Genomic DNA, 72,089 nt, shown 5'->3' with positions numbered 1-72,089 from the left:
AAGAGCCAAGTTATGATAGATTACATGTATTTGGGTGTGAGGCATTCTCACATGTACCAAAAGTGCTTAGACAAAAGTTGGACCCCAAATCACACAAGTGCATCTTCATTGAATATGGTGTAGACACAGAGATGGGATATCATCTCTGCATCTGGAATCTAAGAAGGTCATATGCAGCTCACAGGTGATATTCAATGAGTCTAAAATTCATAAAAATCAAGTGAAAGACATTGAATATCATAGAGGATGTTTCCTCGCCAGTTACACAGAATGTTGGACGTGCTAATGATGTACCTTCCACTAGTACATACACATGTTGCTCAAGAGAGAGCAGAATCTAGCAATCAAACACTTCGGAGATCTACTCGTACATCTCATGCACCTGAGCATTTTGAGCCAGGATTGAACTATTTACTAGTCACTGATTGCAGTGAACCACTTTCTACAAAGAGGCCATTCAAATGGATGATAGCGTGAAGTGGGAGGAGGCTATGCAATCTGAGTATAACTCAATTTTAGCCAATGAAACTTGGGAATTGACAGAGTTACCTACAAGTAAACAGGCATTTCCATGCAAATGGGTATACAAGAAGAAGTATACCACAGATGATTCGAGCCTAAGTATAAGGCCAGATTGGTTGCTAAAGGGTTCAAGCAAACGAAAGGCATGGATTTTCATGAAATATTTTCTCTAGTGGTCAAGATGACTGCATTGCATCTTGTGCTCAGTCTTGTAGCCATCAAGGTTGGAATTGGTCCAAATGGATGTGAAGACAATGTTTCTGTTGAGTTTATATGTGAAGCTACTCAATATATGGCTTCTCTATATATGGCACCCAGGTCCCCTCTATATATACATCATCTCATGTGTGTATTCTACACACTTTGGGGTTCTACTTCTGTGCTCTCTCCTTCTCTCTCAACATGGTATCAGAGCAGTACGTTTTTGTTTTAGATTTTTCTCCTGATCAAAATCGATTTTGAAGAAACTACCCTTTAAAGAGACTGGAATCGATGTGGTCTACAACTTTGCAGAAGAAAGTGTTTTCAAATTCTGCACGATTTTGAGTTATCGTTCGCGGACTGCGTACATACCTGAAAAGCATCTTCCGCTTTTTGTTTTTGATTTTTCTGCTAATTGAAAATGATTTTGCAAGAAACTATCATGAGAGACCGAATCGATGTGGTCTACAACTTTGCAGAAGGAAGTGTTTTCAAATTCTTCACCGATTTTGAGTTATTCTTCGGACTGCGTACATACCTGAAAAGCATCTTTAGCTTTTTGTTTTTGATTTTTCGGCTAATTGAAAACGATTTTGCAGAAACTACTCGCAGGGAGACCGGAATCGATGTGGTCTACAACTTTGCAGAAGGAAGTGTTATCAAATTCTGCACTGATTTTGAGTTATCGTTCGCGGACTGCGTACATACCTGAAAAGCAACTTCCGCTTTTTGTTTTTTATTTTTCTGCTTATTGAAAACGATTTTGCAGAAACTACCCAGCAAAGCGATCGGAATCGATGTGGTCTACAACTTTGCAGAAGAAAGTGTTTTCAAATTCTGCACGATTTTGAGTTATCGTTCGCGGACTGCGTACATACCTAAAAAGCAATTTCCGTTTTTTGTTTTTATTTTTCTGCTTATTGAAAACGATTTTACAGAAACTACCCGCGTGAGAGACCGGAATCGATGTGTTCTACAACTTTGCATAAGAAACTACCCGCGATGGGGATTGGAATCGATGTGGTCTATAACTTTGCAGAAGAAAGTTTCTCTAAATCTGCACCGATTTTGGGTTATCATTTCGGACTGCGAATATGTTTGAAAATCAAAATTTTACTTTTTGCTTTTGATTTTTCTTATAATTGAAAACTCTCAATTATATTTTTCTTCATCAATCATATATTTGTTACTGACGTAACTTTGCTGCAGAAGCCAGTTACACATCGTTCGATTCAGTCGAGCCGTTGATGATCGTCCAAATTCTATCGAGCTACTGTTGGTACATGATCTTTTGTTATATGATATACTCGTTCATTGATTCTTGTATAATTATTCTTTTAGAGATATAGTTTACGTCGTTTTATTGATAATTTCTCATTGATACCATAGTGATTTTGATGGTACCATGATGATGTTTTGTTAATACTTTGGTCATGGTGATTTTCGTTGATACCATGATGATATGTCATTGATACCATGGTTATTCTCGGTGGTGCCATGATGATATTTCGTTGATACCATGGTTATTCTCGGTGATTCCATGATGATATTTCGTTGATTCCATGGTGATTTTTGTTGATACCATGATGATGTTTTGTTGATACCATGGTTATTCTCGGTGATACCATGATGTTGTTTCGTTGATACCATGGTTATTCTCAGTGATGCCATGATGATGTTTCGTTGATACTATGGTTATTCTCGGTGATGCCATGATGTTGTTTCGTTGATACAATGATTATTCTCGGTGATATCATGATGCTTTTCGTTGATACCATGATCATTTATTCATTTTTATTGATATAATGATGATATTTTGTTAATACTTTGATGGTATTCATTGATCACTACATTGATAAATGTTGTTTTATGTAGTATATACACATATCATTTGTATCACGTAATCACACATTTTGTACTTTTACGTTTATACTTTATGTACCATATGTTATCGTGGGTATATATGTCGTCAAAAGAGTGGCGTCGCGAACCATCTCTTATGGCATTGTGAACGTAATTATTTCCTTAACGATGCTAATAATTTTCATGACATGTTTTTTTTTGGAGTCTATGATCTATGTAGGATTGATCAAAAAATCGATTTTATGAAGACAAACTTGGTGACAATAAAAGATTTATGAAGATATGTTTTGTGATTCCATATTGATGACAACATGAAGACATATTTGGTGATGCGATATTGATGACAAGCTACACAGCAGATTCATGGAGACACTTTTGATTACAAGCTAATCGATAGCTTTTACACCTCTTTATTGAACCTTTGTATTCATTATTGTATTTGATTGATAGAGTAATGTAACTCCTCATAAAACATTCATTGTAAAGGAGTGATGTAGCTCCTCGTAAACATTTGTATATTCAATGATTTTTATAATATAACGGTGGGTGTATATAGAGCTGGGGTTTTTCCCTTGATCCCCAAGGGTTTTTTCATCCACAGTTAGGGACCCTTATTTGAGCGGGGGTGTTGAGCTTATATGTGAAGCTACTCAATATATGGCTTCTCTATATTGGCACCCAGGTCCCTCTATATATACATCATCTCATGTGTGTATTCCACACACTTTGGGGTTCTACTTCTGTGCTCTCTCCTTCTCTCTCAACAGTTTCTTCATGGGGATCTTGAAGAGGATGTTTACATGAAACAGCAAGAGGGTTTTTTTATAAATCTTGAGAAGCCAACACTGACAAACTGGTGTGTAGACTCAGGAAAGCTTTGTATGGATTAAAGCAAGCTCAAGTCAATGGTACATCAATTTTGATAAGTACATTTAGTGCAAGGTTACATACGAAGCCAAGAGGATCACTGCTTGTACACAAGAGGTTGAACGATGGTTCCCTCATTATTCTGATTTTGTACATTGTGGATGATATGCTCATAGCCATAAAGTCCAAAGATGAGATTGTACTTTCAAGGATGCCTTAAGCAAGCAATTTTCTATGAAAGATTTGAGCGATGCACATCACTTTCTTGGTATGCATATTAAGAGAGATCGCAAATATAGTATACTTGAACTTTCACAGGAAGAGTGTGTCCACAAGGTCTTGCAACATTTTAATATGCAAGGGGGAAAGCATTGAGTACCCCAATGGTAGCACACAAAAAACTTAGAAAGCATGATTGTCCCAAATCAGATGCTGAAAAGGTAGAGATGGCAAAGGTGCCGTATTCTTTGGCTTTTGGCAGTCTCATGTTTTCCATGCATCTTGAGATATGTCAAGGGATCAACTGGAAAGTGCTTACACTTTGGGAACATTGATGCATCCATAGTTGGATACACTGATTCCGATTATGCGGGTTGTGTGGACACTAGACGATCCACATCTAGATACATTTTCTTGTTTGCTGGAGCTGTAGTTTCTTGGAGATCATGTATCTAGAATTGCACTTCGTCTTTCACCACTAAGGCAGAGTAAGTTACAATTTCTAGTTCCAGTAAGGAAGCTGTGTGGTTATCTCATCTAGTGGGATATTTTGGTATACATCGGACTCCAGTGCTACATTGCGAAAATCAAAGTACAATTGCGTTAGCAAATAACACCGTGTTTCACTCCAAGTCAAAACACACAGAGGTCATGTATCCTATGGTACCGGATATGTTGGCTAGCAAACACATTAACTTAGTCAAAGTTCACACATATGAAAACCCAACGGATGCTCTAACAGTCATGCTTCATAGTTTTGTACATTTGTACATAGTAGTCCCTACATTTTTTAGCCACTTGGGCCACGTTAGCCTTCAAGTGGGAGATTGTTGGGTTTTCAAGACCATAGCTGGGCACTCGCCCTCTTATGTATTCTTTTGTTCATAAAGATAATAAGGAGGAGAGAGTGTATTCTCTCTCAAGCTCCACCAAAGGACGTGTGTTTGCTCCTGCATCCCCTTCCCCCTTCTCCTTCCCTCTCTTGCACTCTCCATCCGTGTCCATCAACTAGTATCAATCTACATATGAGTATGCTATTGATCAGCATATACAAATTACTATGCACTAGAGATGCAATACATAGATTGCATAAGTTATGTCATAAGAATTTGATCAATCACCTCAGACTCATTTAGGAGGTACACAGGGTGTTTTATTTAGATTTTCCTTCCCACTCTCTTTTGACAAACATCCTTCTTGTTGGATGAAACACAAATCTCCTCTCTCCAAATGTAGACCAATTCATTAATTTCATGTTTGATAGGGCTATGGCAATGCTGCTTGTGACATGCAGCAAATGAAAACAATCACCCATCGACACCAAGATTCTCCCTTCGTGATTTTGGCTTGAACAAGGTGTGACAACCGATTTTTAGGACCTTGAAGAATTTTGCAATAGGCATGTTTTCCTTTGAATTCAACATCATCTGCAATGCTACATTCTTCAAAAACAAATCCTTGTTAGACACTGGCTGCTTGACGATAGCCAATGTGTTGTGGACATTTGAGACAATCTGTACATCAGCCTCTTCCACTAAAGACTGATCATGGATTGCCCAAACAAGTGGATGTTGAGCAACAAGATTCCAAATTTTGTTGGAATTAGGGGTTGCACACACAAAGCTTGGAGAAGACGAAGGAAGCTCGAGGCACACAACAGAGAGTATATTACTTAGTGTACAATAGAAAGATAAGTTGGCCCTAGAGTGATGGCTGTATGTACAATGCACGGGGGAAAAACCTCCTAGTCAGGGAAAAAATGCATCGGCGGTCCTAAGTGTGTTCACACACATCACTACCACATGTATATGGTAACAAATCCCCCCTGGAGTGATGCGGTGAACAAGAGGTAGCAAATAGAGTAAAAGGAAGTGCAATGCAAGCTTTGCGGAAATCTTTGAACTTCTCATAAGACAATGCCTTTGTGAAAAGATCTACAAGGTTGTCCTGTGTTGGCACATAAGCCAAGCTAATCTCTCTTGCTGAGAGCCTCTCCCTGACATAGTGGTAATGCACCTCAATGTGATTTGTGGGAGCATGAAAAACTAGGTTCCTTGCAACTACCAGTGCACTTTGATTGTCAGTGTAGATAGTGTTGGCAGTGTCCTGTCCAACACCCAAATCAGCCATAAGGTGTCTAAGCGATACACATTCAACCGTAGCTATGAAGATTGCCCTGTACTCAGCTCACAATTGGAACTGGCCACATTGCTTCTTCTCAACCATGATATGCATGAGCTACCAAGCATGAAACAAGAACCACTTGTGGACACTCATGTGTCAAAACAACTAGCCCAATCTGAGTCCAAAAAAACATGTAGTATGGCGGCAATGATCCCCCCTTGGGATAAAACATCCAAGATGTAAAGTGCCACTCAAGTATTGGAAAATCCTCTTGAGAGCGTGCCAATGCTCAGACCCTAGACTATGCATAAATCTACTAACCATGAGACTGCAAACTGAATATTCAGCCTCGTGTTTCATACATAAATGAGGCATCCAATAGCAGTTTGGTAAAGAGTGACATCTGTAGGATCACTAGCATCATGAAGACACAATTTCAAACCTATTTCCATGGGAGTGGCAATAGGTTTGCAATCCTCAAGTCCAAACCTACATAGCAATGTCTCTATGTAGCTTTTCTGACAAAAGGCAATACCACCATCACACTGCTTAAACTGTATACCCAAGTAATGATGCAACATCCCCAAATCTTTCATCTTCAAAGTAGCATTCAAATCAGCCTTAAATTCAGAAATACGTCTCTCATTTAGTCCAGTGAATGATCAACAAATCATCCACGTAGAGAACCACAATGAGAAGTACATCACCCTCACGCTTTACATACAATGTGCTGTCTGTTGGACTATTACGAAAACCTTGTTTGACCAAATGAGTGTCAGCCTTCTCATACCAAGCACGAGGAGATTGCTTCAACCCATACAAAGCTTTGTTACATTTGCAGACCTTATCCTCTTGTCCTTTCATGACAAAACTGCAAGGCTACATTACATAACTTCCTCAAATATTTCAACATTCAAGAAAGAAGTAACAATGTCTGATTGTGTACATCCCAACCAAAATGAGCTGCCAATGCACATAGAATACGCACAGTAGTCAAACAACAAGTGGGAGCAAAAGTCTCTTCATAATCTATGCCTTTTTGTTGTGCATAACCCTTTGCACAAGTCGAGCCTTATAGCGATCAATCTCACCATCTGGCTCACATTTCAACTTGTAAACCCACTTCGTACCAATGGCCTTTTTGCTAGGAGGAAAATCACATAAATTCCATGTGTCATTTTCTATAAGTGCATCATATTCTGATTGAATGGTAGCCATCCAATATTCTAAATTTTGTGCTTCATCAAAAGACAAAGTTCCTCAACATCATGTAAGCTAGACACACCCAAAGCATAACAATCTCATGCATAAGATACATGGTGAGAGCTTGAACAAGTGCGGCTGGACAAAGGTGCATCCAATTATTGTCATGCAATGTATGCACCAGCCATTTTGGCATACCTCTAGCCTGCTCATTTTTAGCCCTTTCCTCATCAAGTACATCATGTATATCTGCATCAGTAATAGGATGATCTATAACATTTTCAAAAACACCCATAGGCTCTACATTTGCCTCATTGGAATTTACATTCGAACTTCCACCAATGAAAAGAGGAAACAAAGTGTCATAAATGTCATGTGAGCTTACATTACTGTCTCTAGTACATGATAGCAAGGGCTCAATAGAATATTCCACAAACACAACATCCCATGAAACTAGAATACACTTTTTTTGTGGATGATACAATTTGCAAACCTTTCTTTCAACACTATAACCAGCAAAAATACATTTGACCACCTTATCATCCAAATTCGTGTGCTGCGTTTGTGGAACCAAATCATATGCCAAAAATCCAAAAACACGCATGTGCTCAATAGAAGGCTTTCTATCATGGCATTCTTCATATGGACTCATAGACTGCAAAGCTTTCATAGGACACCTATTAAGTACATAAGTGGCACACATGATGGCCTCAAGCCAAAACGAATGTGGAAAAGCTTGACTTTTGACCATACATCATGCCATTTTTGTAAGTGACCTATTTTTCCTCCAGCAACACCATTTTGATGAGGCGTATAAGGCACCGTACGTTGGTGCTTTATCCCACGACTAGCCAAAAATGCATTAAATTCATGAGACATATACTCCCCCTTGATCGGAATGGAGGGTGCCCATAGCACATTTCAATACATTTTCAGCCATAGCCAAAAATTGTTTGAAACACATAAACACTTTGGACTTTGCCTTGAGCAGATACACCCATGCATGCCTGGAGTAATCATCAATAAAAGTCACAAATTAAAGGTAACTGCCCAAGGACGGAGTTTGAATGGGCCCACAAACAGTACTATGCACAAGCTACAACCTGCATGTGGCCCTAACTGAACCATCCTTTGGAAACTTAGAACGCTACATCTTACCCAAAAACAGCCTTCATAAACATGTTTGACAAGTGCTTCAAGAGGCAGCAAAGAAGAAACCATATCACATTTGCAAATGCAGCAAACTGGCAAAATTCAGATGTCCAAAACGTGCATGCCAAAGTTTTGCATCTGAAATAGCCTTTGAATCCACAACTGCATTTGCAAAATTTTGCCCACACTTGTCATACAAAGTGAGCTTATACAGCCCATGGCATAAGATGCCATATGCAAAAATTTCATCACCAAATTTGAGATTATGTACTGTACATTTGTCAATCACAAATTTGACTACAAGACCAAGTCTAGCAAGTGCATATACAGACAAAATATTCTTCTTAATCCTAGGTACATAAAGTGCATCAACAAGTGTGAAAGAACTGCCATTTGTAATAGTAAGCACAATCTTTCCAACTCTCTGAACGGAATAAGAGGCATTGTTGGCACAAGTAATTGAATTCCCACAACGGCCAAACTCAAGATACCACACATGTGAATCTACAGCAACTGACATGCATGCATCATGGACAACAGGATTATAAGTGCACTCTACACCAAAAGCCCATTCTGCATCAAGATTAGCATGATTAGCATCACAGTATCCTTTCACAAAAGACTCAACAATAGTTGCATTTGTAGTGGAACCAACATTAGTAGTGGAACCAGTCTCTTTGGCCTTTAACATAGGACACTGCTTGATCAAGTGATCATTAGCTTTACAATAATGGCAACACATCTTCTTTTTTCCTTTATCACCCAAATTTCTAGACAAATTGGTGCCAGCAAAAGCATTAGGAACAAGTGATTTTCCACTCGCAGAAGAACCATGAGAAGTGTTTGCATTACTGTTACCCACTTTTCTTTGAGCAGCAATAAAGGCATGTTCAACTGCACATTGTCTAGTCTTGTTTTTTTTAGAAAGCGACTCTTGCAACAGCAATGTGCATAATGCATCAAACTTGACAACTTCAGGATTTCCTTGGGTCATGAGTCTCCAAGTACTAGCAAAAGTCTGGTAAGACTCTGGCAAGGCATCAAGAACAATCTACACAAGGGAACTGTCTGAAATGACTTCACTTGTAGAAATAAGTTGCTCATTAATATCCTTGACACCAGCAATGAAAGTGTCCGTATCATCTTCCTCATGCATAATCTTTGACTCTTACTCTTTATGCAGCAATGCAATTTTTGCCTCATTGCGACTTGCATAAAGACCAGCCAGAATATCCCAAAGCCTGTTTTGCAGATTTTGTTGAACGAATGTGAGGACTAGTGGTGCTCTTCATAAACAACGCAATCAATGCATCAGCCTACGCATCTTTTACATCCCAACAAGGTTGTTCTACTGTAGGCCAAGCAACTCTAATAGCAGCAATCCTTGCAGCAAGACCTGAAACATTCTCAACATTGCGTACATCCTTAGAACCAGGACATACATCAATGCACTGCAGAATATTCCAAACATTCTTTGATACAAGAACATGTTGCATCATGTAAGCCCACATAGGGTAATTGTCCCCATCCAATTTGTCCTCAGTAGCAAACATCTTGAACACATCTGTGTTGTTGTCAGCCACGGCAAATGCCTACACCTGATGTGAAAAATGTTCAAAAAGATGAGAAATGTAGCAATAACAACACGTGCTATATATCCCAAACCGAAGAAGACTGTAAGGAACCTGTTATACAGAAAACAGCATTGAAAAACAATTTGCACAAAATGACAAAATAGCATGCATAGTACTGCCTGTAGTGGAAACAGAGGCTGAAATGAGCCTGAATAAAAAATTTGAGTAGACTAAGCTCTTCAATCTTTTCCATAATATTTTTTGACCTGCCAATGCTCGCCAAAGCTCACAAAAATCGGAGAAAGTGAGCAGGCGTGTGTTGGAGCTACTGGCGACTAAGCCCAAGAGGACGCAACGTACTTTGATAGCAATTGTTGGAATTAGGGTTGCAAGAAAACACACACAGCTTGGAGAAAATGAAGGAAGCTCAAGGCACACAACAAAGAGTATATTACTTAGTGTGTAGTAGAAAGATAAGTTAGCCCTAGAGTGATGGGCGTATATTCAATGCACAGGGGAAAAAACCTCCTAGTGAGGAAAAAAAATGCCCCGGCGGTCCTAAGCATGTTCACACACATCACTACCACATGTATATGGTAACAGATTTTCCACTTTGCTTCTGTACTAAAACCTTTAGTCCTACTCTTGAAAGCTCTCACAATCTCAGAGGAGAACTTTTTCTCTCCTCATCGTCGAGACATCATGATGTACTCGTTCAACTTTCACATGTTTGTGATCTCACTCTTTACTCTTTCTTTCTCTTTCATATTTCTTAATAATAAAAAGAGATAGATCCTAGGAGTTGTAATGCATTGCCTATAATGGCTCCCTTTTTCTTTCTTGTGAGGACTATAAACGTGCATAATATATTACTTACTTGAAATCACTTAAATGAATAGGTATCAACACTCGATGCTTTAATTCCAAACATGCGAGTTCCAAACATGCAATGATGTGACCAACTAAGCCCGTGACTTCATTTGGAGTGAGTGGGATACCCATAAGGTTGGCTTACCATTATATTACAGCGTGCCTCCATTCCAATATTGGAGCTAGTGACAATTGCTGGTTCTCCATATCTGTAGGTCTATGCCAGAGTGAGAGGGAGAGAGCTTGGCTTTGAAAACTCAACACCAAGTTAGGATTCCCGGTGCAAGGAATTAATGAGAGAGAGAGAGAGAGAGAGATGGAGAGGGATTTTGTGCTACACACACACACACAGAGGCACATAGACTCCAATATCCCACGTCGTCTTCAATAACTAAAAACCAGGCCACACTCCAAATGGGAGGGAATGAACAATATTTTTTGTGAACTTTTAAATTCAAACTCCACTTGCTCTTTGGTTTTCAATATATGCTAACAAGCACAAGTAACTAGCATTGTCCGAGACAACATTTTTGGTAACACATTAACATGCTTATACCTTGATGTATTTTGATGATGATGTTCATTGTCATTTATAGAAGTCCATGAAACTTTGCAGAGGTGCCTAATGCACCCTCCTCCCCATCCTTGTATAGTTTCATGGACATCGTTTACCGTCTTGATGGTGTGGGACTTTGCAAAGACCAATTTTTTTTGTCGTTGAGCCTAGCGAGCCCTATGGAAAAAAATTGGCGATTGTAATGTGCCAAATCAATGAGACGATAACGGATGGCCATGAAACTTTTCAAGGGTAGGTAATTCACCCTACTCCCTACCCTTGCAATTTTTATGGCCATCGCTCACCATCTCGATAATGCCAATTTTTTATCATTGGGTCCGTATAACAAGCCCTATAACACAAAAATTGGCGATTGTGCAATGCCACACTGACAAGACAATAACGGATGGTCATGGAGATTTCTAGGGGTGGATAATGCATCCTACTCTTTTCCCTTGCAAATTTTCATGGCCATCGCTCACCATTTCGAAGGTCAGTGCTGGCACAAAGAGCCCTATGGCAAAAAATTGGCAATTGTACAATGCTATACTGACGAAATGGTAACGAATGGCCATAAAACTTTTCAAGGGTAGATAACATATCCTACTCCCTACCCTTGCAAATTTTCTTGGCCATCGCTCATTGTCTTGATGGTCAGGAACAATGCAAACAAACTAATTTTTGGCTATTGGGTCCCTAGCAAGCCCTATGGCAAAATATTGGCGATTGTGCAATGCCACACCAATGAGACGGTAACGGATGGCCATGAAACTTTGCAGTGGTATCTAATCCATTCTACTCCCTACCTTGCAAATTTTCATGGCCATTGCTTGCCATCTCCATGGTCTAAGACTTCACAAATACCAATTCTTTGCCATTGGGCCCCTAACGAGTCATATGGCAAAAAATTGGCAATTGTGTAAAGCCACACTGATGAGACGATAACATATGGCCATGAAACTTTATATGAGTGGGTTACATACCCTATTTCCTACCCCTACAAAGTTAGAGGGCCCCATCACTAACGCTCTCGATGGTGCAGGACTTCGCAAATGCCAATTTTTTTCCATTGGGTCCCTAGCGAGTCCTATCGCAAAATATTTGCAATTATACAGTGCCACACGGACAAAAATGTAATGTATGGCTATGAAAATTTGCAAGGGTAGGTAAGACACCCTGCTCTCTACTCGTCCAAAGTTCCATGGCCATCGCTCATTGTCTCGATAGTTTGCAAACTCCAATCTTTTAACATTGGGCCTTTATCAAGCCCTATAGCAAAAAATTGGCAATTGTGCAATTCCACACCCAATGAGATGATTATAGATGGCCATGAAACTTTGGAGGGGTAGAAAGTGCACCCTCCTCTCCACCCTTGCAAAGTTTCACGGTCATCGCTCATTGTCTTGATGATTAGGGACGACGTGAATGTAAATTTTTTTCCATTGGGTCCTCAGTGAGCCCTATGGAAACCCCTATAAAGTTTCATGGCCATCACTCATCGTCTCAATAATCAGGACAAGCACAAATGCCAAATTTTTTCCATTGGGTCTCTAACAAGCCCTATGGAAAAAAATTGGCGATTGTGCAATGCCACACCAATGAAACAATAACAAATGGACATGAAACTTTGCAAGGGCAGGTAATGCACCCTACTCCCTACCCTTGCAAAGTTTCATGGCCATCGCTCATCGTCTCAATGGATAGGGGCAATGTGAATCCCAATTTTTGACCATAGGCATGTCAACAAGCCCCATGTCAAAAAATTGGTGATTGTGCAGTGCCACACTGTGGAGACAGTAACATATGGCCATGAAACTTTTCTAGGCAGGTATTGCACCCTACTCCCCATCTTTGCAAAGTTTCATGGCCATCGCTCAAGTTCTCAACAGTATGAAACTTTGCAAATGTAGGTAATGCACCCTACTCCCTACCCTTGAAAAGTTTCATGGCCATCGCTCATCGTCTCAATGGACAGGGGCGATGTAAATCCCAATTTTAGGCCATTGGGTTGTCAGCAAGTCCCATGTCAAAAAATTGGCGATTGTGCAATGCCACACTGAGGAGACGGTAATGTATGGCCATAAAACTTTGCTAGGCAAGTAATGCACCCTACTCCCCATCTTTGAAAAGTTTCATGGCCATCGCTCACCGTCTCAACGGTATGAAAATTTGCAAATGCCATTCTTTTGCCATTGGGCCCCTAGCGAGCTCTATGGCAATTATGCAACACCATACTAATGAGATGATGATGGATGGCCATGGAACTTTGTGGCTAATGCATCCTACTCCCCACCCTTGTAAATTTTCATGGCCATCACTCAGTGTCTCGATGGTGTGGGACTTTGCAAATGCCATTTTTTTTCCATTGGGTCCATAGCGAGCCTTGTGGCAAAAAATTGGCAATTGTAATGTGCCACACCGATGAGACGATAACGGATGGCCATTAAACTTTTCAAGGGTGGTTGCTAATGTACCCAAATCTCTTTGTCTAAAAATTTTTATGGCCTTTTCTCACCGTCTCGATGGTGTGGGACTTCGTAAATGCCAATTTTTTTGCCATTGGACCCCAAGCAAGCCCTATGGCAGAAAATTGGTGATTGTGCAGTGCCACACGGACGACCATCAAACTTTGCAACTGCAGGTAATGAATTCTAATCCGTGCCCCTGCAAAATTGCATGGCCATTTCTCACCATCTTGATGGTCAAGGCGGGTGAAAACGATAATTTTTTACCATTGGATCCGTAGCCAACCCTATTGCAAAAAATTGGCAATTGTGCAGCACCACACAGACAAGACGGTAATGGATGGCCAAGAACTTTTCATGGGCAAGAAATGCATCCTAATCTCCTACCTCAAAAAATTTTCATGGTTATTGCTCACCGTCTCAATGATCAAGGACGGCGCAAACACATTTTTTTTTTCCATTCGGTCCTTAACGCGCCCTATGGTATAAAATTGGTTATTGTGCAGTACAATACCAGCAATAACGGATAGCCATGAGACTTTGTAGGATAGGGAGTGGGTGCATTAGCTACCCCTACAAAGTTTCATGAACATCACTCATCGTCTCGATGTTGTGAGACTTCGCAAACATAGATTTTTTGCCATTGGGCCCCTAGCCAGCCCTATGGAAAAAAATTGGTGATTGTGCAATGTCACACCAAGGAGACTATAAGGGATGGCCATGAAACTTTATAGGGGTGGGCAATACACCCTACATCCCTGCAAAGTTTCATGGCTATTAGGAACCGTCTTGATGGTGTAGGACTTTGCAATTGTGTAGTGACACTATGAGACGATAACGTAACGTAGTATGGCCATGAAACTTTGCAGAGGTGGATAATGCATCCTATTTTCTATCTTTGCAAAGTTTCATGGCCATCACTCATAGTCTCAATGGTGTGGGACTTTGCAAATGCCATTTTTTTGCCATTGGGTCCCTAGCAAGCCCTATGGAAAAAAAATGGCGATTGTGTAGCACCACATCGACGAGACAATAATGGATGGAAATTAAAATTTGGAGGGGCAAGAAATGCATTCTACTCTCCACCCCTATAAAGTTTCATGGCCATTGCTCATCATTTTGATGGTCTGGGCTTACACAAACACCAATCTTTTGCCATTGGGTCGCTAGAGAGCCCTATGGCAAGAAATGGTGATTGTGCAGAACCACACCAACGAGACGGTAACTTATGGCCATGAAACTTTACAGAGATGGGTAATGCGTCAACATTGAACCCTACTAAAAGAAACTAGAGGCTTACTGCATTGTTCTTTGCAATGGAATCACCCCTAATGTGCTTTGCTATGCTACCTACCTTATAGCTGTAAAGACCCATTACTAGTGCAACCTCTGCAACTCTCTCTAAAAGCCCATAGAGTTAGCTAGGCAAGAGGGGGGGGGGGGGGGGGGGGGGGGGGGGGGGGGGGGATTGTTGCTCATGAATGTGTTGGCCACTACCTTTAACACTGTTGGCACCCTAGCCATTGTTTTTCCAATTAATGTGCTTCTAAGCATGACCTTTTTTTTAAATCAACCCTTGCCTATTAATGTTAGCATAAATTGTTTATCTGTGCCAATGGATTGCATGATCCCACATGACTTCAAACTGCAAGGACGGTTGACCACATTTAGAGAGAAACCTTGGCTTTCCAAAAACCACAACAACCCAAAGTTTCCTTGCCCTAAACATTCTAGACATCTCTTGGATGTGAATTTCAAAAGACTACATCCTCGACATGAAGCTTGGCAATAAATCTATGTCTTTCATAAACCATAATGATAGTCCTCCCCTTGAGAATGAACATCATTCTAGTGGGACACAACGTGGGGTGTCTTATAGCACAAAAGTTATTGTAGCTTTGTTTTCATCATTTGAATATTCAATTGCAATTTTGACTTTTCCTTTGTTGCATTTATGTCCTCCTTTATCTTTGCTTGTAGAAATGTCTCCTTCATTTGTCTTTCTACAAGTAGTACTTTGACCCATGGTTGTTCTTCCATAATGTATACACAAATTGATCTTGTAGACGTCCTTGGACAAATGGTTGCTTCCATTGCAATGCTTGCATCTTTCCCTATCCTATGTGATGATTACATATGCTCCTCTTGTCTCCTTCTGTGTCCCTTAACTTATTCTTGTGCTCCTGCAGTGAGTTGATGATGTCCTCAATCTTGGAAATAGGATCCTTTTCCTTGAGTACCAGGACAATTTGCCCATAGTCTACATTAGGAGGCACAAATTTGAGTAGAATCACCCCTTGGTATTCATTATCCACTAGTGACTGGACATATGCTAACTGGGTGCAAATGCTCTTCAATTTTTTGACAAGAGAAGATGGGTCATAGCCCATTCAAAAGAATCATCCAAAGAAGGACCTCACAAGGACCTTGTACAGTGGAAAAAACAGTCGGTTTTGCTAAATTTTTAAAGATCACATGCTCCCCGAATTAGAAAAGGTGATACAAACAAAAGTTGTAGCTCGTGAGCTGAACTTTCACCTCAAATTTTTTCATATTTTTTTTTGAGCTACGAGCTATGAGCTAGGATTTTATTTGTGGACCCCAGTTTGCCCATGCTATGCAACCACACTCCCTCTTCCACTTTATCATTTTCATCTTTCACACACACCTCTCCACTCATCATCCCCACCTCTCTCACCACTCCTCTCTACACCCTACTCACCTTCTTCTAAACCTTGAAGAATAAGAGAAACCATGGTGAACTCATGTTTCCTACACACACTTCCATTCCAAAATTGACCACCTAGTCTCATTTTTCCTCATCCATATTACCCATATCTACCAAAAAACCATAAAATTCAGTCTCTTCTCTTGAAAGACAGCATCATGGTGATTGATTACTCATATTCAATTACCTTGGCTCCCAAAGGAAGGTCAAGAGTGAAAAAAACGTACCGTCAAAGCTAGTGGACCCTCAACAAGCGTCAAAATTGACCCTACTCAAGACACTTGGAGCATCAACATTGTAAGAAATCCATGTTTTCTTACCTATTAAGAGTTTTTTCTTCCTTATTTGTATCCTAATTGGATACTCTCATTGTAAATATCCAATTCCATTTGTAAATCAATAAAATAACTAACTCTACTAATTTACTAACACTAACCTACTATGAAAAAGTCCTATCATCTCCACTTCTCTCCTCTCTCTCTTCTTCATCTATCCACACCAACTTCTTGATAATTCTAAGCAAAAGAAATTAGATAAGTGCTGAAAATCTAACCCAACCATGGTTAGAGAAGTAACCCTAGCCTCCAAAATTTCTATAAAAGGAGGGTGTAGCTAGCACAAAGAGGGATCCATAAGCAAGAGCACTATGCTATAGCTTGAGAAGCCAAGCTCAACCTCTCTAGAAGGAGCTCTTGAGTGGAGGCTCATTGTCGTATGCTTGTGCATGTGTTGTAATAGGGGTGATTAGCACGGAACTCTATGCCATTGTAATAGAGAGAGCGATCATTCAATTGAGAGTGGAAAATCTATCATTCCTCCTACTAGTGTAAGCCCAACATTTACTGAATCAAGGAGGGTGGATTTGGACTAAGCTTGGATACTTTGTCTCTCTTCCAACGTGAAGTAATGGACAACAATGATGTGTAAGTGTCTTGGTGATATTTTTAGTTCTTGATAGCTTGTGTCTGGGTGTTGTCATCAATTTAGCCATAAATCCCACATATTGTAAGAGGGCGATAGGGTGGAGAGGACTCCCCTGGCCTTAAGACAGTGATTGGGGTGGCTTTTCTTGTGATGTGTCGTGGTGAAATTTACTCAAGCTATGTTGAACAAATACTAATCTCACTTTGATCGATCATGACAGATTTGTAAGAAGGTATTAATGCAACAAGCACCCCCTCCCTCTTCTGTCTCTTTCTTACATATATAATTGTGTTTGCTTGATCATTGCCGATACATTTCAAAGCATCCCGAGCACTATCTCTCTCTCTCTCTCTCTCTCTCTCTCTCTCTCTCTCTCTCTCTCTCTCTCTCTCTCTCTCTCTCTCTCTCTCTCTCTTTACGCGTCCTAGTTCGCATCCAAAACTAGGTGGTGCCCCAAATTTGTGTAGGGTTAGGTTGCGGGTTTGTGTGTGTGTTGTTGTTTTTTCCAACCCCAACCCAATTGAGCAGCACGGGAGCCTACAAGGGTTCTTAGAGGCCACTCTTCTTGTTGCCCGCCCCAGACCGCCTAAAATTGGTGCCCCCATTGAGGACGGCTTGTGTATGTTTTGTGAAGGCTCAACCTTTAGCATAATCAAGTAGCTTGCATGAATCACGAGAATTTGTATGAGGCACCGCAGGGTCCAGAATTTCTCCCCTCGCCGCGATCCCGTTGAAGTCGTTTGTGCAAATTCTAGAATATGGAGAAAATCATCTATTCAAAAATGCGTTGTGTTAACATATGCTCTTAGCAGATCCTTTAGCAAAAGATTACTCTTTGTAATCTGCCTATCCCCTTGGATAACTGACAGTACTGAGGTGTGTTTTCCTCACGGTTTACAGACAGTCTTCCCAGATGACTGGTAAATGGGGAATCACAGTAGTGTATAACCATTGTGGTTAACTTGAAAAAATCTACAAACGCCCAAACCGAGCCATGACCTCTTTTGGTGATTAGTAGACCCAAAAGTAATCTCATAGAGATAGTGCACATAGAGCGCGAAATGCTTCATAAGCAACAACCTGAGGAATATGCATGCCGTTCCAAATCAGCCTTTGCTAAACACTAGGGCCCATAACACCTAGTGTGCATGCATTTAGCAAAACCTAACCCTAACCTAAATATCCATAATGGTCCTTGCCAATATTGATGGCAAATGTGATGCGCCTAGCACACATTAAAAGGAATGTAAATAGTTCTAAAAAGAAACTAAATACTTTTAGTTGCAATCTTTTGCAAGCCTTGATGAAACGTGTGAATCACAATAGAAGGTGAAACATTGATCACTTCTAGGTACAAACAATGAAACTTTTCATTTACAACTTATAGCCTTGCTATATGTATAAACAACCATCTGTAATGTTGTTTAGCAGTACTTGTACCTTAACAAGTCATTCTGAGTATCCGACAATTTCTGGCCACGAAATTGCTCCTGATACGTCGTGCTAACAAATGGTCTAGAAAACCAATGTGACCAGCACCTAGGGACTTTCTCGTGACACATAATTGAAATAATGGCACCAATGTCAGTCCAGAGACTCATATTCTCCACATGTGGAATATGTCTCCTGTAAGGATGTGTAAAAAGGAACATCCTTCAAGTACAAGATGTACTTCTGTGTAAAGGTAACTGCAAACACTCTATGACAGGAGTGAGAGGGACCCTCGTTCATTGCTCCACACTGGCTAAACCGAAATCCTTGAGTTCCTAGACCATGTTGTATCCCATGTGACAACATGTGCCAAATTGAACCCTACAAGTAGGTTCCTAACGGTATAAGGCAGAAAGATATATTGGACACTGGGTCCAAATACTTTGTGCCGACATGCCCTTAGCATGGCTCTATAACATTCAAGCGTACTTATTCATCTTGACAAACCAAGCAAAGCATACTAAAAATGGAATAACACCAAATCAATAGATGCGTACCTGGTAATCTTGTGCTAAAGGATCTACTAAGAGCATACGTTTGCACAACGCATTTCTGAATAGATGATTTTCTCCCTATTCTAGAATTTGCTTAAGTACGATTTTCGACTTTGAACACCTCTTGTGGTGGGGTTGGAGATTATGTCAATACTTTCATATGTCAAGGACTTACCAGGTGTGCTGACAAAGTATGTTGGCAAGTAATTAGGGATGAACATGTAGTTCTTTGTGTTCCAAACTATTCAGAATTCTAACACGAGGACATTCCTATCTACGAAATTTTTAAGATACTCAGACGAGTAGGAAATTTGGCTCACAACTGCATGGAATGTTACGCCAAGGTTTCCTTGCATTATTCCAGTACCTTCAGAAGATTTGAAAATTGGTTATGCCTTGGGACAACTCTTAATCGTGGTTACTCCTTTATAGTACTCAAGTGAGTTATAAATGGAGTTACCATTTAAACTCAAGTGACTCTTAGTTGTGGTTACTCCTTTACAGTACTCAAGTGAGTTATAAATGGAGTTACCATTTAAACCCAAGTGACTCTTAGTTGTGGTTACTCCTTTACAGCACTCAAGTGAGTTATAAATGGAGTTACCATTTAGACCCAAGTGGTTGCAAACGGACAACAATGTTGAAAATCAAGATATTGCTCTTGGTTTCATTGAACCTCCTCACTGCACCAATTATCGGTCATCCAGACAACTTGCTCACCTATGGGACGTCAATAAAGAGACCATCAGTATTCTTAAGAAGATAATACTACTTGTGTTTTCGAGGACGAAAACTCTTCCTTAAGGGGGGAGTAATGTCAGGACAAGGGTCCTACGGGGCAAGGCCCAACCTAGGGGTCATGGACCTAGGCCAAGGGCCGGCTGGACCACAGCAGACTGGGGATCCACTTAGGGCAAGTGCTAGGAGCTAGCCTACATAAGGGGGCGTTAGGCAGGAGGATCCCAGGTTCAGTTACCCTATGTCCTATATTAATGTCAGGACAAGGGTCCTACGGGGCAAGGCCCAACCTAGGGGGTCAGGGACCTAGGCCAAGGGCGGCTGGACTAGTGCGGATTGGGATCCGCTTAGGGCAAGTGCTAGGAGATAGCCTATATAAGGGGCGGTAGGGAGGAGGATCCCAGGTCAGTTACCCTAGGTCTTATATTGGTATCAGAGCTCAAGGGGAGGGAGGAGCTATGCAGGAGGAGGAAGCCTTGCAGAGGAGGAGGAAGCCTTGTCCTTATAGGAGGAAGCCTTAAATTTAATGCATGTTCCCTCTCTCTCTCTCTCTCTCTCTCTCTCTCTCTCTCTCTCTTCTCTCTCTCTCGCTCTCTCTCTCTCTCTCTCTCTCTCTCTCTCTCTCTCTCTCTCTCTCTCTCTCTCTCTCTCTCTCTCTCTCTCTCTCTCTCGCAGCCCTGGCGAAGGTCAGGTCTCATGAAAATCCATGCAAGGGAGGGTAAAGTCGTGCATCAAGTTGCGGAAATGGCGTTAAGGCCTGACAGCAAGCATGGCTATGGAATGTAGTCCCTCCAGAGCCTAGGAGGCCGCGTGTGAAGCCGACCTTGCACCAAACTTGGGAAGCTTCGACTACCTAGAATTGTTTGCTGTTTGGCGGACAGGAGCGCGTCGGGCTGGGGAGCAAAGCTCGCTTCATGATCGCGCTGTGTCGAGCAACGCAGGCCGGGGGCATGGTGCTATCTCTACGCGCAGTCGATCCGCCATATCCAGGAAGTTCATGTTTTGTTTTTTTTATTTTTTATTTTTCAAAAACCAGGGCCTTTGGGGCGCCCTAGTTTTGGCACCCACTTTTACTAAGGGCGGCAGCCCATGCTATGCATGCACCTCTTGTTGCATGGCAGAAACGGCCACCGTCATAAGCTCTGCAAGCCATCCCAGGTGCAAACTTTTTCCATGTTGGGCTCGAACACACACTTGGGAGCACAATTGCCGCTCATCCATGGGTTTCCATGGCAGATAAAAGACGCGGGAATTGAGTTCATGGCTTCAAGGAAGGTGCAGACTTTTTCCATGGTGGGCTCGAAACACACGCTGCGGGAGCACAATTGCCGCTCATCCATGGGTTTCCATGGCGGATAAAATGTTACCATATACATGTGGTAGTGATGTGTGTGAACACATTAGGACCGCCGGGGCATTTTCTCCCTCTTTAGGAGGTTTTTTATCCCGTGCATTGTATATACGCCCATCACTCTAGGGCTATCTATCTTTCTATTGCACACTAAGTAACACACTCTCTATTGTGTGCCTTGAGCTTCCTTCGTCTTCTCCAAGCTGTGTGTGTTTCTCTGCAACCCTAATTCCAACAATTGGTATCAGAGCAGGTCATGTCCTCCCGGGCTTAGTCGCCAGCTGCTCCAGCACACGCCTACTCACCTTCTCCGATTTCAGTGAGCTTTGGCGAGCGTTCGCAGGTCGACAAAAATTTTGGGGCAACTCGAAGAGCTTGGTCTGCTCAGAATTTTGATTTGGGCTCATTTTGGCCTTCGTTTCCACTACAGGAAGTACTCCATAGGCTATTTCATCATTTTGTGCAGAATTTTTGTCAGTGCCGTTTTCTGCATGCAGTTTTCACATCAGGTGCAGCATTTACCATGGCTGACAACAACAACACAGATGTGTTCAAGATGTTTGCTGTTGAGGACAGGTTGGATGGGGACAACTACCCTATGTGGGCTTATATGATGCAACATGTTCTTGTGTCAAAGGGTGTCTAGAACATTGTGCAGGGCATTCATGTACGTCCTGGTTTTGAGGATGTAGGCGATGTTGAGGATGTTGCAGGTCTTGCTGCAAGGATTGCAGCTGTTAGAGTTGTTTTGCCTACGGCAGAACAAGCTCGTTGGGATGTTAAGGATGCGCAGGCTCATGCATTGATTGCGTTGTCTGTGAAGTGCACCATTGTTCGTCACATCCATTCAGCCAAATCTGCAAAACAGGCTTGGGATATTTTAGCAGGTTTTTATGCAAGCCGCAATGAGGCTAAAATTGCTTTGCTGCGTAAAGAGATGGAGTCGAAGATTATGCATGAGGAAGATGATATGGACACTTTCCTTGCTAGTGTCAAGGATATCAATAAGCAGCTTATTTCTGCAGGTGAAGTCATTTCAGATAGTTCCCTTGTGCAGACTGTTCTTGATGCCTTACCAGATTCCTACCAGACTTTTGCTAGTACTTGGAGACTTATGACCCAAGGAAATCCTGAAGTTGTCAAGTTTGATGCATTATGCACATTGCTGTTGCAAGAGTCACTTTCCAGAAAAAAACAGGACTAGGCAGCGTGCAGTTGAATAGGCTTTTATTGCTTCTCAAAGAAAGGGTGGTAACAATAATGTAGCCACTACTTATGGTTCTTCTGCGAGTGGCAAAAATTATGTTCCTAATGCTTCTGCTGGCAGTACTTCGTCTGGCAATTCTGGTGATAAGGGCAAAAAGAAGATGCGTTGCCATTATTGTAAAGCCAATGATCACTTGATCAAGTCGTCTCCTAAGTTGAAGGCCAAAGAGCCTAAGAAGAAAGAGGGTGGTTCCACTACAAATGCTGGTGATAGCCGTTTTTCGGCTCTCCGTAATTGCCACCCTACCAAAATCATCCAAACACTGTGGCTATCCCTACCATTTCACTGTATATAGGTGTGTGTGAGTTAGGAGACTTTTCCCATATCTTCTTAAAAACCCTCAGCTAGCTAGTCACTGGGTTAGTTGAGCCAAAAAAATAAAACAATATAAAAAATATAAGTATATTATGGCATTTTTTCTTACCATTTTGCATACTCTTTATTCCATATAAAAAATAATTTCATGCAAGCTTCTCTTATTTTTGGTGTAACTCCATCCCAACAAAAATCCCAAAAAACTAGTTTTATTTATGTGTATATTTTTTCACTATTGTGATTTTTCCTTCCTACATCTATTCTCTTTTACTCTCATGAATTACAACACCAAAAATATTCATCTTTTTATGGTAGACTTATAATGAGAGAGATTTATTTTGACCCCTTTATATTTTTTCCACCTATATTATTTATATTTGACATGTACATATTTCTTTAGACCCCTCAATATTTGATTTTCTTAGTTGTACTATTCACTTATATCATGATCTCAACAATATCTTCAATTATAGACCTACCAAATAAGGTCAAGGGTATGTGGAATGCATGCATGCACCATGGGGAGCTCACTCTTCGAGGTATTCAAAAGAATCATCCAAAGAAGGACCTCACAAGGACCTTGTGCAGTGAAAAAAAAACAGTCGGTTTTGCTGAATTTTTAAAGATCACATGCTCCCCGAATTTGAAAAGGTGATACAAACAAAAGTTGTAGCTCGTGAGCTGAACTTTCACCTCAAATTTTTTCATATTTTTTTTGAGCTACGAGCTGTGAGCTAGGATTTTATTTGTGGACCCCAGTTTGCATATGCTATGCAACCACACTCCCTCTTCCACTTTATCATTTTCATCTTTCACACACACCTCTCCACTCATCATCCCCACCTCTCTCACCACTCCTCTCTACACCCTACTCACCTTCTTCTAAACCTTGAAGAATAAGAGAAACCATGGTGAACTCATGTTTCCTACACACACTTCCATTCCAAAATTGACCACCTAGTCTCATTTTTCCTCATCCATATTACCCATATCTATCAAAAAACCATAAAATTCAGTCTCTTCTCTTGAAAGACAGCATCATGGTGATTGATTACTCATATTCAATTACCTTGGCTCCCAAAGGAAGGTCAAGAGTGAAAAAAACGTATTGTCAAAGCTAGTGGACCGTCAACAAGCGTCAAAATTGACCCTACTCAAGACACTTGGAGCATCAACATTGTAAGAAATCCATGTTTTCTTACCTATTAAGAGTTTTTTCTTCCTTGTTTGTATCCTACTTGAATACTCCCATTTGTAAATATCCAATTCCATTTGTAAATCAATAAAATAACTAGCTCTACTAATTTACTAACACTAACCTACTATGAAAAGTCATATCACCTCCACTTCTCTCCTCTCTCTCTTCTTCATCTATCCACACCAACTTCTTGATAATTCCAAGCAAAAGAAATTAGATAAGTGCTGAAAATCTAACCCAACCGTGGTTAGAGGAGTAACCCTAGCCTTCAAAATTTCTATAAAAGGAGCGTGTAGCTAGCACAAAGAGGGAGCCATAAGCAAGAGCACTATGTTATAGCTTGAGAAGCCAAGCTCAACCTCTCTAGAAGGAGCTCTTGAGTGGAGGCTCATTGTCGTATGCTTGTGCATGTGTTGTAATAGGGGTGATTAGCACGGGAACTCTATGCCATTGTAAGAGAGAGAGCGATCATTCAATTGAGAGTGGAAAATCTATCATTCCTCCTACTAGTGTAAGCCCAACATTTGCTGAATCAAGGAGGGTGGATTTGGACTAAGCTTGGATACTTTGTCTCTCTTGCAACGGGAAGTAATGGACAACAATGATGTGTAAGTGTCTTGGTGATATTTTTAGTTCTTGATAGCTTGTGTCTGGGTGTTGTCATCAATTTAGCCATAAATCCCACATATTGTAAGAGGGCGACAGAGTGGAGAGGACTCCCCTGGCCTTAAGACAGTGATTGGGGTGGCTTTTCTTGTGATGTGTCGTGGTGAAATTTACTCAAGCTATGTTGAACAAATACTAATCTCACTTTGATCGGTCATGACAGATTTGTAAGAAGGTATTAATGCAACAAGCACCCCCTCCCTCTTCTCTCTCTTTCTTACATATATATTTGTGTTTGCTTGATCATTGCCGATACATTTCAAAGCATCCAGAGAACTATCTCTCTCGCTCTCTCTCTCTCTCTCTCTCTCTACGCATCCTAGTTCACATCCAAAACTAGGTGGTGCCCCAAATTTGTGTAGGGTTAGGTTGCGGGTTTGTGTGTGTGTTGTTGTTTTTTGCAACCCCAACCCAATTGAGCAGCACGGGAGCCTACAAGAGTACTTAGAGGCCACTCTTCTTGTTGCCCGCCCCGGACCGCCTAAAATTGGTGCCCCCACTGAGGACGGCTTGTGTATGTTTTGTGAAGGCTCAACCTTTAGCATAATCAAGTAGCTTGCATGAATCACGAGAATTTGTATGATCCTTTCATTCCGATTGCAAGGCAAAAGGTACACATAATTGTTAGTACTAAGTTGCAATTTCAACGAGTAATTCGTAGTATTTTAGGTTCTCTTAGGTTAGCCGAAATAAACGCTTCGGTAAATCCTTTTATTTTGCCTCTCATTAGGTACGATCTTAGTTTTGATGTATATATCTTTGTTCTATTTTAGGCATTAGGTTATGTATAGAGCATGGATAATGGCCTAGAAATTTTTCCTTTTTACTTCACACCACATATTAGGATAAATATTGTACTTAGTAGAAAGATACATTTTCAGCAGTGTATGGTGTTTATGTTTGGGGCTGAAAGAACAGGGGAAATTCTTGCATCTCCACAACCTGTCATTCTACCTCTCATCAACTACCACACTTCTTTTGATGTACATGTGTTCATTTTATTTTAAAATGAGCTGCAGCCAAACAAAATAGTGTGTATGTTGGCTTTTTGTTTGTCCACGTTTGTTAAAAAAACAAAAAAACGATCATTTTTTCTAACAAGGAGTGTGTGTGCAGTGAAAATTCAATCCTTAGAGATCTAGCTCTATTACCGATTGAGTTGCAGGAGCAGGTAGTAAAGCGTCTCCCTCATAACAAGAGGGTGCTGAAGCTAAGACGAAAGGTCCTGCGTGTGGATTCCATTTTTCTTTTGTTGTTGGGCACTAAGGAAGACCGTACATTCATCCAAATAGTGTGTGCCCTAATATTGGTAAATAGAGTGAAATTTGGTGTTTGACGAGTTCATTTCACCATTGAGGAAGACTCTTCAGGAAACTTGCGGCCATAGTTTATGCTTCATAGACTCACATTTGGTGAATTTTTCCCTCATTTGCGTCTTATTAATAGTCTTCCTTTCACTTTCAACAAAGGAGATAGGGAGCTATTTAGGGCTTGTCTTAATAAAGAGAGCATCGAGAAGATTGCAAATTTGTATAAATTCTCATCCTTCTCTACTTTCTATGACACTTTGTTCATAGAGACATTGTAAATCTCTTGATGCTTATGAATGATTTAACCATAATCCTAAGGAGTTTTTGTCCAAGAGTTTTGTAGCACAAGTGGAGTCTTTAAATCTTGCAAGCTTGATTGGACTTGAGGAGGATGTTCTTTATGAAATTGTGAGAAGGTTGCCTCATTCCGACTATGTGGAACTCGAAGGAAAGGAGATCCTAGTCAATTGCTACTTTCTCACAGCCTTCGACGAGCATGAAGATCTAGTTTTTATACAAACCGCTTGTGCATTGGGAATTGTAGAGTAAGTGCAATTCATTACTTGGGACGTGGTTGCTCTTCTAGATCCAGAAAATGAAGTTTTAGATATTTTTGTATATCGTCTTAGCTTTGAAGAATTTCAACCCTTCTTAGAGCTCATAAATAGTCTACCCTTTTGTTTTGATCAAACAAATCGAGACCTCATTGAAGCTTGGATAGCTGAAGAAGAAAACCTAGAGTGGTACTTTCTTACTTCTTCATTTGCAGGTGAGTGGTTCTAAATTTCTATTGTATCCCTTGTTACAACTCGTGTTGTAATCTTTCATAATAATGGAAAGCCAACGCCAAATGTCCGGATACCCTCTTTTCTTTGGAGATCCTGGAGAGGATGCATAATTATTTTTAGCAAATTTCAAGATGTCTTGTCGTATCAAGAGGATAGTAACTGATCAAGAACGTGTAGAGATGTTTGAGTTGGTCCTTAGGAAAGATGCTAGCACTTGGTTTGACTCTTTGCCTGAGGAAGTTAAACGGAATTACACGGAAGTTGCCAATCATTTCAAGAGATACTTCTTTGATCCCCAAAACACTCAAAAACTATGGCAAGACATTGTTTCTCATAAGCAAAAAGATTTAGATGACTACTACTTGAACAAGCAAGAGTTTCTACGTCTTTGGGCTCTATGGATCTGAAATGTTGCTAACCCTGGTGATGGTACAGAATTTCTAAAGAAGGAGAGATTCATAGCTGGACTCTTCCCTAATCTTAAGGTAAAGGTGGAGGCGGATGCACCTGCCACCTATGATGCAGCTGAAATTAGAGCTTCCAAGAAATATAGGAAACTCAAGTGCCTAAAGGGAGAGGTTCCAATAGAAGGTCTTAGACCCAAAGGTAAGTCACAAGCATCAACATCTAGGGAGCTTCCTGAGGTAATGGCGGAAGTGATTGAGAAGTTAAATGAATCTTTAAGCAGCTTGTCAATTCACCTTGCACAAGTTGTAGGTCCAAAAGGACAAGCAAGGAAGTCTGAAGAGCGAGATCCACGACCTAGGAGAGTCTTACAATGTTGGAATTGCGGAGAGTCTGGACATGGGATGTATAATTGTCCTTGGCCCCGTGGGGAGCGAGGGAGACCTAACTTGAATTACCCAGTGATGAATGCACGTGAAGGAACTAGTCAGCAACCACGGCTTCTACAAAGGCCAAATGGAGCTAGACCACCTCCACAAGGAGTGGAAGGAGTTCCACCTTTGCCAGACCCAAATGTGCATGTGGTAGAGGTGACAAATTCAAAAGAGGTTGACATGGAAGAAAATGGCATTAAGCGTGGCCGTGGAAAAGGGAAGGAGAAAGAAGGTGTCACATAACAGAGTGACCATGGACGAGGTAAGAAGGCAAAGGAGACCAAGGAAGCTAAGAGGACTCGACGTCGTATCAATCTCTAAGACTTCCCTCTTGGACATGGTATGGCTCCATACAACTTGTTGGAAGACATGAGAGGTAAGGGTCCTGATATCACATGGCCTCAGTTTCTTGCATTATGCCCACAAGCTAGGAGGGATTTAACAAAGGCAGTTAGCACTAGGAGAAAGGTAAAAGAGAGTGTGCCTTTTGTAAAAATTGCACATGCTGAAATGAATGAGGATATTACACCTGTGCTAGATTGTTACATCAAAGGAAGATTGGTTAGGAAAGGTCTAGTGGATTCGGGTGCACAAATTTGCATCATGACAGAGGGACTCATGCAAAAACTAGACATGCACATCCATGAGACACCTGAAATTAAAGTCAAGATGGCAAACAATAGCAAAGCTAGGTGTGTAAGCATTTGTAAAAATGTTTTTGTAGAGGCCTTGGCATTAAGAAGGCGGTGGATTTTTATGTTATGTCTACCAAAGGAAATGGTTACCCATTTATCCTAGGGAGACTATGGCTAATGAAAATGCGAGCTTTGCAGGATTGGGAGAGTGGAAAGCTAATTTGCAGGAATGACAATCATAAGAAGGTTGTCTTTGACATGAAGGAGCAACGCCAAGAGGATCTCCATGAAGAATCATCTCAAAGTGAGACGGAGGAAGGCTGGACCGGTAGCACTTCAGAAGAAGAAAGTAGTGGCATCATTACTGAAGAGGAGTCTTCCATCGAAGTCATGGGGGTAAGGTTTAAGCCAAACAACCAGGAGACCTCTTCTCGAGGTTTGGAAGAGGTAGGTACTCAAGAGAACCAAAATGTGCAAGATGAAGGAATGTTAGAAGGTATGTTGTCTACAACACTTACAAAGGACGAAAGAGAGGAGTTCAAATGTGTGCTAGGGAAATTTCCGAGGCTTTTTGCTAAAGACTACACCGATGTGCGTGGAGTAGATGCTGTTCAACACAAAATTGAGTTGAAGCCAGAGGCCACACCTAAGGCTCAAAAGCTACGAAGGCTAGGAGTCATCAAGGAGCAGGCTTTACTCAAGGAGGTAAGAAAGCTTCTAGCAGCAGGTTTCATTTATCCAATGGAGAATTCAATGGGTCTCTCCGTTGTTGTCACTCCTAAGAAAAACGGCAAGTGGAGGGTGTGTGTGGATTACCGTCCACTTAATGAGGCAACAAAAAGAGATCACTTTCCCCCCCCATTTCAGGATGAGATACTAAATGAGGTAGCTGGTCATGAGAAGTACACTGTGTGTGATGGCTACTCGGGTTACTTTCAAATAGGTATCGCGTTGGAAGATCAATTGAAAACAACCTTCATCACTCCTTGGGGTTGTTATGCTTTTAGAGTCATGCCATTTGGCCTGGCAAATGCTCCTGCAACTTTCCAACGCTTCATGAACATGGTGTTTCAAACATTCTTTGGAAAGTCCATTAGGGTTTTTATTGATGATTTTTGCATTTATAGCTCAAAATCATTGCATCTACAAAGGGTAGAAGAAAGTTTAAAGAAGCTCTATGACATGGGAGGTCAACTCAACCCCGACAAGTGCCACATAGGTGAGGATGAAGTGATCTTGCTTGGTCACAAGGTTTCCTATAAAGGCATAGAGGTGGATCCTTCAAAGGCAAAGGCTCTTATTGAGCTCCCATCACCCAAGAATCTCAAAGAGGTCATCTCATTCATTCAAAAGGTGAAGTATATGTCATGCTTTATTCACTTAGCTTCAAAGTTGCTTCATCCTTTGCAAAAGTTGACACAACAAGTAGAATTTGCATGGTCTGATGAGCTTGAAGAGTACTTTTGTAACATTAAAGTCATCCTGTGAGAACTACCAACACTCATGCCTCCTTGTTGGGAGTACACGTTCTTTGTTATCTCTAGTGTTGGGAAAGAAACAATTGGAGCGGTTTTGCTACAACAAGATGCCCATAGTACCCGGATGCGACCCATCGACTTTGCTAGTAGGGTCATGAATGCTTTGGAGAGAGGCTACACGGAGGTAGAACTCATGATGCTTTCTCTCATGTTTGCGGTGAGAAAGTTTAGATCCTACTTGCTACCAAAACCTTTTGTAATTCTCACTGCAGAAAATTTGTTTCCTTGGGTGTCATCTCAAATGAATCTTAGCACTAGGATCTCAAAGTGGATTATGGAATTTCAAGAGTTCCAATACTCTTTCAAGGTAGAAGATAGTGTGCGTGCACAATTGGCAGGGATCCTTACTTATAGGGTACATGAGAAGGAGATTAAGGTGCCTGAAATAAAGACCCTACCATTGCCACCACCGAAAAATATTCCTAATGCTTTTACCTTGTTCTTTGATGGAGCTTTTCGACGAGTCACAGGAAAAGCAGGGGGAGGGCTAGTGTTTCTCAACCCAAGTGGGGAGGTGGTCATGAAAGAGAAGGTCAATCTACCAGGTTCAACTAGCAACAATGAAGCAGAATACGACACACTACTTCATGGTTTGAAGATGTGCATTGGCCAAGGGATACAACGTCTCATGGTAAAGGGAGATGCACTTCTCATTGTTAAACAGATTTTAGGCATTTGGGCATGCAAGAATGAAAGCTTACGGACAAAAGTTCATGCCATTCGTAGGATGTTTAATCACTTTGAAGAAGTGCATCTATATTATATTCCTAGGAAACAAAATGAAGATGCCGATTTACTTGCACAACAAGCAGTTACATGTGTTGAGAAAGAAGTGCAGGCCATCATGGTAGCGGCAAATGTCAAGCAACCGAGATACCAGGGATTGGAGTCATTGACTCCCATTATTAGCTACATTTTGGAGGGTGAGTTTTCACAAGACTTCACGAAGGCTCAGAAGAGGAGACTCATGAAAAAGGCAAGCGCGTATCTTTTCCTAGAAGGATCCCTCTATCAAAGAGGGAAGGATCAAGTGTGCAAAAGACTACCAACTATCAAGGAGATTCCAGCCATTCTAAAAGGTTTGCATGAAGAAGCATGTGGTGGTCATTTTGCCCAAGAGTTAACTATGAAGAAGATTTTGCTTGTGGGGTATGTTTGACCAAGTCTGCATGTGGATGTCCAACATTGGTGTAAAAGTTGTCATAATTGTCAGGTAAATGGGAATAGAATATTGGTGTATGGTCCAAGGCAAATCGTGCTTGCAAATGGACCCTTTGAAAAGTGGGGCATTGATGCTATGGGTCCTCTCCCTAGGACAAAAAATGGTAAACTCTACATTCTAGTGGTGGTAGACTATATGACTAGGTGGGTGGAAGCACAAAGTGTGGCAAAGGTAACTGAGAGGACAGTGAGCAAATTTGTCTACACTCACATTTGTTGTAGATTTGGCACACCTTTGGAGATTGTTTTTGATAATGGTCCAGGGTTTAGAAAGGGCTTGCTCACAGAGGTCTGTGAAGAACTTCACATTCTACATCGTCATAGTACACCCTACTATCGCCAATCCAATGGTCTGGTAGAAAAAGCTAATGGTGTCATTGCAGGCATCATTAGAAAGATGGTGAGAAACAAGACAAAGTTGTGGGATGACTTCTTGTATGGTGCCTTGTGGGCGTATCGAACCACATATAGGAAAGCCACATAGTTTACACCATTTCACTTGGTCTATGGTCAAGAGGCTTTACAACCAATGGAGCTCAACATCCCAACAATACGACTTCATGGCAAAGCAGCACAAGATGATCAAGAAGCATGGATGGATCGACTTCTTACCTTAGCTAAGCTTGAGTGAAAAGAGAAGCGCAGCATACGAGTGCTACAAGAGGAAAGCTACGCAGGCGAAGGAGAAGCTTGACAAGAAACTAAAGGACAAAGGCATCAATGAAGGAGATCTTGTGCTAAGGTATGACAATCGACTCGATAATCTTTTTGATGCCAAATTTGAAACTAGATGGCAAGGGCCATACATAGTTCAGAAGGCTTCCAATTCAAGTTACTATCAACTTATGGACTTGAATGGGAAAGAGCACTCCAAGAAGGTAAACGGGTATCGCTTGAAGCCTTATTTGAGTCGCCTTCTACCAAAGGATCTACCAAAGATCTATCAAAGGCAGCTATCTCATGTAGGTATTGTTCCGTGAAGCATGAGTGTAACTCAAACCAAAATTCTAAGGGGCCAAACAATGAAGACCTCGCCAAGGACTCTGAAGCACTCTCTTTGGAAAAGATGCTCTATGATGGTACATGAATATACCATCATCCTGGGGGAGGGCTAATGATAGCCGTTTTTTAGCTCTCCGTAATTGCCATAGTGAGTTAACCCACCTACCAAAATCATCCAAACACTGTGGCTATCCCTACCATTTCACTGTATATAGGTGTGTGTGAGTTAGGGGACTTTTCCCATATCTTCTTAAAAACCCTCAGCTAGCTAGTCACTGGGCTAGTTGAGCAAAAAAATATAAAAATATAAAAAATATAAGTATATTATGGCCCATTTGTGTGTAAATATTTCATTGTATATACGGCCTAAATAAAAGGATTTTTCATAATTATTTTGGTATTTATTTAAATATTTCTACCTATGGTGTGTTATTTATGCTATGTACATTGACTCACCATTACCATATTTTTTCTTACCATTTTGCATACTCTTTATTCCATATAAAACATAATTTCATGCAAGATTCTCTCATTTTTGGTGTAACTCCATCCCAACAAAAATCCAAAAAAACTAGTTTTATTTATGTGTATATTTTTTCACTATTGTGATTTTTCCTTCCTACATCTATTCTCTTTTACTCTCTTAAATTAGAACACCAAAAATATTCATCTTTTTATGGTAGACTTATCATGAGAGAGATTTATTTTGACCCCTTTATATTTTTCTACCTATATTATTTATATTTGACATGTACATATTTTTTTAGACCCCTCAATATTTGATTTTCTTAGTTGTACTATTCACTTATATCATGATCTCAACAATATCTTCAATTATAGACCTACCAAATAAGGTCAAGGGTATGTGGAATGCATGCATGCACCATGGGGAGCTCACTCTTGGAGGTATTCAAAAGAATCATCCAAAGAAGGACCTCACAAGGACCTTGTGCAATGGAAAAAACAGTAGGTTTTGTTGAATTTTTAAAGATCACATGCTCCCCGAATTTGAAAAGGTGATACAAACAAAAGTTGTAGCTCGTGAGCTGAACTTTCACCTCAAATTTTTTCATTTTTTTTTTTGAGCTACGAGCTGTGAGCTAGGATTTTATTTGTGGACCCCAGTTTGCCCATGCTATGCAGCCACACTCCCTCTTCCACTCTATCATTTTCATCTTTCACACACACCTCTCCACTCATCATCCCCACCTCTCTCACCACTCCTCTCTACACCCTACTCACCTTCTTCTAAACCTTGAAGAATAAGAGAAACCATGGTGAACTCATGTTTCCACACACACTTCCATTCCAAAATTGACCACCTAGTCTCATTTTTCCTCATCCATATTACCCATATCTATCAAAAAAACCATAAAATTCAGCCTCTTCTCTTGAAAGACAGCATCATGGTGATTGATTACTCATATTCAATTACCTTGGCTCCCAAAGGAAGGTCAAGAGTGAAAAAAACGTACCGTCAAAGCTAGTGGACCGTCAACAAGCGTCAAAATTGACCCTACTCAAGACACTTGGAGCATCAACATTGTAAGAAATCCATGTTTTCTTACCTATTAAGAGTTTTTTCTTCCTTATTTGTATCCTACTTGGATACTCTCATTGTAAATATCCAATTCCATTTGTAAATCAATAAAATAACTAACTCTACTAATTTACTAACACTAACCTACTATGAAAAAGTCCTATCACCTCCACTTCTCTCTCTCTCTCTTCTTCATCTATCCACACCAACTTCTTGATAATTCCAAGCAAAATAAATTAGATAAGTGCTGAAAATCTAACCCACCATGGTTAGAGAAGTAACCCTAGCCTCCAAAATTTCTATAAAAGGAGGGTGTAGCTAGCACAAAGAGGGATCCATAAGCAAGAGCACTATGCTATAGCTTGAGAAGCCAAGCTCAACCTCTCTAGAAGGAGCTCTTGAGTGGAGGCTCATTGTCGTATGCTTGTTGTGCATGTGTTGTAATAGGGGTGATTAGCACGGGAACTCTATGCCATTGTAAGAGAGAGAGCGATCATTCAATTGAGAGTGGAAAATCTATCATTCCTCCTACTAGTGTAAGCCCAACATTTGCTGAATCAAGGAGGTGGATTTGGACTAAGCTTGGATACTTTGTCTCTCTTCCAACGTGAAGTAATGGACAACAATGATGTGTAAGTGTCTTGGTGATATTTTTAGTTCTTGATAGCTTGTGTCTGGGTGTTGTCATCAATTTAGCCATAAATCCCACATATTGTAAGAGGGCGACAGGGTGGAGAGGACTCCCCTGGCCTTAAGACAGTGATTGTGGGTGGCTTTTCTTGTGATGTGTCATGGTGAAATTTACTCAAGCTATGTTGAACAAATACTAATCTCACTTTGATCGGTCATGACAGATTTGTAAGAAGGTATTAATGCAACAAGCACCCCCTCCCTCTTCTGTCTCTTTCTTACATATATAATTGTGTTTGCTTGATCATTGCCGATACATTTCAAAGCATCCCGAGCACTATCTCTCTCTCTCTCTCTCTCTCTCTCTCTCTCTCTCTCTCTCTCTCTCTCTCTCTCTCTCTCTCTCTCTCTCTCCCTCTTTACGCGTCCTAGTTCGCATCCAAAACTAGGTGGTGCCCCAAATTTGTGTAGGGGTTAGGTTGCGGGTTTGTGTGTGTGTTGTTGTTTTATCCAACCCCAACCCAATTGAGCAGCACGGGAGCCTACAAGGGTGCTTAGAGGCCACTCTTCTTGTTGCCGCCCCGAACCGCCTCACTGGTGCCATTGTAGTCTTCTGTGAAAGGAGATTGTAATGCTGATGTTGACGCAAAATGGGCTTTTAGCGCAGAGTGCACTTACAATCCTTTTGTCCATGATGCATGCTTGTTAGTTGCTGCAGATTCACATGTGTGGTATTTTGACAGTGGTGCGACAAAGCACATTACCTTACATCGTGAATTGTTTACCTCTCTTGAGTCTGTCCTCATGGGAATTCAGTCACTTGTGCCAACAAAGCTCTTATCCAGTTCAGGGAGTTGGAAAGATTGTGCTCACTGCTGCTAATGGCAGTTCCTTCACACTTGTTGATGCACTTTATGTACCTGGGATCAAGAAGAATCTCTTGTCTGTATCCGCACTTGCTAGACGTGGAGTTGTAGTCAAATCTATGGATGACAGATGTACAGTTCATGATCTCAGTTTTTGGTGATGAAATTGTTGCATCTGGCCTTTTGTGCCGTGGGTGGGCTATATAAGCTCACTTTGTATGACAAGTGTGGACAAAATTTTGCAAATGCTGTTGCAGATTCAAGGGCTATTTCAGATGTAAAAACTTTGGCATGCACGTTTTGGTCATCTGAATTTTGCCAGTTTGCTGCGTTTGCAGAAATATGATATGGTTGCTTCTTGCCGCCTCTTGAAGCACTTGTCAAACATGTTTCTTGAAGGCTGTATTTTGGGTAAGATGCAGCGTTCTAATTTCCAAAGGATGGTTCAGTTCGGGCCACATGCAGGTTGCAGCTTGTGCCATAGTGATGTTTGTGGCCCATGCAAACTCCGTCCTTGGGCAATTACCTGTACTTCGTGACTTTCATTGATGATTATCCAGCATGCATGGGTATTTCCGCTTAAAGCGAAGTTCGAAGTTTTTATGTGCTTCAAAATAATTTCTGGCTATGGCTGAAAATGTCTCGAAATGTACTATGGGCACCCTCCGTTCGATCCAGGGGGGGCATTATATGTCTCATGAATTTAACGCATTTCTGGCTAGTCGTGGGATAAAAACACCAATGTACAGTGCCTTATACGCCTCAGCAAAATGGTGTTGCTGAGAGGAAAAATAGGTCACTGACGGAAATGGCACGATGTATGGTAAAAGTCAAGCTTTCCGCATTCTTTTTGGCTTGAGGCCATCATGTGTGCCACTTATGTACTTAACAGGTGTCCTACGAAAGCTTTGCAGTCTATTACTCCAATGAAGCAGGCATGATAGAAAGCCTCCTATTGAGCACATGCGTGTTTTTGGTTGTTTGGCATATGCTTTGGTGCAGCGCAGAAAATTGGATGATAAGGCTGTCAAATGTATTTTTGTTGGTTATAGTGCTGAAAGCAAAGGTTTACAGGTTGTATCATCCGCAAAAAAACGTATTCTGGTTTTCACGGGATGTAGTGTTTGTGGAAGATTCAATTCAGCCGTTGCTTGATGTACTAGAGACAGTAATGTAAGCTCATAGGAACATTTATGACACTTGTTGCCTCTTTTCAGTGGTGGAAATACGAATGTAAGTTCCAATGAGGCTAATGTACAGCCTATGGGGGTTTTTGAAAATGTTTTAGATCAGCCTAATTATGATTCAGAGGTACATGGATGTACTTGATGAGGAATAGGGCTGAAAATGAGCAGGCTAGAGGTATGCCAAAATGGCTGGTGCACACTTTGCGTGACAGTAAATTGGATGCACATTTGTCTAGTCGTACTCGTTCAGCTCTCGCCATGCATCTTATGCATCAGATTGTTATGCTTTCGCTGTGTCTAGCTTACATGATGTTGATGAGCCTCTGTCTTTTGATGAAGCACAGAATTCAGGAAATTGGATGGTTGCATGCAATCAGAATATGATGCACTTATAGAAAATGACACATGGACTTTATGTGATTTTCCTCCTGGTAAAAAGGCCATTGGTACGAAGTGGGTTTACAAGTTGAAACGCAAACCGGATGGTGAGATCGATCGCCATAAGGCTCGACTTGTTGCAAAGGGTTATGCACAACAAAAAGGCATAGATTATGAAGAGACTTTTGCTCCCACTTGTTGTATGACTACTGTGCATTTTCTATGTGCATTGGCAGCTCATTTTGGTTGGGATGTACATCAATCAGACATTGTTACTGCTTTCTTGAATGGTGACATATTTGAGGAAGTTTATGTAATGCAACCTCGCGGTTTTGTCATAAAAGGATAAGAGGACAAAGTGTGCAAATTTAACAAGGCTTTGTATGGGTTGAAGCAATTTCCTCATGCTTGGTATGAGAAAGCTGACACTCATTTGGTCAAACAAGGCTTTCGTAACAGTCCAACAGAAAGCACATTGTATGTAAAGCGTGAGGGTGATGTACTTCTCATTGTGGTTCTTTATGTTGATGATTTGCTGATCACTGGACCAAATGAGAGACATATTGCTGAATTTAAGGCTGATTTGAATGCTACTTTCAAGATGAAAGATTTGGGGTTGTTGCATCATTACTTGGGTATATAGTTTAAGCAGTGTGATGGTGGTATTGCCTTGTGTCAAAAAAGTTACATAGAGACATTGCTATGTAAGTTTGGACTTAAGGATTGCAAACCTATTGCCACTCCCATGGAAACAGGTTTGAAGTTGAGTCTACATGATGCTGACGATCCTGCTGATGTCACTCTTTACCAAACTGCTGTTGGCTGCCTCATTTATGTATGCAACACAAGGCCAGATATTCAGTTTGCAGTCTCACAGGTCAACAGATTTATGTATAGCCCAGGGTCTAAGCATTGGCAGGCTGTCAAGAGGATTTTTTGCTACCTTAGTGGCACTTTACATCTTGGCTTGTTTTATCCCAAGGGGGGATCATTGTCGCCAGACTTACATGCTTTTTTGGACTCAGATTGGGCTGGTTGTTTTGACACGCGAGTGTCCACAAGTGGTTTTTGTTTCATGCTTGGCAGTTCATGTATATCATGGTTGAGCAAGAAGCAACCTACTGTGGCCACTTCGAGTTGTGAGGCTGAGTACAGGGCAGTCTTCACAGCTACGGTTGAGTGTGTATGGCTCAGACGCCTTATGGCTGATTTGGGTGTTGGACAGGACACTGCCAACACTATCTACACTCACAGTCAGAGTGCATTGGCAGTTGCGAGGAACCCATTTTTTCATGCTCGCACAAAGAACATTGAGGTGCATTACCACTATGTCACGGAGAGGCTCTCAGAAGGAGAGATCAGCTTGGGTTATGTGCCAACACAATACAACCTTGCAGATCTTTTCACAAAGGCATTGTCTCGTGAGAAGCTTGAAGATTTCCGCAAAGCTTTGGGCTTACTCTCCTTTGTGGAATGATCCTGTCCTCATGGCATGGCACTTCCCTTTACTCATGTGCCAGCTCTTGTTCACCGCATCACTCCAGGGGGGATTTGTTACCATATACATGTGGTAGTGATGTGTGTGAACACACTAGGACCGCCAGGGCATTTTTTCCCTCTTTAGGAGGTTTTTTCCCCCGTGCATTGTATATACCCCATCACTCTAGGGCTATCTATCTTTCCATTGCACACTAAGTAACACACTCTCTATTGTGTGCCTTGAGCTTCCTTCGTCTTCTCCAAGATGTGTGTGTTTCTTTGCAACCCTAATTCCAACATAAAAGACGCGGGAATCGGTACATGTTCAAGGATGTTTGTATCTGGGAGATACTTCATGGTGCATCCTCATACGGATGGATTTCCATGCTGTCACAACTGATTGTTGCATCTATACTTTCTTTGTGAATTGAAGATTAGCACTAACTCAACTTGAGTGTCGCATTGAAAACATGTAGTGCAAAAATGACACCCTAAACATCCGTAATGACAAGACGCTTTCTTGTCAATTAACGTCAATGTGTACTCCACTGGGTAGAGCTGTTCGATCTTGAGAACAATTGTCTAAGGAATACCAACAAGTGGATCTTATCCTAGATTTAGCAATGGCTCTTAGCCAGCGTGCGTGATTCCTAGCCATCATGGAAATTAGTGTTCAATCGTCGAACGTATGAAGAGTAATATGGATGGCACCTTGCCCAATTTCTAGCTGAGAGTTTTAGAGCATCTTGGCTCAGGAGAACTCAGTAGTGAAACATGAAACAAAACTTCGTAGAAAAGTTTCAGTTTGTTCCATAGAGAAAGAGGTGAAGAACGAACAGAAGAGCATGCTGGCTGAGGAACTTTCCTGACATTTCTAGTGTGTGTGTGCCCAGAATGTGTGCTCTTAGACATCTTATGCCTGCCTGGCAACTTATCCTAGAAGCATGCAACAATCTGACTGTATGATGCTCGCATCACGAGAGGGAACACAAGTCACATCTTGACTGTGTACCATGTATGGGTTGTGACTGTATGGGGATGACTTGAATAGGGCACCTTGCCAGTGAATCCAGTAGAAATTTTCATTCTCAAACGTGAGAACCAAAACCATAAGTGCCTTGCAAAGTTCAGATTGGTAGGGATTCTGTGAGCTGATATTCCCAATTTTGCCAGTTCCCTGAAGCCGTGCTTCCTATAAAATTGGCAAAGCACTTTGCTTTGCCCAATGACAGTAATTGCCAAGTAAAGTGTAAACAGGAAAAAATAGGAAAAACCTGAACTTGGCTAACCTGGTCATTGTTGCTGTAGCGAGTTGGCCTGATAGTCCATGGAAGAAAACTCGCTTAAAAAATGGCGCATAGCCATACCTGCTGCACGAGTGGGGTCTGTCGTATGTACAAATACGTCGCTTGTATCATATACACCCCGTCTGTTTCTCATGAAATAACCTGCTGGCATATTGTCAAGTCGTCCGTCCCAAGTTTGTATAATCATAGCATAGGCCAAACATGGAAGTCTTGTCCGTGCATGATACTTTTCAGTAGACCCACTTTAGATGCTACCATGCCTTAGAGCTACAGATACTCTTGCTCTTAGACAAATGTCCTAGTGAAAGAAAGTCGACCTTGTCGAGCCATCACAAATAATCGACCTTGTCGAATTGTACAATGTAAAAGAAAAAATAAAAATTCCTTGCAAACTATGTACCTCGTACCAATTTTCTTGATGACGGAGACGAAGCCGTGCTCCAGGGATGTCTAGAAAAGAAGCCCTAACAATTTGCTGGACAGCCTCTGGAACTAGTGGTTAATGGTTGGTCCTGTCGAGCACCTGGCGCCTCCTTCATCAAGATTAGCAACAGACCGTGCCGATCTCCATGTGATTCTCCAACACCACCATGCCCTAACCTTTGGTAGGCATGAATATAATCCTTACTGCTAAATGCCTGTGATAATTTATCGTATCGACCACAATGCCCGCGTATGTGAGCATCCTTAATACCGAACACCAATATGATGATATTGTCGATCTTCTGTAAATAGCTATTGAAACCTTGAAAGCTTCTCTTGCAGAGGACCATGACCTCATCAAGATTGCTTTGAATCGGTGATTGAAATGTCCCTTGTGCAGAAGAAGCCATATTATCAATGTTTAGCCCTCTTTGGGCTGTGAAAGCAATCTCCTCGGGTAATCTGCTTAGTTTTCTTCAAGGTGCACCCTCCATGAGAGATTAAACATGTATAGTGGCACTTTCTGGACCCGACTAAAATTTGTTCTCTCCGCAAATAAAGCCAAGACCAAAGCCGTACCTTCAAAGCATTTCAAAATTTTTCCTTGGAAAGTTGTCCTCGAATGCTCAATGCGGAATCCCAGCTACATGCAATTCTGATAGTACTGAATTTATCTGAGTACCTGCTGCACTTAGTGCACTCGGCCATGCAACTACGGTCCCTTTGCGGAGGTCCTTGCATGTTCATGCATGCCATGACAACCGCCGAATAGAATCAAGTTGACTCAAACTTTCTGTAATTTTGGACATATCGCAGAAATATGATGCCATAGTTGTTGATCAATGTTACCCTGTATGCATGGCATCGATGGCCCAAGGCAAGCGGAAGAAGAATATCCAAGGGATTATCTCCCATGGGAACCAGCCCCTAGTACCTTTATTTGCCCTAAGGCCCTTGGCCTTGGGCGTTCCCAAGAGAAACGGAGTCGACTACAGCGTGCAGATGGCGATGGCGGCCGCTTGGAAGATAGCACAGGCCGCAAGGGAGAGAGATGCAATAACGTGAAACGTACCTTTGCCCAGCGAGAGCACAACAACCTCATGAACTCCTGATTCAGTGCTGGCCGAACTGCCCCCTCCCCCGCTAAGCGGGCCTGCACACGTCTCGGTTCATTGGCTTGCAAGTAGCCAGTCCCACACCCGACACAGTCCACTTTTTTCGGGTCTCGACTTCGTCCTCTTCATCTCCATAGAATGCCTACCCTTACATGAGAGAGAGAGAGAGAGAGAGAGAGAGAGAGAGAGAGAGAGAGAGAGAGAGAGAGAAAGAGAGAGACCATGCAACACCATGCAAACACTAGGCTTCAATCTTCCCCTTCCTCCATGGCTACTCCTCCATGCCCTTTGCCCCTAATCTCTGATACCAATGTAAGACCTAGGGTAACTGAACCTGGGATCCTCCTCCCTACCGCCCCTTATATAGGCTAGCTCCTAGCACTTACCCTAAGCGGATCCCCAGTCCACACTGGTCCAGCTAGCCCTTGGCCTAGGTCCCTGACCCCCTAGGTTGGGCCTTGCCCCGTAGGACCCTTGTCCTGACATTACTCCCCCCTTAAGGAAGAGTTTTCATCCTCGAAAACATAAGTAGTAATATCTTCTTAAGAATACTGATGTTCTCTTTATTGATGTCCCATAAGTGATCCAGTTGTCTATATGACCGATAATTGGTGCAGTGAGGAGGTTCAATGAAACCAAGAGCAATATCTTGATTTTCAACATTGTTGTCCGTTTGCAACCACTTGGGTCTAAATGGTAACTCCATTTATAGCTCACTTGAGTGCTGTAAAGGAGTAACCACAACTAAGAGTCACTTGGTTTCAAATGGTAACTCCATTTATAACTCACTTGAGTACTGTAAAGGAGTAACCACAACTAAGAGTTGTCCAAAGGCATAAACAGTTTTCAGATCTTCTGAAGGTAATGGAATAATGCAAGGAAACCTTGGCATAAATTTCCATACAGTTGTGAGCCAGATTTCCTACTCGCCTGAGTATCTTGAAAAGTCCGTAGATAGGGAATGTCCTCCTGTTAGAATTCTGAATAGTTTGGAACACAAAGAACTACATGTTCATCCCTAATGAAGGTTACTTGCCAACATACTTTGTCAGCACACCTGGTAAGTCCTTGATGTATGAAAGTATTGACACAATCTCCAACCCCACCACAAGAGGTGTTCTTAGCAGATCCTTTAGCACAAGATTATTCCTTGTAATCTGCCTATCCCCTTGGATAACTGACAGTACTGAGGTGTGTTTTCCTCATGGTGTACAGGCAGTCATCCCAGATGATTGGTAAACGGGGAATCACAACATTGGTGAAGAATCAACAATGTCTAAAATAACCATCGTGATTAACTTGAAAAAATCCACAAGCGCCCAAACTGAGCCATGACCTCTATTGGTGATTAGTGGATCCAAAAGTAATCTCATAGAGATAGTGCACATAGAGTGCAATTTTCTTCATAAGCAACAACCTGAGGAATATGCATGCCGTCCCAAATCAGTCTTTGCTAAACACGAGGGCCCATAACACCTAGTGTGCATGCATTTAGCAAAACCTAACCCGAACCTGTATAGGAAGCACGGCTTCAAGGAACTTGCAAAATAGGGGATATCAGCTCACAGAATCCCAACCCGTTCAAATTTTTCAAGATACTTACAACGTTAGTTCTCACGGTTGAGGCCATCACTCTGCACAAGGGCTTACCATTCTTTATGCAAGGCATGCTAGTGACATGAATTCAATTCTGCCGCTTCATGCATTACGCTTCCACTAACACACTCGCAACTCTGTCAAGGACAGAGTACGGACGGATTGTTGGTTGCTATGAACACTGAACAATACTAAAAAGAACCTACAATTTTGTCTAGATTCACCGACACGGTGCCCCTTTCAAGTCATCCTCATGCAGTCACAACCCTACACGGTAGACGATCAAGCTTTAACTTTTGTTTTCTGTTGTCTCTCTCGATGAGAGAGCATCATACAGACAGATTGTGGAATGCTTATAGGATAAGCTGCAATTCAGACATAAGATGTCTAAGAGAACACATTCTGGGCACACACTCTACAAATTTAAGGAAAGTTCCTCAGTCCAACATGCTCTTCTTTTCTCTCTTTTTCTTATTTATTTCAAGAATAACGAAACTCTTCTAAGAAGCTTTTGCTACACATTCTGCTCGTGTGTCAGCTTGGGCCAAGGTGCTCTAAATCACAGATAGCATGTGGCTAAGATGCTACTCAAATTAGTCTTCATCGGTTCGTCGATTGAACACTATTATGTATAAGGGCTATGAGCCAAACATGCTAAGAGCCGATGTCAGGACAAGGGTAAGACCCAACTATTGGCATTCTTTGGGTGATTGTTTTCAATACATACCCAAGGAAGTACACGTCGACGTTAATGGACACCAAGAGTCTTGTCATTTCGGATGTTTAGGGTGTCATTTATTGCACTATTTTTTCTAGCATGATGCTCAAGTTGAGTTTTTCATACTCTTGCACTTACATCATCTGCTCTATACCATGGAGTCTAGAGGCAACACACAGTTGAGACAGCATGGCTATTAATACGATCTAGACATCTGACTTATGTGGATTTCTTGCTCTCACTATAGCACTATGGCGTGTCTATGGACATACTGTTTTGGGCTAAGACCTATTGCTGCATCACCCCATAGGCATTAGGGATCACAGTTTGATCTGCACAGTTGATCTCTCCCAGTTATACTTTCAAGGAAAGAATTCCACAATCTACCACACGGTTGACTATGTGTTTACCGTTATCTGCTAGTTGAGCAGTTTCTCTACAAAGAGTCTTACCAAGGGGTTTGACTACGTAGATTCTAATTCAAGGGCTTGGATTGCAACGGCAACACCCACGGTTCCCAGTGCAATGATATTTTTTTTCAGGTAGGGGACGTGCTCCTCTCCATTTGAATACAGGTAACTGGACATTACATTCAAATCTCCAGGTACGAATCTATTGATTTGGTGTTACTCCATTTTTAGTATGTTTCGCTTGGTTTTTCAAGATGTCTAAGTACGCTTGAATGCTACAGAGCCATGCCAAGGGCATGTAGACACAAAGTATTTTGGGCACAGTGTCAAATCTACTTTTCTGTCTTATGCTGTTATGAACCTACTTGTAGGGTTCAATTTGGCACATGTTGTCACATGGGATACAACATGGTCTAGGAACTCAAGGAGTTCGGTTTAGCCAGTGTGGAGCAAGGCTAATGAGGGTCCCTCTCACTCCCATCGTAGAGTGTTTGCAGTTACCTCCACACACACGTACATCTTGTACTTGAAGGATTTTTTTTTTACACATCCTTACATGAGACATATTCCACATGTGGAGAATATGAGCCTCTGGACTGACACTGGCGCCATTATTTCAATTATGTGTCACGACAAAGTCCCTACTGCTGGTCACAACTGTTTTCTAGACCATTTTTAGCATGACGTATCAGGAGAAATTTCGTGGCCAGAAATTGTCGAATACTTAGAATGACTTGTTAAGGTACAAGTACTACTAAACAACATTACAGATGGTTGTTTATACATATAGCAAGGCTATAAGTTGTAAATGAAAAGTTTCATCATCTGTACCTAGAAGAGCTCAATGTTTTACCTTCTATTTCCATTCAGACATTTCAGCAAGGCTTGCAAAAGATTGCAACTGAAAGTATTTAGTTTCTTTTCAGAACTATTTACATTCTTTCTTAATGTGTGCTTCGCGCATCACATTTTTCCATAAGTATTGGCAAGGCTCATTATGGATATCGGGTTAGTTTTTGCTAAATGCATGCACACTAGGTGTTATGGGCCCTGGTGTTTAGCAAAGGCTAATTTGGAACGGCATGCATATTCCTCAGGTTGTTGCTTATGATGCATTTTGCACTCTATGTGCACTATCTCTACGAGATTACTTTCGGATCCACTAATAACCAATAGAGGTCATGGCTCGGTTTGGGCGTCTGTGGATTTTCTCAAGTTAACTACAATGGTTATTTCGGACATTGTTGATTCTTCGCCAATGTTAAACACTACTATGATTCCCCGCTTACCAGTCCTCTGGGACGGCTGTCTGTAAACCGTGTGAAAAACACACCTCAGTACTGTCAGTTATCCAAGGGGATACGCAGATTATAAAGAGTAATCTTGTGCTAAAGGATCTACCAAGAGCATACATTAGCACAACGCATTTCTGAATAGATGATTTTCTCCCTATTCTAGAATTTTCTTAAGTATGATTTTCAACTTTGAACACCTCTTGTGGTGGGGCAAGTATGTTGGCAAGTAACCTTCATTACGGATGATCATGTAGTTCTTTGGGTTCCAAACTATTCAGAATTCTAACACGAGGACATTCCCTATCTACGGACTTTTCAAGATACTCACGCGAGTAAGAAATCTGGCTCACAACTGCATGGAAAGTTACACCAAGGTTTCCTTGCATTATTCCAGTACCTTCGGAAGATCTAAAAACTGGTTATGACTTTGGACAACTCTTAGGTGTGGTAACTCCTTTACAGTACTCAAGTGAGTTATAAATGGAGTTACCATGTAGCCCAAGTGGTTGCAAACGGACAACAATGTTGAAAATCAGTATATTGCTCTTGGTTTCATTGAACCTCCTCACTGCGCCAATTATGGGTCATACAGACAACTGGCTCCCTTATGGGACGTCAATACAGAGAACATCAGTATTCTTAAGAAGATATTACTACTTGTGTTTTCGAGGACGAAAACTCTTCCTTAACGGGGGAGTAATGTCAAGACAAGGGTCCTACAGTGCAAGGACCAACCTAGGGGGTCAAGGACCTAGGACAAGGGCCGGCGGGATCAGTGCGGACTGGGGATCCGCTTAGGGAAAGTGCTGGGAGCTAGCCTATATAAGGGGCGGTAGGGAGGAGGATCTCACGTTCAGATACCCTAGGTCTTATATTCTATTCCCTGGATGATTGTTCTCAAGATCGAACAGCTCTACCCAGTGGAGTACACATTGACGTTAATTGACAAGCAAGCGTCTTGTCATTAGGGATGTCATTACGGATGTTTAGGGTGTCATTTTTGCACTACATGTTTTTAGTGCAACGCTCAAGTGAGTTTTTGATAATCTTAAACTCACACCGGCTGATCTCTACCATGGAGTATAGACGCAGCAATCAGTTGTGGCAAGATGTTTGTACTTGTGTGTGTCTCCTACTCTCTCTATAGCACTACGGAGTGTCTATGGACATACTGTTTTGGGGTAAGACCTGGCGGGTGATTGCTACATCACCATAGGCAGTAATGATCACAGTTTCATCTGCATTGAGGATCACAATTGATCTCTCCCAGTTATACTTTCAAGGAAAGAATTCTGCAATCTACCACGTGGTAACAGACGAACACACTTTTCAAGTTGATTCCACTCAATCCGTACACGGTTAACTAGGTTGGTTATCGTTATCTGCTAGTTGAGCAGTTTCTACAAATAGTCTTATCAAGACATTTGACTACGTAGATTCTAATCCAAGGGCTTGGTTTGCAAGGGAAACATCCAAGGTTCCCGGTGCAATGCTGTTTGTTTTTTTTTCAGGTAGGGGACGTGCTCCTCTCCATTTGCATACGGGTAAGTGAACATTATGTTCAAATTTCCAGGTACGCATTTCTTGATTTGGTGTTATTCCATTTTCAGTACGCTTTACTTGGTTTTTCAAGACGTCTAAGCACGCTTGAATGCTACAGAGCCATGCCAAGGACATGTCGACATAAAGTATTTTGGGCCAAGTGTACAATCTATCTTTCTGCCTTATGCTGTTACGAACCTACTTGTAGGGTTCAATTTGGCACATGTTGTCACAAGGGATACAACATGGTCTCGGCACTCAAGGAGTTCGGTTTAGCCAGTGTGGAGCAAGATAATGAGGGTCCCTTCACTCCTGTCGCGGAGTGTTTTTGCAGTTCCTCCACACACAAGTACATCTTGTACTTGAAGGATGTTCTTTTTTACACATCCTTACCTGAGACATATTCCACATGTGGATAATATTAGTCTCTGGACTGACACTGGCGCCATTATTTCAATTATGTGTCACGACAAAGTCCCTAGGTGCTGGTCACATCTGTTTTCTAGACTATTTTTAGCAGGACGCATTAGGAGCGATTTCGTGGCCAGAAATTGTCAGATACTTAGAATGACTTGTTAAGATACAAGTACTACTAACAACATTACAAATGGTTGTTTATACATATAGCACGGCTATAAGTTGTTAATGAAAAAGTTTCATTGTCTGTACCTAGAAGTGATCAATGTTTCACCTTCTATTGTGATTCAGACGTTTCAGCAAGGCTTGCAAAAGATTGTAACTAAAAGTATTTAGTTTCTTTTCAGAACTATTTACATTCCTTTTAATGCGTGCTAGGTGCATCACATTTTCCATAAGTATTGGCAACGATCATTATGGATATACAGGTTCGGGTTAGTTTTTGCTACATGCATGCACACTAGGTGTTATGGGCCCTAGTGTTTAGTAAAGGCTGATTTGGAACGACATGCATATTCATCACGTTGTTGCTTATGAAGAATTTTGCACTCTATGTGCACTATCTCTATGAGTTTACTTTTGGGTCTACTAATCACCAATAGAGGTCATGGCTCGGTTTGGGCGTTTGTAGATTTTTTTCAAGTTAACCATGATGGTTATACACTACTGTGATTCCCTGTTCACCAGTCATCTGGGACGAGTGTCTCTAAACCGTGAGGAAAACACACCTCAGTACTGTCAGTCATCCAAGGGGATAGGCAGATTACAAAGAGTAATCTTGTGCTAAAGGATCTACTAAGAGCATACGTTAACACAATGCATTTCTGAATAGATGATTTTCTCCCAAATCTAGAATTTGCTTAAGTACGATTTTCGACTTCGAACACCTCTTGTGGTGGGGTTGGAGATTGTGTCAATACTTTCATACGTCAAGGACTTACTAGGTGTGTTGACAAAGTATGTTGGCAAGTAACCTTCATTAGGGCAGAACCTGTAGTTCTATGTGCCAAAATGTTCAAAAGTTTGCCATAAGGACACACCCTATTATATTTCTTCCTAGCTATAAAGCTTTTTAAGATACTCAAGAAAGTTGGAAATCTGGCTCTCAACTTCAGGGACAGTTGCACCAAGGTTTCCTTGAATTATTCCAGTACCTTCAGAAGATCTGAACACTGGTTATGCCTTTGGGAAACTCTTCGTTATGGTTTCTCCTTTACAGTACTCAAGTGTGTTATAAATGGAGTTACCGATGGGGGCTTTTCACAAGCCAAGCTTCCATACCCCTCTTCTCTCGTCCCCACCCCATGAAAACCCCCTCTTAGGGAGGGAGTGATAAAAGGCATTGGAAAAAGTAAGAAAAAAAATAAAGTATGATTATGTAAATATATAAGAAAGGTAAAATAGGCCACCTCATGCCTGCGGGGTAGCCCATCCCCACTTTGCCTCCCTTTTTCTTCACTGTTGCCCCGCCGTGTGCCCCTTTTCCTCTCCTCCACTCAAAAGGTCAACCCCCTCTCTCTTCCCCTTGTCCTTTCTCCTTTCTCTCTCCCCTCAAGCTACCCCACCTCTCACCAATAATGCATTATAACTCACCAATAATGCTCCCTAACTCACATGCAACTTACCCTATCTTCCAAAATAGTATACCCCACCCCCTCTTTCTCTCTCCTATCATATCCCATGACCCAAATACCCCCCTCTCTCTCTAAAGGGGACCATGTCTCTTGTCTTGTAGCTAAATAACCTCCCCCACACTCACACACACTTAGTTTCACTAAAAAAGGTGCCCACAGACCCATCCCCACCCGATGGTTACCTGATTTTTCTTGTGTTCACACACATCTGCACACAGATTCACCTCTGAACACACTCCCCTCTTGTAATTACTTTATTCTCCATGTCACCTCTCACTTTTTTTCATCCACCCATCTCTCTCTCTTAGTCTCTCTCTCATGAGCCTGCTGTTCTGGCACATATACACACAGCCAGACAAGTGGGGCCCACAGTCACATGGCCTATGTAGATAATGATTTCTTCATTTCTAAATTCTAGAATTTCTCCCCCCTCCTCCCCTATATAAAGAGGGGTCACCATCACACTAAATACACACACACCATCACCAAAGAGTACACTATGCACTGTGTGTGCCTAGTGCACACACACACACCCACACCATCACCATCACCGCAATCACCATGCTCGTCTTGAGCATGACCTCTACACCCTTGGGCTATGGAAGATGAAGGGAAACTAAATGAAGGATGATGGCCATAACCCTCGTGCGAGTCTTCGCCATCAACTCCCACCTATCCGCCATGTGCTCTACCACGCTCTCCCTTCTCATTCCCCTACCCTATGCTCCCCATTTCATCACCTTATTCTCTAAATAAAGCTTGAGGTTTTGTGAGTATGTTTTCTTGCAATGTTTTTCCCATGTGAGGTGTGCGGAATCGCCACCTAGTCTTGTGTTTGGAGTGAGCTTGTGTATGTGTGAAGGGTGTGCGGATTCGCCATCCTTTTGTGGTGCCTAAGTACTAAGCCGCTATACCCCCTCCCTCTCTCTCTCTCTCTCTCTCTCTCTCTCTCTCTCTCTCACTTGATCTCATTCCCTTTCCTCTTCATCATTACTCCCAAGCATCCATCTCTCTTGGATGAAAACTTTGTTATGGTGGTGTGTTGTTTGCGTCCTAGCCGTTGAAGCTAGGTGGTGCCCCCTGTTTGCTTTACCATGACAGGCTCGAGGCGCGCCATTCGGTCCCCGGTGTTTTAGAGGCCGTCGGGGTTCGGGTTCGCTTTGCTCCCGTCATTTGGTGCCCCCACTGAGGATCTTTTCATGAAACCCTTCAGTTTACAAGACTGAAACCCCTAAACTATTGTGAATGGATGAATGGCTAGCTGGATTTGCTAATTGGACGACAGAAGAAGAAGAGCTCCAAGCACAACTAGACGAACTCCACATCTCCATTGAAGCTCGAGTGCCAGGCATAACGGTAATCGATTTGCAGTGGGAGAGTCAACCAACACACCAAACCCAATGGATATACATAGGCCAAGTGCCAAGAAGAAGAAGGAGAAGGTCGAAACCATGTCCGCAACCTACAACCAACCCACAACAACAAAATGGAAGGAGCTCTACACAATAGAGAATCAACACTATTCTACTTTGAGAATCGGGTAACTCAAGTCACCGAGGTAATTATCACAGTCAGTTTTCAAGTCGCACCTAATGCTGCAGCACAGATAACGGAATCATTGGCTCACACTCTCACTAGAGAAACTAGGGATCTACTAAGTTTGTTTCAGGAAAGACCACCACCCTCTCCCACAAGCTTGGACAGTGACTAAGCACCTCTAATCTTCACATGAATCGATACAACCTACCTCAAGACAGATCACACATACCAACACGTGTACGCTCAATCAAGGTAATACTGGATTTGAAGGCTCACTACCAGCACGTCATTGACACCATGCTGGGTGGGGAGCGATTTTTTGAGGTTCTGGCATCAGATCAACCATTTGTCTTACCTTTGGTACAAGGCAATGTACCGTTTGAAGTTTTAATCTATGTCCTAGTATAAGAGGGTATACACGCCTCCTTGTAAAGAAGAAAAAAAACTTTTGCAAGTTAAGCAGTGTGTCTTTCTAGCTCTCTCTCAGTAATCATGGGAAGTGTAGCATGTCCAACATTTAAAGGAAAGAAGGGGGAGGATTTGGTAACAGACATCCTAGATGACTTTGAAGTAGCATGTGTAGTGAGCAACAAAGATACGGATGAATCCCGAGTTAGAATCTTTAAGCATCTCATGAAGCTAAAAGCTAGATCATGGTACAATGCACTTCCACAAGCAACCAAGGATGACTGGGAACCCTTAAAAACCTCTTTTAAGAGGCGCTTTGGGGGAGGTACCACTTCAAAAAGTTGTGGGACAAGTTGAGAGACTTGAAGCAGGAGGGTCTTTTAGAATATACCACCTATGAGTCCAAATTTGTGGATTTGTGGGAACGGTGGGTTGATTCACTGGCAAGGGGGGAAGCTACACCCGATTTCCTAAAAAAAGATCGGTTCACGCATGGTTTATGGACGCTTCTCAAGGAGAAGGTGAAAGGTAGATTCTCGGCTACGTATGAGTTAGCCGTTGAGATTGCTCGCCTTAAGGACAAGAAGCTACGAATAAAAGCCAAAGAAACCGAGTCAACAGAAGCAGGAACATCGCGTCGACCAGCAACTACGACAACCACTATACCACCACCACCGGCTCTTGGGGTAAGAGATGACCAACAAGATATGTTGGCCCATATTACTGACCAACTGCAGAATTTGTCTATCCACTTAATACAGCAAGGGAGGAGTCAAGAAAGAGATCAAGACCCTGGAAGAGCACAACGACAAAACAGGGAGTATCATTGCTACAACTGCGGAGAAGACGGTCACGGTATGTACTACTGTCCCAAACCACGACAAAACTATAATAGAGGAGGTAGGAGGAACCAATTGTCACCCCCTAGAGAAAGAACACCCCCACCCCAAGCACCAACCCACCAACACAAATTCTACGTCCACCCCAGACACCACTACAAGCATCCATCCCACCTCTTCCACCAGCCCCACCACCTGATCGCCCTGTAAACATCATAAGGCTAGAAGAGAAAGGAAAAGCCGTAGTAGTGGATACACCCAGAGCAAAGGAGAGGGACAAGGGTAAGGAGAAGGTAACCTTTTTAGAACCACTTGAAGTCATGACTGTGAAAAGAGCTAGGAGGGAGAAAGATACACAATCAGATGATGAGAGAAGCATGAGAGGAGAAACTAGTAAGAGGCCATCCAGGCCACGACGGAAATTGGGCATCACCGACTTCCAGCTAGGGGAAAGTTCTAAGCCCTATGATCTAACATTGGATGTGGCAGAGCAAGGACCGAAGATTACATGGCCACAGTTGCTACATCTTGTACCTAAAGTAAGGCGACAATGGTCTAAAATGGTAAGTACAAGACGCTCCAAAACAAAGGTAGCCGGAGCAATTTCGGGATGCAAAATGGATGACATCCTTCCAATTGTCGACGTAAACATAAAAGGAAAGAGGGTTGGAAACACCTACATTGATGGAGGTGCAAAAATCTGTGTAATGAGCGAAGCTATGATTCTTCGATTAGGGCTCGAGGTTGACAGGCCTTCTCCATGCAAGGCAAAGATGGCAAACAATGCAAAAGTAAAGTGTGTGGGTGTGGTAAGTGCCGTGAAAATCAAAGCTTTCAACACTCAGGTAGAGGTAGATGTTTTTGTAATGCCTACTAAGGGGGAGGGCTATCCACTAATTTTGGGAAGGCCATGGTTGATGGCCATGAAGGCAAAATAGGACTGGGGTATTGGCCTTCTACGCATGACCGGTAAGAAAGGGGATACAATCTGCTACGACATGAGGATTGGCAAGCAGAAGAAAATGAATCTGGAAACATCGGCAGATGAAACCACTAGCGAATCTTCCAGTTCTGAGGAGGAGACCACATCCACCGACGAAAGTGACAGCTCCATTGATGTGATGGGTATCATTATGAAGGATCCACAAAGGGTAAGCACAACTGGTGACCCATCACCAAAAGGGCAACCCAATGAAGAGGAGAGAAAATCACCTGGCCTAGGAGGAAGTAGGTTGAAGGGTATGTTGTCTACAAAATTAACACTTGAGGAGAAAGATAGTTTTTTGCAAATGTTGATGGGATTTCCTAACCTGTTCATTGACAACTATGAAAGAATCACAGGCATTACAGTGGTGGAACATCATATTAAGCTGAAGGAAGGGGTAAAACCAGTTGTGCAAAAGCTACGACGACTGGGGGTCATACAAAAAAGGCACTCTTGGCCGAGGTAAGGAAACTGCTGGAGGCGGGATTCATCTATCCTATAGAAAACTCAGAATGGGTGTCACCCGTAGTGGTGACGCCTAAAAAGAATGGTAAGTGGAGGGTCTGTGTTGACTACAAACCACTAAATGCAGCTACAAAGAGAGACCACTTTCCTCTCCCTTTCTTGGATGAAATTTTGAATGAAGTAGCGGGTTTTGAATGCTATACCGTCTGTGATGGTTATTCAGGATACTTTCAAATACGCATAGCCTTGGAAGATCAGCTAAAAACCACTTTTATCACGCCATGGGGTTGTTTTGCATATAGGGTTATGCCATTTGGTCTCACAAATGCACCTGCCACATTCCAAAGATATGTCACATATGTTTTTCAATCGTTCTTTGGAACATCCATAAGAGTGTTCATTGATGATTTTTGTATATATAGCTTCCGTATTTCACATTTAGAAAAGGTAACAGAAGGTTTGGCTAGGTTGCAGAGCCTAGGTGGGCAATTAAATGTGGATAAATGCCACATTGGGGAGAGTAAATTCATTCTACTAGGCCATGAAATTTCAGCAAAAGGTATCAACGCCGACCCAAGTAAGGTGTCCGCACTCATAGCCCTACCTTCACCAACGACCGCACCTCAACTGGTCTCTTTTCTACAGAAGGTGAGGTACTTAAGTAGATTCATACATCTACTATCACAACTTGTTCTACCACTGCAACAACTCACTCAAAGATTAACTTTCACTTGGGACGAGGAAAGCGAACATCACTACAACAAGGTAAAAGAGGTCTTAGCCACTCTGCAAACTATCCCACCACCTAAGTGGGATGAAAAATTCTATGTCACCTCAAGTGTTGGTGATGACTCATTGGGGGCTGTGCTACTCCAAAAGGATACGACGACATCTTTCATGAGGCCAATCTACTTCTCTAGTCGAATGATGACAGCAGGAGAGAAAGGTTTCACCCATGTGGAACACTTAGTCCTAGCTCTTAGATTTGCAACTACAAAGTTTAGGTCATATTTGCTGCCTAAGCAATTTGTGATTCTAACCACGGATTAAATATTTCCCTATGTTGTACAACACATGGATGTGTCTGCTAGAATTACTAAATGGCTAGTTCGTCTGCAAGAGTTTGACTACATAGTACAGGTAGAAAGCACGACAAGGGCAAGTTTGGGGGGACTCATGACCTACCAAGTCTTTGAAGGGAAGGAGAAGCAATCTAAGGAAGAAGAAGTCCGATTACGTCTAGTACCACCGATGGTAGAAGGAGCATACTCTCTCTACTTTGATGGAGCCTACAAGCGAGCGTCCGACAAAGCAGCTGCAGGCATAGTGGTCTTTGATGACAAAGGGACAAAGGTATTTTCGTTGGGCCAATTGTTAGATTCACATTCTAACAATGAAGTTGAGTATGCAGCACTAACCAAGGGTCTACAATGGTGTGTCTCGCAAGGTGTACAACGCCTTAATGTATTTGGGGATGCTCTACTTCTGGTAAGGCAAGTAAATGGAGCATGGACATGCAAGAATCCTAGTTTAAGGACTCACTTAAGTGGTGTAAAAACCTTGTTGGGTAAGTTTGAAGAAGTTCAAATACACCATATCCCAAGGGCTCAAAACCAAGAACCAGATGCCCTAGCAAGTGAAAGACTACAGGAAGTGGTGGTTGGAGCAATAAAACTAAAGCTCCCTCTATTTCAAGGAAGTGATGCCTTGCCTCACATCATGCATTCTTTGGAAATAGGGGAATGCCCATCAGATTAACAAAGGGACAGAAGCAATGGCTGACGCGGAAGGCCACAAGGTATCGACTCATCAATGACGGTTTGTATTGTAAGGGTAAGGACCAAATACTCAGGAAGGTCCCTCTCTCTCAGGAAATCACGGGAGTAATTGCTAGTTGTCACGACGGGGTTTGTGGTGGTCACTTTTCCCTAGACATAACAAGTAGAAAAATCTTGCAGGCAGGCTTCATATGGCCTAGCCTCAACCGTGATGTACACCACTGGTGCAAAACGTGTAAGTTGTGTCAAAAGGCCGGCACTAGGTCACTTATGCCTGAACCACAGACACCTATTCTCTCATATGGCCCATTTGAAAAATGGGGTATCGATGCCATTGGGCCATTACCTAGGGCCAACTCAGGAAAATTCTACATTATCATGGGGGTCGACTACATGACTAGATGGGCAGAGGCTACAGCCACCACTAGAATCACAGCGGTAGAGGTAGCTAAATTTATCTACGAGCACATATGCTGTAGGTTTGGCACACCTTTAGAGATCATCTCTGATAGAGGGCCAGGTTTTAGAGCAGACTTGGTAGGAGAATTAATGCAGAAACTGGGCATTACAAGGAGGCACTCTTCACCATATTACCCTCAATGTAATGGCCTAGTTGAAAAGGTAAATGGAATGGTTTCTAAAATTATTACCAAGCAGGTAAACAATCATCCTGGAGACTGGGATAAGTATCTACTACCAGCTTTATGGGCCTACAGAACTTCATTTCGTACATCCTTGGGATTCACGCCCAACATGCATTTGAGAGATCACATCATCAACTTGGAAAGACTGCAGCTGGACAGAGAAGAAGTAATAAATTATTATGCAGCACAAGCAGAGCATAGACGGCTTAGCTTTAACGAGCATCTCCAGAAAAAAGAATTGAATAAAGGAATGTTGGTGCTTCACAATGACAATCGCTTCGACACGTGCAAGGATAAGAAACTCCTACTCCGATGGGAAGGTCCTTTCATCATCAGGAAAAAGTATGCCAATGAAAGCTACCAGCTTATGGAGACTGATGGAAAACTTCATAAAACCAGGGTAAATGGTTGGCGACTTAAACCTTATTTTCTTCGATTTGACCAGGCTCCACCAATTGACATTCCAGATGAGGACACACCATCATCCGCCACCTCCGATGATAATGATCAAAAAGATGAGCTAGAGACATGAATGCCTCTAACCAAAAGGGGAGGGCTAATGATGGGGGCTTTTCACAAGCCAAGCTCCCATACCCCTCTTCTCTCGTCCCCACCCCATGAAAACCCCCTCTTAGGGAGGGAGTGATAAAAGGCATTGGAAAAAGTAAGAAAAAAATAAAGTATGATTATGTAAATATATAAGAAAGGTAAAATAGGACACCTCATGCCTGCGGGGTAGCCCATCCCCACCTTGCCTCCTTTTTTCTTCACTGTTGCCCCGCCGTGTGCCCCTTTTCCTCTCCTCCACTCAAAAGGTCAACCCCCTCTCTCTTCCCCTTGTCCTTTCTCTCTCCCCTCAAGCTACCCCACCTCTCACCAATAATGCATTATAACTCACCAATAATGCACCCTAACTCACATGCAACTTACCCTATCTTCCAAAATAATATACCCCACCCCCTCTTTCTCTCTCCTATCATATCCCATGACCCAAATACCCCCCTCTCTCTCTAAAGGGAGCCATGTCTCTTCTCTTGTAGATAAATAACCTCCCCCACACTCACATACACTCAGTTTCACTAAAAAAGGTGCCCACTGACCCATCCCCACCCGGTGGTTACCTAATTTTTCTTGTGTTCACACACATCTGCACACAGATTCACCTCTGAACACAATCCCCTCTCTCCCCTCTTGTAATTACTTTATTCTCCATGTCACCTCTCACTTTTTTTCATCCACACATCTCTCTCTCTTAGTCTCTCTCTCATGAGACTGCTGTTCTGGCACATATACACACAGCCAGACAAGTGGGGCCCACAGTCACATGGCCTATGTAGATAATGATTTCTTCATTTCTAAATTCTAGAATTTCTCCCCCCTCCTCCCCTATATAAAGAGGGGTCACCATCACACTAAATACACACACACCATCACCAAAGAGTACACTATGCACTGTGTGTGCCTAGTGCACACATACACACCCACACCATCACCATCACCGCAATCACCATGCTCGCCTTGAGCATGACCTCTACACCCTTGGGCTATGGAAGATGAAGGGAAACTAAATGAAGGATGATGGCCATAACCCTCGTGCGAGTCTTCGCCATCAACTCCCACCTATCCGCCATGTGCTCTACCACGCTCTCCCTTCTTATTCCCCTACCCTATGCTCCCCATTTCATCACCTTATCTCTAAATAAAGCTTGAGATTTTGTGAGTATGTTTTCTTGCAATGTTTTGCCCATGTGAGGTGTGCGGAATCGCCACCTAGTCTTGTGTTTGGAGTGAGCTTGTGTATGTGTGAAGGGTGTGCGGATTCGCCATCCTTTCGTGGTGCCCAAGTACTAAGCCGCTATACCCCCTCCCTCACTATCTCTCTCTCTCTCTCTCTCTTTCTCTCTCTCTCTCTCTCTCTCACTTGATCTCATTCCCTTTCCTCTTCATCATTACTCCCAAGCATCCATCTCTCTTGGATGAAAACTTTGTTATGGTGATGTGTTGTTTGCGTCCTAGCGGCTGAAGCTAGGTGGTGCCCCCTGTTTTCTTTACCATGACAGGCTCGAGGCGCGCCATTCGGTCCCCGGTGTTTTAGAGGCCGTCGGGGGTTCGAGGTTTGCTTTGCTCCCATCAATTGCAAGTGATAACATGCAGGACATCAAATACCTAAAAGAGGAGCTGTCTAAATCTTTTTCAATGAAAGATTTAGGTGCTGCAAAGAGGATACTTGGTATGAAAATATCAAGAGACAGGACGAAGAAGACAATAAAGCTATCTCAAGAGGATTACATCAAGAAGGTACTAGAAAGGTTTGCAATGCAAAATGCAAAACTAGTTTCTACACCTTTGGCTTGTTACTTTAAAGTAACGAAGGATATGTGTCCAAAGACACAAGAGGAGATAGCCTATATATCTAAAGTTCCATATGTTGCAGCGGTAGGTTCTCTAATGTATGCTATGGTTTGGACAAGGCCAGACATTGCCCATGCAGTGGGAGTTGTGAGTAGGTTCATGGACAACCCAGGCAAAGAGCATTGGCAAGCTGTGAAGTGGATTCTTAGGTATCTAAAAGGGACAACAACAAATGCTTTGTATTTTGAAGGAACTGATATTTTTTTTCAAGGGCATGCTGATGCAGATATGGTAGGTGACAAAGATATTCGAAGGAGCACTATAGGCTATGTCTTCACGGTTGGAGGCACATCAGTAAGCTGGACTTCAAAGCTGCAGAAAGTGATCTCACTTTCTACCACAGAAATAGAGTATGTACCAATGATGGAGGCAAGCAAAGAAATTATATGGCTTCACAGATTCTTAGAAGATCTTGGATTTAAACAAGACAATTGTGTCTTGTACAGTGACATCCAAAGCGCTATCCATCTTGCAAAGAACTCAACCTTTCATTCAAGGAAAAATCACATTGAGGTGAGATATCACTTCATACGTTGTCGGGAGATATGTGTTCGCTACGTGAGCTGGGCAGGTGCCAGGCCTCTAGCTGTGGTGGCAGGTGTAAAAGAGAGAGAACAACAGACACAGACAGCTCTGGAAATCACCGGAATCATCAATTAATTGAATGAAACTTTGAGTACAACCTAATTCTTAGCCAAGGCGGGCTGTTAACAGCACAGTCACTTTGATCATCTGCTAATTATGAGTTTAAGCTCCCGTTTATAGAATTAACTAGGCCATTAACGGCACCGGAGAATAACACGATGATTAATCAATCTTTAGCTGATGATGGTGACAAAAAATCCCTTCTTTCATTTTATCTACTTCATCTGCCCTTGGATTTTGTAATCTTAAATCCTGCTCACTGCTTCAATTACCATCAGTAAGTTCCAGACTTCTGCTTATATCTTTGCTTAGACTCCAGTTCCGGCATCAGCTACTACGGATTCTACTCCAACTCCTCCTTGAATTGCTTTTTGTGCCGTCACCAAAGAGGGATAAAGAGAGATATTTCTCTTTCTTCTTGATGTCGAGAGTGAGAGAGATAGCCTTTCCCTTGCCTCTCGATGCTTTGTAAGAGCCGACGATGAGCCGAGAGCAAGAGAAATAGAAAGAGTCCTCGCTTTGCTTCTCCAACACGAGAGCGAGATCGAGAGCCAAGATGGCGAGCCTCTGCTTCCTCCAACTTCTTTGCATGCCCTACTCTCTTAGAGTAGTCCACCTCCTAGTCCACCTCCAGTCTCCTTCGTCAAGCCGAGATTACTTCCTTCTCCTCCTCGACTTTCTCTCAAGCATGAGAGAGAGAGAGAGCCGTTCTCTTTGTCCAAGCTCCGAGAGAGAGAGAGAGAGAGCTTGTGATTCCTTCCCAGCTTCGAGCACCCTCCTATAATAGCTCAAAATTTTTTTCACCACCACGCAGTCACGGCGCCATGACTGACGTGGCGTGGGAAAGATTTTGATGACGTGGCAGGGTCGGGCTGGAGCATCACCAAATCGGGAAATATTGGCACTGGAACTGAGCGCGCTGGTGAGCTACACATTTCCTCCTTCTTGCCGTGCTCAACCGAGGTGTCTACAGCCCCTGTCTACAGCCCAGCGGCATCTTCTTTCTCCGCTCTGCCTGACGCCCGCTGCTCACACCATGTCCTCCATTCCCCTATTCTCCTCTTTTCCCATTTTCCCTTATTAATTCCCTTCTTGGGCGGCCTCCTTAAGCCTCATAGTGGGTGGCTTCCATTGCTCCCGGGCGGCCATTGAGCCTCATAGTGGGCGGCCGACTGCTTGCATTTTGGTGATATTATCCTCCATGGCACTACATTGAACACATATGTCCACAAGGCCTTGCGTCGCATAACATGTGACATTCATATCAAGCAAGGAACTGGCAAGGTTGGCATTTTCTGCACTCAATGCACTCCACGAGACATCATTTTGGATGATGAGCTCATTAAGAGCTTTTTGTGCTTTCTTAACGGCACCACATTAGACATGCACAACTTTAAACTTCAATAGTCCTTGACTAATATTATTATCGTGAATTTTGCTGCCATTTTCCACGACACAGTATAGATGATTGCACTTAAGCCATAGCCTTGTTGGGCATTTCTTGTTATCAGCAATCTCCAATAGGCACAACATACCAGCCAAAGCATTGATGCATGACATTCCGAAACTTGGTCGAAGTCAAAAATTCCCAGATGGCACTCCGACCGAGCGGACGGGGCTGGTACGGAGCCGGCCCCCGGTGAATCTTTAACGACTAATATCTTGGCGATCGGGACTCCGATCATTGATCTGAAAAGACCGACATGATCCACAAAGTGAACACTTCAAGCCCATGCATTCATTTCATCTTTGTCCCCTCAGTTGTAGTTGCCCAATCCGGTACAGATCTGCAATCGACTCAAACTTCGAACTGCCATAACTTCTTCACCATAGCTCCAATCAACGAGCCGTAAAGACAGGCTGGTAGAGCACTTCAAGCACTGCAGTTCTAGATAATCTTCCATCTGTGCTCACTTCAAGCATACTCAATTTTGGCATCATTAAGGCATCTGTTGGCCCTTTTAAGCCTCATCTGGCATACATTAATCATTAAGCTTGGGCTGTTAACAAGCCGTGATCACTGCTAACTAAGGTGTAGGATTTAAAGAAGCTTAGCTTGCATTTCTCTGCTCTTTTTCTCTTCATGGCAGCGGAGCTGCTCGACATCCACCCCCTCTAAACCTACACAGCCTCCGGTCTATGCCAACAACACTTCAATCTGCATCTATAGGTACCTTAAGCTCCTTACTCATCATCATACTCACTTAACTGGTAAACATATAAAAAATGAAATAAGGCTTATACCCTATCATCAATGTTCTAGCTTAATCATTAGGTAGTTGTCCATAAAAAATCTTTGAACTGTATCTGTCGTATCTTCAAAGCATCCAATTATGAAAAACATGTTTAGTGAACCCCGCCAGACTCAAGTGCTCCAGTTAATGATACACATGGCTTGACCATTAATCTCTCTTTAAGGAGCCCTGTCAAGCTCAAGTATGTGTTACTTTGTCTGCACACGAAATGTCCGTCAAGTGCTTTACCTCAAGTTCTGGTAACAGAACCAACTCAAAAGATGTAAATATGCTTCAGCAATTGCTCAAAGAAGTCAGTTGGAAGCCAACCATGTAATCTTATGGAATGCATAACCAAAACTTTTCTTACTTAGCATAATCTGAAACCAAAATCTTGTACTATGCAACCTGCTACAACAGATAACTGGTACTCTGCAAATCTGGAAATGGCACTTTAGTAGCCCCCGGGATCAAACGGGAAACCAATGATTTGCCCCACTGTGATTATTCCTTTAAAAAAATTGCACCATCCTCCAGGATCATAGGGAAAATACAAGAATTTCCAATTATTACAGCATAAACACAAATTTACCCACAAATCTTCATGCAAACCGCTTGGATCATATGGCATATAAGTCAATTGCCCAGGATCATGCATATATCTGTCACCTCCTGGGCCAAAATCTAGCTCAAAATCCCCTACATCATAGGGTAACATCAGATCCCATATAGCATTAGGTAGCATCAGATACTGCCATATCCCCTGTGCAATTGGCTCATCCAATTGTCGATCATCAATCACAGGTAGAAGCATTGGCAGTACACCTTCACTCTCACTAGTATTGGAATCCGAATCATGCATATCTGAATACATCAAGTTTCTGACAAAAGCCTCTTCATTAGGCTCAAAAGATGCATCTGCAAACAATTCTCTATCTCGTAGAGGCTCAAAATCAAGTACTGCATCGTCTAACAACTACATAAGTTCATCATCTGCTGAATCTGAACAAACTTGATCATGCATGATTCTGAATTGATTGGTATCCTTAGCATCTATGTTTGAGAACCCTTCCAAAGCTTCATCCAATAAGAACATAAGATCTAGGTCCACCGCTTGAGAAGGTTCCTCAATCCTGTACATCTCAGGTTGCTGCAATAAACGAGGATTTTCACATATGACATGCATACTAAACGCATCTGTAGTAAACTGCTCTTCCATTCTTTCACCCTCAGCCAGATATCTTTTCACTTCTGTAGCACAAAGTTCGGCATGCGCATTGAAAATTTCATCTACTGCCCTGTCTATATCATTGGCACAATGAAACCAGTCATATTCAACATCAAGAGATTGCACTTCACTATGCACCCCCTCTGAATCAGCATCATCAAGCTCATCATTATTCTTCCATAGTGTGAGCCGTGTGTCACATATTCTTGATAGAGAAGAAGTTTTCTCCCTCTCTAAATCAACATCATCAAATTAAAGATCAGTCTGCCAGATTGGTAGCTTTAGGTCACAGAAGGGTGTCAAAGGAGTCTGCACCCCCTCTGAATCATCATAATCACGTTCAAGATCAGTTTTCCATTTTGATAGTTGTGCTTCACTAAAACTTATCAATGAAGGAGTATGCACCCCCTCTGAATCAACATTTTGCAGATCTTCAAGCACATACTCTTGCTAAGTCAAGTCCTCAAAATATGGTACATCCAAATTTGGTAAATCTGGTATACCAAAAACCATGGTCGTGCTGCTCGCAACAGCAGCCCTTCTTTGACCTATAACATCTGTATCATAAATCAACTCTTTGGCAAAACCTGTACTAGTATCTTCAATCACCTCTATGGTAAAATCTGCACCAGAAAAAATTTTGCTCTAATTTTGGTTCAGTAGCAAAAGTATCAACTGTAACTTAATCTTCCTGCATGTCTACGTGAATACGACTGCATTCATTCACCTGCACATCTTCCTGAGCTTTAGCCAATTCATTGTCTTGATCCCATAATTTCTTTTCTTCCTGTACTACAGGTATATGTTCTTTGAAAAATTCACCCTGTGTAGTTTGAGGCTATAGAGACTCACCCTCAAGGACTTCTATTTCATGCAAGGCATACTTCTTAACTCTGCAATCATCTTCATCATCTGCTCTAAATTCTCCATCTTTACCTCCCACCCCGGCTCGTTTCACGTCAAGCTCACCAAAGATGTCGGGGGATATGTGTTTGCTACGTGAGCCGGGCAGGCACCGGGCCTCTGGCTGTGGTAGGTGTAAAAGAGAGAGAACAACAGACACAGACAGCTCTGGCAATCACCGGAATCATCAATTAATTGAATAATACTTTGAGTACAACCTAATTCTTAGCCAAGGCGGGCTGTTAACAGCACCGTCACTTGAATCATCTGCTAATTAGGATTTTAAGCTCCCATTTACAGAATTAATCGGGTCGTTAATGGCACGGAGATTAACACGATGATTAATCAATCTTTAGCTGATGATGGTGACAAAAATCTCTCCTGTCGTTTTATCTACTTCATCTGCCCTTGGATTTTGCAATCTTAAATCCTACTCACTGCTTCAATTACCATCAGTAAGTTCCAGACTTCTGCTTATATCTTTGCTTAGACTCCAGTTCCGGCATCAGCTACTACGGATTCTACTCCAACTCCTCCTTGAATTGCTTGTGGTGCAATCAAAGAGGGATAAAGAGAGATATTTCTCTTTCTGCTTGATGTCGAGAGTGAGAGAGATAGCCTTTCCCTTGCCTCTCGATGCTTTGTAATAGTCGGCGATGAGCCGAGAGCGAGAGAAATAGAAAGAGTCCTTGCTTTGCTTCTCCAACATGAGAGCAAGATTGAGAGCCAAGATGGCGAGCCTCTGCTTCCTCCAACTTCTTTGCATGCCCTACTCTCGTAGAGTAGTCTGCCTCCGGTCTCCTTCATCAAGCCGAGGTTACTTCCTTCTCCTCCTCGACTTGCTCTCAAGCATGAGAGAGAGAGAGATCCGTTCTCTTTGTCCAAGATCCAAGAGAGAGAGAGAGAGCTCGTGATTCCTTCCCAGCTTCGAGCACCCTCCTATAATAGCTCAAGTTTTTTTTTCCCCACCACACAGTCATGGCGCCGTGACTGACGTGGTTGTGGGAAAGAGTTTGATGACATGGCAGGGTCGGGGTTCGAGCATCACCAAATTGGGCAATACTGGCACCAAAACTGAGCGCGCTGGCAAGCTACGCATTTCCTCCTTCTTGGCTGTGCTCAACCGAGCTCTCTACAGCCCAACGACATCTTCTTTCTCTAGCCTGCCTGACGCCCGCTGCTCACGCCATGTCCTCCATTCCCCTATTCTCCTCTTTTCCCATTTGCCCTTATTAATTCCATTCTTGGGAGGCCTCCTTAAGCCTCATAGTGGGAGGCTTCCACTGCTCCCGGGCGGCCATTGAGCCTCATAGTGGGCGGCCGACTACTTGCATTTTGGGGATATTATCCTCCACGACACAGTATAGATGATTGCACTTAAGCCATAGCCTTGTTGGTCATTTCTTGTTATCATCAATCTCCAATAGGCACAACATACCAGCCAAAGCATTGATGCATGACATTCCGAAACTTGGTCGAAGTCAAAAATTCCCAGATGGCACTCCGACCGAGCGGACGGGGCTGGTACGGAGCTGACCCCCGGTGAATCTTTAACGACTGATATCTTGGCGATCGGGACTCCGATCATTGATCTGAAAAGACCGACATGCTCCACAAAGTGAACACTTCAAGCCCATGCATTCATTTCATCTTTTTCCCCTCAGTTGTAGTTGCCCAATCCGGTACGGATCTGCAATCGACTCAAACTTCGAACTGCCATAACTTCTTCCCGTAGCTCCAATCGACGAGCCGTAAAGACAGGCTGTTAGAGCACTTCAAGCACTGAAATTATAGATCATAATCTTCCATCTGTGTTCACTTCAAGAATACTCATTTTTGGCATCATCAAGGCATCTGTTGGCCCTTTTAAGCCTCATCTGGCATACATTAATCATTAAGCTTGGCCTGTTAACAAACCCTGATCACTGCTCACTAAAGGTGTAGGATTTAAAGAATCTTATCTTGCATTTCTCTACTCTTTTTCTCTTCATGGCAGCGGAGCTGCATGACAACGCACTCTTTTGGAAGAGGGACAGCTAAAGCTAGGAAAGGTGCATACAAGTGAAAATCCTGTAGACATGTTTACAAAGGTGGTCAACAAGGAGAAGTTGAGCTTTTGCTCATCTTCAATCGGCATTCAAGGATAAGAAGCCAGGATGGAAAGCAGTCACAGGTTTGGTTTGGAGATCAGTCTCCAAGTGGGAGATTGTTAAGTATGGAGCCTGATTTACCCCTTGTAATTTTTTGTGGTAAAAACGCACATTTGTAAGGCCCCCATTATGAGGAGAAGCCATCGTGCGTGAAGGAAAATCACTCGCCAGAAATAAACATCACTCGCCGGAAACCAAAATTTTCACTGCCAATCTCGAGCAAAGATCGAGATTGTCTTCTTCGGAATATTCCTTTTCGTTGAAATATTATGGCCGGACGGCGGTCGGAAAGTGATCGGTGGAAAATGACCTGTCGGTTGGCCAGTTGGCCGCTAGTCAATGGCCGATAGTCAACGGATGGTGGCCGGTGGTCGGAAGTCAATGGATGGTGGCCAAATTCAGAAGCAGACTTGTCTTCTCAAGGGCGGCCACACATTGGTGGATTGGAGGGTCCGATTTGGACTTATCTACACAAGGGCGGCTACACATGGTTGCCTCTCATGAGAGAGGGCATCCCTTTTGGCCTATAAAAGGACGTCATTTCTACACACATTTCATAGTGTGAAGTTGATGCAATAAGGTGGGTGTGAGGTGGTGAGAGTGAATCAAGGCGGGAGCTCTATTAAGGGTATAATCTCTTTGTAAACTACTTCTTGTTTTGAAGTACTAAAGCCCTTGAGTGGCTGCTTTCCCGTGGACGTAGCCCACATTGGGTAAACCACGTATATCATGGGTACTCTCTCTCTCTCTCTACTCTATAATCTCTTGTGTGTGAAATATATCTCTCTCCATTACGTAATCTACTCAAATATCTATTGTGCTACGTCATATTTTCTAACAATTGCCAACTCCTCCCAAGAGGAAACAGTTCAACCCACAGTTCTTCTCATCTTCACTCCAAAAGGGAAGAGAGGAAACAAAGGAAGAAAAGGGAAATAAATAGGTCACCCTCTTCTCCTTCTTCTTCACCTTCCTCCTCTTCGACAAAAGCATCACAAATCTTATCCTGCATGGAAAAGGTCCCAAAATCTCAAGAAGTTCAAAGAGGGAGGAAAGAGTATCTCTTTTCTCACCTGTGATCGCACCTTTGGTGCCACCGAAATGTATTGACCTTCATCCAGCAATTTGATGTGGCCTTTGGAGATGAGGGCTTCACATAGTCCTCCAAGCTACTCCATGTGGCTATGCACTTCTAGAAATCTTCTCGTCAATGGTGGGCTAGCCTTCATGGAAACGGCAAAGTCCCAAAGACAGGGAAAACTCTACAAGTTTCCGCCATGAAGCAATTCCTTACAAGTGATGCGAAGGACAAAGTGCTTACTGAACGGTAGAGTTTGGAGCTGCTCTCCAACGAGTCTATCCACAAATATGTGGACAAGTTTTGGGATTTACATTTCAAGGCTACTGTCTTTCAAAAAATATACTTTGTGGAGCAAAAGCAACAAACTTTTGCGGGTTTACCTGAAGAGATGGCCAAGTACGTTAACTCCCAACAGCTTGGTTCTATTATCAAAGTAATCCACCACACTATGGTTTCTTCGTCCAACACACTATGGTTGCTTCGTGCATCAATTTCCAACAAGGGGCTAAAAGGAATACTAAGCTCATGGACTCAGAAAAGACAAAAGTGATGCAAAGGAAAAAAACAATGCCCAAAAGTCTTCCCAAGGAAATTCCAACAACAACAACAATAGTCGGTCCAAGGAGAAGGAAGTTTACAAAGGTAAAAATAAACTCTCTCTTGAAGAGCTTGAAGCTTTTTGTATAAGGACCACAAATGTTCTATCTCGGAACCTAATTCACTTGAGTGGTAATCTTGCTTACAGACACTCACACACTTTTACTATGTTTCTCTTTCATCCACCCTAGCTAGCACGATCCCATTCCCTTAAATTCCCCACTAGCTCTCTCCACCTTTGAATGTGTTTGAGGCCTTGGGACTGAGTCCGGGGATAGTTAATGCTTTTACAAAGGATTATGTTATGCTTGTGATGCATGAAGTTTCCCATCTTCATTGCATCACCTAGGTCACAAGGAACCACAAAGATTGTATTGTACCAATTCTCTCTTAATGGGAGAATATTTAGTACAAAAGCCTATTGGAGGGGGCTCCACATAAATCCGGTCATCAATTGTTGGCATGTTCTCTAATTCTCTCTCTCTTGCAAAAGTATTGTTCATGCCAAGTTAATTAAATGTATGGTTATCTTGCTACCGCTAATTAAGTTCACCCTCTATGTTCTCAAAGTAGTCTCACAAAATTGCACTCTAATTCTCTTAATTCCGCTATTCTCAAAGTTCATAGGACATTTCCATTACAGCTTCAAAGTCATATTTATAGCCAATGGGCTGATTGCAAGTGGCATGATAGATTCATTGCCATGAGATAGCTACCACATTGTGTGAATGAGTAGGGTGGCAGACATTGCAAGCAAGCGGTTGCCTCTGCCTCCATTTGTACCCACCCTTTGACAAATGCCTCACAGTCACACTCGATTCCCCTTCAACACTATATCACACATGCATGTTCAAATGGGATCAAGTGTGGAGGCAAAAATGAGAGTGTGCATAGATCAAGGGTTGTTTGATCGGGAGGCACAAATTTCAAAATTTTCTTGAGTTTACAAATCCCCTCGCGTTTATAATATGACCACCCAAATTCCATATATTTGAATGATCGCATGGGGGTGAAGTACATGGCTTGCTAGGGGTTCAAGACGACGGGATGCAAAATGACGGGGATTTATGCACTTAGTACTCGTATTTACCTTTAGCCCTGAATTTACAAACGTGGAGCATTGAGATGGTCCACACTCTCCCAGCCGTAGATCCCATTTGAAACCAGACTATGTATGTAGCTACCACATTGTGTGAACGAGCCTATTGATAGACGTTGAAGGAAAAAAAATAGTCTTCACCTCTCGGTTGAACCCACCCTCTGACAAAATGCCAGAGGCCCAAACTGATTAGGGTGTGGAATATTAGACAATATGGTATCCACATACCACACTATACCACACAAGCATGTTCGAACGGGATCAATCATGGAGGCAAAAATGAGGGTGCACATAGATCATGGGTTGCCCGATCGAGAAACACAAATTTACAAAATTTTCTTGAATTTAAAAATCTCCCTGCATTTACAATAGGTCATTTGAACCCCTGCATGCAGATGTAGTTGTGGTTTGCTAAGGGGGAGATCATGAATTCAAGATGGGAGGATTTTTGCACAAGGCCACCCGCCTTTAAAACAAAAGCATTCATGACTCCATGAAGATCTATGAACCCGTCACTTTGTATGTGCGTTATAATGGTTGTGATGGAGGAGAAAAGGAAAAAGGCCAAATCTGCTAGAGGAGTAAGAATTTAGGACATAGTCACACCTAGGGTTTGAGGGGACAATGTGGGAAAAAGCAAGAATCCATCTAGGAAAACCCCAAAAAATTACTCTAGGACTCTAAAAACACTTCAATGGCTATATTAGCATGACATCTACTGGGTCTATACTCAAAGAAATCAATTAATTAGTCAAGAAGATTCCTTTTGGAATCTTCAATTGTAAGGAAAAAGTGAAGCCCCCCTCCTGGCTGCCTGCTCCACGCTCCACCCACCATCGCGTGATAGTCCAACCCTCCTCGCCTGCTTGCTCGATCCACCCTCCTCATCCTGATAACTCCTCAGGATTTCAAGCCAAAAAAAACCCCCGCCTTTGGACAACTCTCGCCATCGCCACCCTCTTCCTTCGCTCTCTGTGCAAGCAATAAAAATCTTCACAATCATCGGCTCTGTGCACCATCAATGTCTTGGTCCTTGTCTCTGTGCACTCCTCTCCCCTTTGATTGTTGCACAATCCTGCCTACACCATCCCTTTGGGTTGCAAGGCTTGGGGATCACGCAACTGCAATCTTCTAGGCTGATGGCCATCAGCGCAGCGATCCGAGGGAAGGAATTCTAGTTGCTCTCCTTGTCCCCTGCCTAGCGGGTGTCGCTCTACACTGCGAGACATATGTCGGAGGGAGAGAGAGAGAGAGAGAGAGAGAGAGAGAGAGAGAGAGAGAGAGAGAGAGAGAGAGAGAGAGAGATCTCAGCCTGGTCTAATCCCTGGCATCCTTCGGTACCTTTTAACACTCGTCCCCTACAACGCTGCCTTCGATCGCACGACCCTCTGCCCCTAGTGGATACACACCATGCCACGTGCAGGCTCCACATTTCTTTGACACACAACTCCAAACTGAGTCTCCCATTTACAAGAGTAAAGTAATGTCAAGAGCGTGTAGAGGCAAAGGGGTTTTGCCCGCTACATGCATTGCCATGTACACCTGGGAGTGCACGTATGTGTCTACCCATATAGGATTTGACCAATAAAGACGAGATTTTGACCCGGTGGTCCTGATCTACGTACACCTCTAGATCGAGGTGTACGGAGATTGGGCAAGACTAGAGAATGCGAGGTAGTTTACATTGTGAGGAGTATATATATTAAAACAACATTCATAATCATTGTAGATGGCAACGTCATTAACTAACATGGAGGAAAAGATTGCATGCTCGTGCACGCTCTGCAAGTATCAAATCCTGCGCAAGCGTAGGATATGTAATGAGCATGTGCACAAGTATGGAGAGTTTGCTAAAGAAACCATACAGAATCTACGATATGACTCCTATGGAACGGGCATTGATTTTCGCGACATAGCACCTACATCTGAGAGAGAGAGAGAAAAAGGATTATGCGTGAAGGTCCGACCAATATAGAGCCAAGGATGGAAGTAGAAAAGGACTTACAGACAGAATACGACAGCATGGAGAAGATGATGGATGCCTTCTTCCAGACAAGCGAGGAGAACACTAACGAAGCATCATCAGAAGCCGTGCGCCTATCTCCTGAAGACATGTTGAGGAAGTTGGCATGTCAACCACTTTATGAAGGCGCCAAAATATCGACGCTTCGTACTTGTCTGGCATTTTTGAATCTTCAGTCAGTGTACGGGTGGTCAGATGCAAGCGTCACTGCTTTGTTTAGGTACGTAATTTAATAAAGATATTTTCCGATTGCAACGATGACGTGCTTGGAGAGCTTTTTAATTTTATGTGGCTTAAATAGGTTGTTGCGGGAGCAACTTCTCCCGGATGGCAATGAAATTCCCCCCTCCAGGCCAGACGCAAAGCAACTATTGACCTCAGTTGGCTTGGAATACAACAAGATTCATGCATGTCCAAATGATTGCATTCTTTTTCGCAATGAATTCGCAGATTGTCTGTCGTGTCCTAAGTGCAGAGCAATGCGCTACAAACAAGATGCAGTTGGCGAGACAGTGCCATCTAAAGTGTTGCGGCATTTCCCTATTATTCCTAGGATAAAAAACATGTTTCGTTCTGGTTCCATTGCAAAGTTGATGAGGTGGCATTCTACGAATAGATCCACTGACGCAACATTTAGGGTGCCTGCTGCTGATTCGAAGGCTTGGAGGCACATTGAAGATACCTGGCCACCTTTTAAGAGTGAACCATGCAATTTGAGTTTGGGCATGGCAATGGATGGAGTCAATCCATTTGGCTTGAGAAGCTCGTCATGGAGCACTTGGCCTATGTGCCTTATCAATTACAACCTCCCGTCGTGGCTTGCTATCAAGAAGGGTCATTTAATTTTAAGCTTGATTGTACCTGGTAAGTTCAAGGCAAAAACCATGGATGTTTATCTAGCTCCACTAGTTGACGAGCTCCAGGAGTTATGGCATGGGATCGACATTGCAGATTCTGTTGAACCAGTAGGACAACAACATGCAAGGATCCATGGACTTCTTATGTGGACTATGCATGATTGGCCAGAATACGGAGAAGCTTCTAGTAATGGTTATTGATTTACAAAATTCTCGCTATTCGCAAGCACTTTGCCTTGGCCTGATTCATGCTTTAATATATGCAGGGCTAACAACTTTGGGATACAATGCATGTCCAATTTGTGGGCAGTCTTTGGATGTGCGCTATTCTGCCTCTCTTCGAAAGACAATTTATCAAGGCCACCACCGTTATCTTCCAGATGGCCATCACTTGCGCGAAGGTCATCTTGGTCGCATCGAATGTCGTCCTATGCATGTACAAGAGTGGCGTCACCGATGGGAGCAACATGAGGGGCAACCTATTCCAGGAATGAAACATTTGTCCATTCTCCATACGTATCAAGGCCACCACCGTTATCTTCCAGATGGCCATCACTTGCGCGAAGGTCATCTTGGTCGCATCGAATGTCGTCCTATGCATGTACAAGAGTGGCGTCACCGATGGGAGCAACATGAGGGGCAACCTATTCCAGGAATGAAACATTTGTCCATTCTCCATACGTTGCCATACTGGGGTGATTTACTAATTAACCATTTGCTGGATCCAATGCATATATTCAAGAATGTGGGAGAGCTCCTCTGGAAGACAATCATGGGAATGAAAGACAAACGAGCTTCACGAGATGATTTGCAGTCAGTTGGAAATATGCCAGAGCTGTGGCCTTTCACTAATGCAGCTGGCCAAACAAAACTTCCAAGAGCGCCATGGGTATTGCTAAAAAACGAAGAGCGACAAGTTAAAAGGGAAATTTCAGAGTTCAGGACGCCAACAGGATATATGCGATGTCTCAAGACAGCATTCACGCGTGATGATCAACTGTCAGGACTGAAATCGCACGACCGACATAAGTTCTTGCAATTCATTCTTCTAATTGCGATCAAGGGGTGTTTAACGGAGGAAGTGCGGACCTGCATATACAAGATTTCAGAGCTAGTGTGGTGGATCTCTTCCAAGGAGATACAGGAGGAATCTATTGCAGTCGCAAGGGCTAACTCCATTGAGACAATTTGCATGATTGAGAAGTATCTACGCACAAGCTGCCTAACTATCCAAATACACTTGCTCGTCCATGTAGTAGATGAGATTGCAGTGGCAGGTACAGTCCACAGCCGTTGGATGTTCTTTCTAGAGCGGTTTATGAAAATACTTAAGGGTTTTGTTCGCCAAAAAGCGCGTACAAAGGGGAGCATGGCAGAAGGATGGCTGGTGCAAGAGTCTCTTGTATTGACGACCGAATTTCTATCCGTTTCTGACCCAGAAATGCCTCGACTGTGGAGCGATGAGGAGGATGCAAGATTGGTGGGAGAGGAGCCGCAAGGGCAAGGGGTGCCGAAGAAAATGAATGACGCCATGCGAGAAAAGA

The sequence above is a fragment of the Adiantum capillus-veneris genome, chromosome 15 (assembly GCF_014529385.1).
Source record: "Adiantum capillus-veneris isolate H3 chromosome 15, ASM1452938v2, whole genome shotgun sequence".
Classification (NCBI taxonomy): domain Eukaryota; kingdom Viridiplantae; phylum Streptophyta; class Polypodiopsida; order Polypodiales; family Pteridaceae; genus Adiantum; species Adiantum capillus-veneris.
Note: the sequence above shows the minus strand (reverse complement) of the source record.